This window comes from Scardinius erythrophthalmus (assembly GCF_964197995.2).
Source record: "Scardinius erythrophthalmus genome assembly, chromosome: 7".
Taxonomy (NCBI): Eukaryota; Metazoa; Chordata; class Actinopteri; order Cypriniformes; family Leuciscidae; genus Scardinius; species Scardinius erythrophthalmus.
This window is the reverse complement of record NC_138227.1, coordinates 18,163,865-18,235,617: the sequence shown is the minus strand read 5'-3', so window position 1 is coordinate 18,235,617 and position 71,753 is coordinate 18,163,865. Positions and strand designations below refer to the sequence as shown.

Genomic DNA, 71,753 nt, shown 5'->3' with positions numbered 1-71,753 from the left:
TCTATGAGTACAAAGGAAATCACTTTGTAAAGGTTTATCTTTGTTGGGATATAATGTATAAAGTATATTTTATTGCATTGTAATATATTAACTAAAAATGTTCATGTAAATAAAATATATATATATTATAAATATATGCCTCTGGTGTTTAAAAAAACCTTTCTTTCTTTCTTTCATTTTATCTTTTCATGTATTTATTATTTTATTAATGTTTATTATATACTCTATGGTCAAAATATTAATTATTTAATGAATTTTTGTATATATATTTTGTATTTATTATAATACATTTATTTATTAAATTATTATTATTATTATTTTATTTTTTATTATTTACACTAAACTCTTTAAAATAATTGATGCTAGTAAAGTACAACTTTTCTTTCTTTTCTTTTTTTTTTCTTTTTTTTATTATTATTATTTATTGCAGTCGGGCAGAATATTATTTTTCTAGTGAAAGTTTATTCCGGACTCTTTTTTGATTATTTAGGTCTAACCCCATGCTTCTAGATGTACTTCCGCCAAAAAGTTGAATTGACATGCGTATCATCCAATGAGATGAGAGTCTGGGGGAGGGTTTTCAAGCTAACAACCAATCACAGAAGCAAAATACCTTACGCAATTTAATTGCGACAGCTTTTCGTGCTGCTAGCAACGCCCGTATAACTCGATAGTAGTCATTTGTGTAATGTACGCGTGACAGTTATATATAGACTTATTATTGTGTGAAATTAAAGAAAACTGACTACAAGAAGTGGTATAGTGCTGTAAAGCTACCAGCTATCATGAAGTGAGTAAAACCTTCAAATTAATATATGGACTAACGTTAGTAGCATTGCTGCAAATATCCAAACCCAGTGTTTATTTACCAGAAGTTTTCTGCCCTTAATTTCACTTTAGGTTGAATATCGACGGGCTATTAGTCTATTTTCCCTATGACTACATTTATCCCGAACAATACTCGTACATGCTTGAGCTGAAGAGGACGCTGGATGCAAAGGTATATTATAATCCATTCATCCATTGAGCCAATTTCGTCTTATATATTATACAGTAACATTATGGGTAATTTACATGACATTTCATGCAATGTTACATGCTATACTTAATGTAAAATAAAAATCTTAAAGATAAAACATTTAAACTGCTTTTCTTTGGCAAATTTGTTCATTTTACATTTGTCTCACAACAGAGGCGTTTAAAAGTCTTTCAAAAACTTAGATTATGTATAATATGTGTATTTGTCTATCTATGTATAATTGTTTCTCTCATCTATTATGTGTGCAAAGGGTCATGGAGTTCTCGAGATGCCCTCAGGAACAGGAAAAACTATTTCTCTTCTTTCCCTCATCGTTGCTTACCAGAAGGCGAGTGATTTCTGAATGACTGTGTTATACAATCGGAAACTTCACTATATGATAACTCTCAAACTCTGCACATATTTTAATTTATATTTTCACCTCTTGCAGGCTTACCCTTTAGAAGTCACCAAGCTTGTCTACTGCTCTCGCACTGTGCCAGAGATAGAAAAGGTAATCAATAACTGACATTATATACATGTTTATAACCCATTGCATAAAAACTCACGCTATCAGTTAATCAAGTATGACTTTTCTGCATCCTCTCTTCTCCTGTCAGGTTGTGGAAGAGCTAAGGAAACTAATGGACTATTATACAAAGCAAACAGGAGCAAAAAACGACTTCCTCGCACTGGCACTTTCTTCACGGAAAAACCTGTGCATTCATCCTGAGGTAGAGGCTGCTAAATGAGCTTCAGGAAAATTTGTGTGCAGGTGAACTCATTAAGTGGAAGTGAATGTGTGATTACAGGTGAGCTCTCTGCGTTTTGGAAAAGAAGTAGATGGAAAGTGTCACAGTCTGACAGCTTCGTATATTCGAGCGCAGCATCACAGCAACCCTAGTCAACCTGTCTGCCAGTTCTATGAGGTATGAAGCATTTCTCAAGTGTATGCTGTAGCATTTGGCCTCTTTATTTATTTTTTACTTTACAATCCTAAACCACAGTTTGTGTCATATGAGTCACTCAGTTTTTGGTCAGTCCCTGTATGCAGGAAATTACAGTATATTTTATTGTATTCTAGTGTATGAAATAAATAAGTCCATGTAAATAAAATGTTACATGATTTTTTTTTTTTTTTAAATAAAAACTATTAAAAAATATATTTTTAATGTTTTGAAATAATAAATATTTATTATTATTATTTTGCTATAATTATTTAAAAATATTTGTTTCCAAATTGTAATTTGAACTGTATAGAGCTGGTAAGTCCCGCCCATCCGTAAAACCCCAAGTGGACCTCTAGGTTGAAAAATCGTCAATGCAAGTGAATGGGAGAAAATAATTATTTTCTGGTCCCGTTTGAACTGTGCCATGAATTTGAACATATGTTGTCTGTGAATTTTTTATATAATTTTTCATGTTACGAGTTTGACAGTATATTGTATGATTCTTTGGCTAGATTCTTTGGATTCTTTAGTTGTGGAAAAGACATAACGAGAAAGACTACATGTCGCCTATGTGACGTCACCCCATAACACATTTTCCCTCCACTTGTCAAATCACGGTGCTAATGCTGCGATAATCTATGGAGACAGATCGAGATGCCTGTGTGTTTTGTACCCAAAATGTCACCATTCAAACTAAATGGGCTGTTCTTTCTTCAGATTCCCGCCGTCTGACGCAGCGAAGAGTTGTAGTCCACAAAGTGCTCTCACACAAAGTCTAACCGTATCAAACTTCTACCCGCTAAATTGTAGCATTCTTCACACGAAAAATTATATCAAAAATTCACAGACAACATATGTTCACATTCATGGCAAAATTCAAACGGGACCAGAAAATAATTATTTTCTCCTATTCACTTGCATTGACGATTTTTCAACCTAGAGGTCCAGTGGGGTTAGCGGAAGGGGCGGGACTTACCAGCTCTATAGTCTTTAATTATTTTTATATTTAAATTAAATGAAAAGTTTTTTTTTGTAAATCTTTTTTTTTCTTGTAATCTAAGTAAAACATTTAAATAACACAATTAAAACAACACTATTAAAATAACACTATTAAAATTGAATACCTGTATGCAGGAATTTGATTCAGTTGGCAGACAAGTGCCCATTTCCCCTGGTATATATAACTTGGATGATCTGAAGGACTTAGGGCGTAGAAAGGGCTGGTGTCCGTACTTCATGGCACGTTACGCAGTGAGTATTTGCTAGATTTAGTATGATGTTTTTTTATGCATGCAATTGATTGTTGTTGCTTTCATATGTTTCTTCATTCAGATTCTTCACGCAAACATAGTAGTGTACAGCTACCATTACTTACTAGATCCAAAAATTGCAGACGTGGTCTCAAAAGAGCTCGCAAAGAAATCTGTAGTCGTGTTCGACGAGGCTCACAACATTGGTGAGTAGCGAATTGCAGTGCTTATCACTGTCATCCATGTCATGCAGACAGATCATGGCTATTTAAGCTGATATTGTTCCCTCTAGATAATGTGTGCATTGACTCCATGAGCGTCAACATCACCAGGAGGACGCTGGATCGCTGCCAGACTAATGTGGAAACCCTGCAAAACACCATTAGCAAGTGTGACAAAATAGTGCGAGAGTGAATTAACGAGTGTCTTATTTATTATTGATTATGTCTTAAATTTCCTGCGTTCTGCTTGTTCTTTTAAAGAATTAAGGAAACAGATGCTGCCAAACTTCGAGAAGAATACAGGAGACTAGTTGAGGGTCTTAAAGAAGCAAATGTTGCCCGAGAGACTGACATCTATCTGTCCAATCCAGTTTTGCCTGATGAAATCCTCCAAGGTCAGTTTTTATCATCTACAACGACCCACTAAGTATTTGGAAACACTTAAAAAGATGCCTGTCATTGAATTAGATACAATATATCAAACCAATTTGCATCTCCGAACAAATGTAATATTTTGTTGATGACTTTTAACCAACTGGTCCCATATTTTTAGTTATATACTTTTTGTCTTGATTTTGAATTATAAAAATACAATATCTATCCTATCAAATGAAACGTAACAGACTTCTTTTTGTGAAATGTTTTGCTTCAAATTGCTATATTTCTTTAAATGACATATTTTGATTTATAATGTATAGACATTCATACATTTTTAAGTGTGGCTTCAGTGTCCAGATATGTTTGACACATGCGACTCTCACTACAGAGGCTGTTCCTGGCAGCATCCGCACTGCAGAGCACTTCGTAGGCTTTATGAAGCGCTTCCTCGAGTACCTGAAGGCACGTTTGCGGATCCATCATGTGGTGCAGGAGAGTGCTCCTCAGTTCCTCAAAGACATCTTCGAGAAGGTCTGCATTGACCGCAAACCCCTGAGGTGAGAAAAATAAACAGTCAGTTTCTTCTGCCACCCCCCGTACTGGAAATAGTACTGATGGTCATTATTAAGTAACGAAGCCACATATTCACCCCAGCCTAAATGTATATTTAATCCACTTCCAGATTTTGTGCCGAGAGGCTGCGCTCACTGCTGAGGACGCTGGAGATTGCAGACATCGCTGACTTCTCAGCCATTACCCTGATCTCACACTTTGCCACACTTGTCAGCACCTACAGCAAAGGTAAGAAAGCCTCATCCTGGCCTCTTGTTTACCCTTGTTCTGCAACTTTACATGGAAATCCAGTCACTCCAATTGGAATCCATGTGATCAGGAATTTAGCGTGAGGGCAGAACATTTAGCAGATTTTGAAGTTAACACCGCAGCGACCAACAGAAAGCTGCTCTACTAATGTTTTCCTTCAAAAGTGAGTAATAATTCTCTTTTAGGCTTCACCATCATCATTGAACCCTTTGAAGATAAAACACCAACAATAGCGAATCCTGTTCTTCACTTCAGGTGCATTCATTCTGCAATTTGTCAGTTCTATTAGATGTCTATTCATTTCAGTTCATTAGCATTATCACTAACTTTTCCTTTCTCTGCAGTTGTATGGACCCCTCTATCGCCATAAAGCCAGTGTTTGGGCGTTTTCAGTCAGTTATCATCACATCAGGGGTAAGCTGTGCTCCTCAATCCATATGCCGCTATCTTTGCATGAATATTAGATTACACACACCCTACCCACTAATCTCTTCATTATAATCCCACTGTAACACTCATGCCATCTGTGTAAGACACACTTCACTTTCACCTTAAAGTGTGCAGGCCAAGTGTCACTTGTCATCAAACCTCAGTAGCCTACACTTAATATCTTCTGAAGTTATTTATTTTAGAAACTTCACTATTCTGGGTTTAGGATAATTTTTAATTCTCTCTCCGAATTAGACGCTCTCTCCGCTGGACATCTACCCACGCATCCTTGATTTCCGCCCAGTGACTGTGGCTTCCTTCACCATGACACTGGCACGAACCTGCCTGTGCCCTCTTGTGAGTTATGACTATGGCAATGTCACCATTGTTTGTGCAATTGTGCAAATATTTGCATATTTAATTGAAAGTTTTGAAAGAAGATATATGAGACGGATGTCAAAGACAAGCCCCCCCTTACTTAATAATTACTTAAATACTTATAAGTCATCCTCTGGCCCCCTGTTTGAGAACCACTGCATTAAGCTGTATTAGAATTTTTTTATCCAGACAATTTTTTCCCCCAGATTGTTGGTCGAGGGAATGATCAGGTAGCGATGACCTCCAAGTTTGAGACCAGAGAAGATTTTGGTAAGTTGTTTTGTGAATTTTGTTTGTGAAATTGGCTTTATTTTGTAGTGCTGTTGAAAGAGAACCGTTTTATTTACTACATCCCATAGCTGTGATCCGGAACTATGGAAACTTGCTGCTGGAAATGTCCGCCGTTGTCCCTGACGGAATTGTGGCGTTCTTCACAAGTTACATTTACATGGAGAACATTGTGGCCTCCTGGTATGAACAGGTATAAAGAAGCAACTTGATTCCTTCTCCGCTCATTTAAAGTGCTGTTATTATAATCATAACTGATTAACTTGCTGGATTTGTAGGGAATCCTTGAGAACATCCAAAGGAACAAGCTCATTTTCATAGAGACCCAAGATGCAGCCGAGACTAGCATGGCCCTGGAGAAGTATCAGGAGGTCAATAATCATTGGGTTTTTAATGCTCCCTAATCCTATTTCCCTTAATCGTCTTATGTAATGTTGACTTTATTTTAAGTGTCCTGTAATAATGTAATCACTTTTGTTATCTTTCACTTTCAGGCCTGTGAGAACGGCAGAGGAGCAATCCTGCTCTCCGTGGCAAGAGGGAAAGTGTCCGAGGGGATTGACTTTGGTGGATACTATTCCCTTGATCAATTTAGCGCTGTTTGTTTTTAATCCGCAAATTCTTTACTAAAATTAAATTAAACCTTTTGCTGATCAGTCTTTCCTTTTAACCCCCAGTTCATCATTTTGGTCGTGCTGTTATCATGTTTGGAGTGCCGTATGTTTACACTCAGAGCCGAATCCTCAAGGTATGTAGAGCTCCTAGATCATGATTTCTAATACCGTCTGTAACTAATATGACCCGTTTGCTTGAATCAGGCACGGTTGGAATACCTCAGAGAGCAGTTTCAAATCCGGGAAAATGACTTCCTGACGTTTGATGCGATGCGGCATGCGGCTCAGTGTGTGGGTAGGGTCATCCGAGGCAAAACAGACTATGGCCTGATGATCTTTGCAGATAAAGTAAGTAAACTGGTGGGAAAGTAGCATGCAAACTTTTCTTTGTCGTTTAATTGTTATTTTTCCCCTCAGCGTTACGCACGAGCAGATAAGCGAGGAAAGCTGCCCCGCTGGATCCAGGAACACCTCACAGATGGAAGCCTAAATCTGACCATTGATGAGACGGTGCAGTTAGCCAAACACTTTCTGCGACAGATGGCACAGCCCTTCAGACAGGTACGGTCAAATCATGGCTGGCCACGGTCATCGATTCAATGATCTAAACCTGTCATGTTAGAAGCAACTAAAATCATGTGTATGCAAAAAGTGAGAGCGTAACAATACGTTAGCTGGGATGAGTTTGTGGGGTGCATAATTCTCATAAGAAACTTTGTGTGGCAGGAGGATCAGTTGGGTTTGTCTCTGCTGACCCTGGAACAATTGCAGTCTGAGGATATGCTCCAGAAAATTGCTCAGATTGCGCATCAAGCCTGAGGTCTCTTACAGCGGAAAGGAACATAACTGAGAAAATGTGTATATATGTATTTTTTTTAGTGTTTTCTACAATCCCAGAAGCATTAATAAATGCTGTTCTTTAACCAGTGTCGTTCTGTACTGTTTGAAGTGCAACATGCTGTCTCAGAAGCAGCTGTAGAGGGCACAAACGCACACTAAATCACAACTGTAGATCACCAGGGGCCTCATTTATAAAACGTGTGAATGCACAGATTTGTCAGGTTCTAAGACGACGTATGCGCTTTTCCTTATGGAAGAGAGTCGGAGAACCTCAGGTGTTTGGAAATAAAAGCAATTCTTGCCACTCACCATTCTCAAGTAAAGGATTTGGATGTTGAATGGTGCTCTTTTATATGTTAAAGACATTAATTAGATGCCGTTTATAAGGCGTTCAGCGTTCAAGATCATTTGTGATTTATAAATTTCACATCTGGAAGAGAGGCATACTTTTTGTGCATACGTTTGTTTCCTGAATCACATGTACACACATTTGAGAAATGAGGCCCCAGCTATTGATTCGGGCCACATCAGCTGTCATTTATCAGACAGTACACATTTTGATTAAGACAGAGGTAGAACAATTTTATTTGGTTCATCAGCAACATTGTGTACATAAATATACTCTCTAAGCTCATATGTGCATATGTAACGTTTAACCATGTAGCATGTACAGTACAACTGTTTAGATTATGTAACAACTCATTGAATTATAGGTCCAAATGCCTTTACCTCTCAATAACAACTTCCACTAAACTAGATTCAAGTTATATACTGTAAATTACTCTTGTACCCTGAAGTTCTGCTCTTATAAAATCCTTCCTATAGTGATGATTGCTAAAACTAAAACAATAGTACAGCATATATCAATATGTGCTTGATATTGAAAAATAAAAAGTCCCTTATTTTATAGGCACAAGTAAGTACCACAATGTTTTTTACATTACCTCAGCAATGCATTTCATTTATCTTGGAATGTAACATGTAGCTTAAACTAGGAATTTTAAGTGCATTTAGATCCGATTTTAAGATTTATGTGCAATTGAAATTGGTCAATTGCAATACTATAATTTTACTGCATGATGGTGTGAAAACATGTAATGTATTTCACATAATACTACACTATTCTAAATAAAGAGTAAGGTGCTGTCACATTAGCAAAATTTTGGAGAAATTTCATAGCCAAAAATGAGTTGTCTGTAGTGTATGATGCATGAAGCACAGCTCACACAGAAGTTACTTTCAAACCAGGCAGAAAGTTGGTCAATGTGACAAAATTTGCATGGGGAACTTTTTCGCTCTCGCACAAAACTCCCAATCATGTGGATTCTTATTGAAAAGACTATTTTGCCAAGCAACAAAAAAACTGCATCCTGCTGAAAGTTGTGGTAAAGTTATAGTAATCGTAGGAATGATTACGTATTAATATTGGATAGTATTATTAGGAAAACCTCAATCGGGTCTTAGCTTTGGAATGCAATAAGTTAAAATTCACTGTGACTTTTTATAATGCAACTGACTTTAAAAAACAACAACACAGAGATCAAACTGATTTCAACAAAGTAAAAAAAAAGCTGCTTTTTGTAAAGCCAAAGTGTGCTTCCTTTTCCCAGGAGCACTCTGACAGACTGCATTCATTGTCTCATTCTATTTCACATATTGTTATCAAATACGATCTCTGCAGTGATTACAGACCATTCAGATGTTGACATCTCTTCAAGGTGTCCTGATGTGTGACTGAAGGTTAGCTGTGTCCACCCAGAGACGAGCGGCGGGCTAAACTCTGCGTGCTGGAACTCAGACCCCGTGTGTCTGTCAGCCTTTTGGGCTTCTGAAAAGACAAAACTAGGCTTTAATCAGCTGTTATTAAACCCTTCCATTCATCAATCAAAACTTTGTGGTCAAAGAAAATACTTTCATTAAGCAAGGACACAGTAAATTGATCAAAAGTGACAGTAAAGACATTCACAAAAGATTTCTATGAATAAATGCTGTTCTTTTTGAACTTTCTATTCATCAAAGAACCCTGAAAAACAGTTTTCAACATTGATAATAATAAGAAATGTTTTTGTAGCACCAAATCAATTTTGAATGATTTCTGATTCTGAAGGATCATGTGACACTGAAGACTGGAGTAATGATTAAAATTATTACAAAAAAAAAAAAAAAACGTTTTAGCGCACCTCTCCTAAACAAGATTTGAGGTATCATACATGTCCAAAACACAACCGGTGGGAAAACAGTTGAACATTTATGGTTAGGGGTCTGTTCAAATCCCAAACCAAAAGTTTGAGAAAACTATATGAGGATTATATGTAAAATATTTTTAAATACTTGAGAAAATGTAAAGACTCAGCACTTACCATAGCAGCCTCTTGATTCTCTTTAAGACCCACATTAAGCACATTGAGAGAATTGGCTCTCTTCATCCTTTTTCAAAATAGAGTAGTAGTTAAAAAATTCTGCTCTGTTCTACATAAAAAGTGACGAGAACTGAACAAAAAGCAGAATATCATTACCCAGCAGCTCGAGGGGTCGTTTCTTGTGTGCCGACTCCTTTCAGCTTCCGAACAAGTTTTTCGCTGCTTCGTCTTATGGATTCCCGGAGCTTGGTAAATGATCCGCTGCGCTTTAGACTTCCTAGACCATCCTACAGTACACACACACACAGAGGAAAATGTTAAAGAAAAAGCTATTTCTCCTTAAAAAACATATATTTGGATTGGAAACATACCTGTCTAGAGCATCCCTCCTCTGTATGTATCCAAACAGGTCGTTCGTCCCCTTTATAGAGGTGAAAATATTCATTTACTATTGGACAGGTATGTTTAATAGGCCAAACTACGGTGCATAGATAATTCTCTGGAGGCAGATGTAAAATTAATTGTACCTTCCACTGAGCCGAACTCCTTCTCATGAGCACGAGTCAGAATCTCTTTATAAAGAGCCTCAGCTTGCCTGTATTTACCCTGCTTGAGGTAGCAGGAGGCCTGAGGAGCACATTATATAACACGCATTATATAATACTGCTATTGTTATTAAATAACTCATTTCCAATCCTCACCAAGTTGTTCTTCGTCTTGGCCACATTGGCATCGTCAGGACCCAGCTGGCTCTGGTAAATGTGCAGGGCACGTTCATAGTATTGCTCCACCTCCTGGTATTTGCCCTGATTCTGGCATAGGAGGGCTAAGTTATTCAGCTGCTTGGCTACATCGGGGTGATCCATCCCAAGCACCTGTCAACAGACAAATATAGACAACATATTTAGACTAGACCAGTGGTTCTCAACCTTTCTGACTCCAAGGCCCCACAATGTCCACAACAATATTTAAAGGCCCCATGACTTTTCCAGTTGTTCTTGATTTAGTGGATCAAGATAAAGGATATTGTCAAGATAGGAGTCCTGGTTCTTTAAAGAATGTGTACAAACTTTTCTTTCAAAAAGAAATCGTACTGTCCCTTAACTTTTGAACAGTAGTGTAAGTGGATATGATCTGACAGGTGGGATTACCATTCCTCTATTATGTCAGTACCTTTTCTCTGATCTCCAGAGCTCTTTTACACAGTGGCTCCGCCTCTTTGTACTTCCCCCTTTTTCCATACAACACGGCCAGATTATTCAGAGTAGCTGCCACCTACAAACACAAACACATAAATTCAAGGAAAGGGAAATAAGAATTTTTTGACTTCCTAAAGAAATCAAACAGTACATACTGCTGGATGGTCCATGCCTAACGTCTTCTCACGGATGGCCAATGCATCATTCAGGAGATTGGCAGCTTCCTTGTATTTGTTCTGATCCCTTTAAAGCAACATATTAATAATTATTATTTAATAAGCTTATCATTTAAACACTACTTAATATTGATTCTGTAAATGATAATTATTTGATGTTCCATATAACTGACCTGTACACTAAAGCCAGGATATTGAGCATGGTAGCAACATCTGGGTGGCTGTGGCCCGAGGATTTCTCCAGGTCCTCCAGAGCTTGCTTGCAGAGTGGCACGGCCACCTCGTAGCGGCCCTGAGAGGCGTACTGGATCACCAGGTTGTGGAGCGTTCGCAGTCGGGCAGGGATCTCATAACCTCCCTGCTGGGCAGCGGCGGCGGCACTACTGTGTGGCCGAGACACTGCAAATACAAGAGCTGCGCTTAGACGCACGTGCACATGCTCCAATAGATAGATCATGAGTTCAAATCCATCTTGTGACATTTCTCAATTTCCTCTACCCTTATCGAAATAAAAAAAGGAAATCTTTCAGAAGGTTAAATTTAATGTGAAGTTCTACTAAACTGTCCTAACTGTGCTTGAAATCAAACACCACACTAAACCTAGCTTACTCTAACCTAACAGCTGACATGGCAAAAACTGTAAACAAATGTGTAAAGGAACATCTGTGGTCTGTGAGGGATGATGTACTGTGTGATTGCTCCTCTTCTTCAGTAGGAAAGAGATCATCAAGGGATTCCTTCCCTGAAGAAGCATCTTTATCCTCCTGTAACAAACAGTTATTGAAATGTTAAAATCATCAAATTCTAATTGAAATTAAAATGCTAAAAAACTAACAAAGCAAGATGAAATATACATTGATATTTCTGTTTCTTATTTGTTGTTATTGAAGAACATGCAGTTCTTAAAATAACTTTACCAGGTCTAGAAATCACACTTATAAAGTTATAAAATATGAATACAACTATTTTTAATTTTAACCATTTAAGTCATCTTGAAGCACCTAGTTAAGATACTGGATTATACAACTTGATTGTAATCTATTGATTGAGCCATCAAATGTATATCTTATGCTTATTATTCTGGTAAAAATAAAAAATTTATTTAGACAAGATATTTAAAGGTATATAAATAAGTGCTGTCATGTACACTAGATTTTCAAAAGTTGAAAAATGCAATCATATTTCTTTTTTCTTATTGAAGAACATACAGTTCTTAAAATCACAGAAAGAATCATGGCTATTCAATTAGATACATCAATACTCCTCAGTTTTTGTTAACAAAAAAGTAGCTGTCATAATTACAGTAGAAATGCAGAAACAACCTTTGCCTATATGGAGGTCTTCGTGTTTCTTTAACTTTGCGTACTTTTATGTCCCAGGGGTTGATTTTTACTAAAACTAATAGATTTCAACTTTTTCTTTTTGTTATAGCAAGGTCAAACTGACTTGTAACCAATGCTTTGTCATACCATGCATTTATTTTTTGCTACTTTTCAAATGCCTTTTTATATGGATATTATTTGTTTTAGCATTGTCCCAAACCCTTGTCCCAGACTTTTGATAAAATATGAAAATCCCTCAAAAACATATGAATTACATTACATGTTTAAAAATATGATAATCCCCCAAAAAAGTGAACATAACTATACAAATAAATATAATTTATATCACTTATGACTGTCCCACTGCTGTGTGCTGGTTAATTCCCAACATAAATTAAATATAATATTGTTATTATCATTACCAATCAATCTATAATTGTCAAATTATTCAAGAAGTGTGAAAATATAATTTAATTGTGTGTATTTGAGATGCATAAAATGCTTTGCAAGACAAAGAAGTCTGCCATTTTATTAAAGGCACACTATGCAGTTTCTGTTTTTCTCAAACAGCGACCCCTAGAGTCGCTGTGGAGTACTCGTATTTAACGTTACTGTCGTAAATACCACTCACGCAGAGCCGTCTCTGCACTCTTTCGACCGCGCTTTCTTCGTCGACTCTGCCATGATTCACGTCTGAAATGCGTGCTAGTGTCTTCCATAGAGGCTCCTTCATATGTTGTTGATGTATGTGACGTTGTGCTGTAAAGCAAGTCATGATTCTCGTGAGATTTGTCGGGATTTGTTGACCTCTCAAACCTGCATTGCTGGTTTTGTCGGCGGCGTCCCCCCCGCTTTGCTATCGGGATGATTCGCCCTAGTATGAGTTCGTTTACCATCGAAATGATTTCGAAGCTGTTATATTAAGGTACAAATCTTGCATAGTGTGCCTTTAATATTTAAAAAAGTAATTTCCACCACAGAATGCTATTAAATACAACTTGAGATGTGGTGTAAATGACACTGTGGTGGGAATTGTTTTATTAACGTTTGTTTAATTATTATCAGGAAACATGATTGAGCACACAACAATAGAACCACAAAGAACAAAATGTTTAGCCTAAGAACCTAATATTAACTGTATGAATGTTTTGAAGATGAACCCTTACCAGTGGCGGCTCTTCGTGGTCGTACTTGCGGATGCTGCTCATGAACTGCAGGTGTCTGTTCTGCTCCTCTAAAGTAACCACTTCCTGTTCCCGCTCCTGTAGCTGCAGCTGGGCCCGGGCCAGCTCATCCCTCAGCCACTGGTTCTCCTGGCACAACCTCCGCACCTGAGCACGCAACTTCTGCTTCTCTGCCTCCAAGGAGCCCAGGTGTGCTGACAGCGCCATCATTACCTGGATGAGCGGGAAACAGACAGCTATGGGTGAGTGGAAATGCTCTTAGCGTGACAGAAGAATGAAGATGACTGCGTCGCTCACTTGTGCCTCTCCTAAGCCCAGCTCAATCCTCTCCAGAGACTCTAAAATGATGCTGGTCTTCTCCTGCTCCAGGCTGCCGCTCTCGCTGGACTTCTGGCTCTGGAGCGTGTCCTGCAGGCTGTCCAGCAGTGTGCGGTTCTCTCCACGCAAAGCTTCCAGCCCTGCGATGACCTGCTGGGTGCTGCATATGATTTCCTCCCCCGACAACATGTCTGACCTCAGTACCTGGAGAGGAAAATATGTATTTGGTATTAATGTGAAAATTGAGCATGATTCTAAGGACCTTTTCATATGCAGAAATGCATTATAACTTTCCTACTAAAATTATGGAAATTATTTAAAGGGGGGAAATTGACAAATAGTTCAAACTATCTTACATGAGGAGAAGGGTCACATTTACACTGCTGTTCAAAAGATTTTTTTTTAAAAAGAAATTAATACTATTATTCAGCAAGAATGCATTAAAATACAAACAATTTTTATTTCAAATAAATGCTGTTCTTTTAAACTTTCTATTAATCAAAAAATCATGAAAACATGCATCACAGTTTCCACAAAAATATTAAGCTGTTTTAACACTGATAATAATTAGAAAAGCATATTAGAATGATTTTTAAGAGATCATGTGACACTGAAGACTGGAGTAATGATGCTGAAAATTCAGCTTTGCCATCACAGGAATAAGTTAGATTTTTAAATATATTCAAATAGAAAACAATAATTTTAAATTGTAATAATATTTCACAATATTACTTTTTTTTAACTGTATTTTTGATCACGGTGAGTATGAGAGACTTCCCAACCCTTAAGTTTTGAAGTATCCAAATGGTGTACATGCAAATGATTAAACTACACAGATCAAAACCCAAAGTGTAGCTTCTGTATAGACTGAATTGAATCAGATTTACTGATTTAAAAAAAAATTGTGTGCCCTTTTTTACAACTTTCATCAAGTCAGAAGGTCAAAATAAATACTTTTATACTCTATTTCCACAGCGTATTTTATAGTTCAGCACAAAAAGGCTGCTACACTTACTTTGGCTACATAAATTTACGCAGACATCACTGTTAAAATGTACACTGTAAATAAATAAACACTGCTATGAAATATCACAGGTGATTTGTCATCCAGAAAATGGTCTGAAAAATGTGTAGACAAACTCTACACAAGCAACTACTAAACAAGCATATGAGGGTCACAAGTAAAATTACATATATAAACACAGTATAGAATATCAGAAACTGACCTTAATTCACAATCTCCTTAGGCAGCAAAGAAAGACAAAGCTTCATAATAAAAAGGCATTCTCTGATGGGAAAAGAGTTAAAAGTAACTGCACAGTGTGATATGTTCAGATGGGCAATACACATGTTTTTCAGTAGGCACCAAAGAATACAACTAGGCCTCTTTTAGTTTTAAGGGAATGAGAGCTAAGACCCATTATAGCCTTAAAAGACTGAAGTGAAGTGTAGAGTAGTGAAGCTTCTTTGCCACTCCAACAAGATGAAAACAAGCAGAAGGGTTACTAGGTAAGAATCAGTTTACATGTAGGAACAAAGATCCCTCTGGGGACGTAAAGGCCTGAGATAATGTTTACGCCAGACTGATGAGGTCATCATACACGGGATACATGATTTTAATGGTAATTAATTGAGAAAATAACAAAACGATGATAAATGACAAATTAGGTTTAAAGGGCGGAGTGAACTAACAGCAAACTTGTTAATTTTACGTATGTCAACAGCTGTTGCTGTTGAAAAAGCTCTTCAGTTCTGATTTGTTTGAAATGACATTGCATTCCCTGATTTAATGATGCAGTTCAACACTTACATGATACCCCTCCAAAATATCTGTCATTATTTATTCACCCTCATGTCATTTCAAACTGTGGAACACAAAAAGAGAAATTTTGAACATTGTGCTGGTCGCTCTTTCTCATGAAGGAACTCCAAAAGGATGCAAAACCATCATAAGTGTCGTAATGTTTGTTCATATGACTAGTGTGCTATATTGCAAGTCATCTAATTCAGACTAAATTTCAGTCTGTTTGTTATAAAAGCTATTGTATGGCTTCAGGGGACAGGTTAGAGGCTGACAAACCCAAGCATTTTAGAGGTTGACAAACCCAATCATTGTTTACTTTCAGTGTAGTGAAAAGAATGGCTAAATTATCATGGAAGAAAAGACATCATATCAGTTTGGATTGACAGGAGGTTGGGCAAATAATGACAAAAATTTAATTTTTTGGATTTGACTTTTGAATACTACAGTATTACTAAGTATATTTATATTTAAATAGCCTATATACATTTTTAAATTATATATAAGATATATATGTAGCCTAGTATATATAAACCTAAAATGAATTAACTGAAAGAATATCTCCTTATAATAAACACGCTATAATACGATGGGTAGACCCCTTAAAAAGTGATTTTTAGTGATGATAATTGCAGTCGGCTTAATAAACTAGCCGACTTTTACCAGACTAGCAGTAATATAACAGTGTAACAGTCTATTAAACCGCACAATAAAGCTGTTTATTTTCCCAGCTCATTAAAAGAGACTATCGGTCAGTGAGCGTCAAGTCAACAGCTGATATTTATTTACCTGCAGTAACTCGGACAAGTGTCCGCGACGCGTCCCAACTTTACAGCCAGACAATTCCAACTAAAATATTTCACATCACATCTTTATTTCCTCGATGTTGTGGCGATAAATGAGTACAGCCTCCGTCGCGGTCATTCATTTACCTGTTGTTGCGTTGCAGACAGGCTGAATTAACAGCGCTTACCTGATCCGTCAGTTCACACCATGTACGGCGGCTGCGCGTGACCACACAGAGCGAGGCCACCTATCTGTGACACTCTGAACTGCGTCTGACTGAGCAGCAGCAGCATCATATTTTATTTAAATCTCGTTCTATTATATTTTTGTTATCAGTAATGTATAGCCTATTCATATTTTGTTACATTTCGGGGTTTCTTTTGTATTGTGTACTGTGAAACACATCTGCCAGTTTTTATTAGTACTGTAACGAGGCAGTGTATGTAAATATTTCAGTTATGATTCCAAAGCATCACATTGCAAGTAATGTTTAATTAGATAGATTTGATTGTTTTGTTAATGACAACATTAGTGAGGCAGCCCACTGGTGAAAATAACAAAATATAAAAACTAAACAAAAACTGTAGGTAGGCCTATAATAATGATAAATATTGATGATGCCAAGCCGTCGAGGTAGAGTTGCTTTTTCCCTCAATGCTTGGCAACAAAAACAATGCTTACAAAGTAAATGCCTGTGTAAATCTATTTGTAACATCACACAGTCACAAATCAGTCTAAACAAACTGGACATGCATAGGGAGGAGCCACATTGGCAAAGTTTCAATAAAGCCGCTTAGGGTGAGTTGGGGTAAGAGGGTGGGGGTGTTGTCTGGGTGTGTAAAATAAGCAGCATTAGCCTCGGACCCATCAGACGGGCTTAACTTAATGATAGGAACCGTACAGATCAGGATGCATATTGGAAACGAGTTGAGTTTAACATACAAACTTATCAAAATAAGACTGTGCGGAGTTGAGAGTGAGCAAAGGGAGGGATCAACTCATTCAAGACAAAGAAAAAAGGCTGATACTAGCAGCACTTTGCTGCATGGAAAGAGTAAAACCAGAGTGCGATTTAGGAAGAAAAATGAGTCGAGGGATGTAAAGAGGAAGGAGCGTGATGCCGATGGAGCAACTGTGGGCAGATATATGAGACTGGAGTGATTAATGGTTCAGCTGCTAGAGGAGCTGGGGGCAAATCTACTCCCAATAAGGGCAGCTAGGCTGGGCCAGTGCAGTGCAATGTTCTCAGACGGGGAAAGAGCTAATCTATATCTCTAAATGTGATGAGGCCAAAGTCAATAGAACCACTAAAACCCATTTTTATCTCTCCGCTCACTCTGTAGTGTCAGCTCAACCACACTTTTATGTGGCATGACTTAATTATGTGAGGACATTACAGTGTCTGAAATTGTCAGTAAAATGCAAATTCAGCAATGCCTTTCCAAATATTATTCCCCAACAACATGAACAAACAATTACAATTCTATTACCTCCAAACATAAATATGTGGTTATAGACTTACAAAGTAGCAGTAGGGATGTATTGTTACTAAAAAATAATAATAATTTAAATAGATAACTGATAATTCTGATGTCATTTAGTTCCACAGTGGCTCATAAATGGCACATTATTGGGGGAAAAACTGGCTTTTTGCTGTAAAACAGCTTTATACAACATAGAACATTATTTTTATATTCACATGTATGTGTAATAATATATAAAATGATTAATAATAACGTATAATATTATTGTCAGGATATACACAGGCACAGGAAAGAGAGAGGTAGAACTTGAGAACACAATGGTACGTTTATTTATAAAGGCATCAGGCTCACGGCAATGCAACTGAGGAGTGACTTGATGGTAGAACAGAGGACTGAAAGACCGAATGATACAGTAACTGTGGTTTTCTTAGGCAGGAGATAATTTGCACACACATACACAAGGGAGCAGACGAAGATCACGGAGAGGAATACAAGTAGACGACTTGGAGATTAAGGAATCGCAGATATGTTTCACAAGGTATCGAGGTAAGTGATAGTCTGTTTCTCTAGCTGAGGCCAGACAGAAACTGTGTGTGTGTGTGCTTTATAGTGGGTTTGATTGGCAAACTGATGAGGGACAGATGCAGGTGATTAGCACTTGGAAATGTGCAGGGGAAATGTGACAGGAAAAACGTGACATTTATATTATATTATTATATATTAATAAAATATTATATTAATAATAATATACAATATAATATATTCACAGCTTTTATACTGCTCAAATGCAAGACACCTCCTCATAAAAGAGTAAAACAGGGATGCAAAGAAAACGCATAAACAATAGTCAGTCATGAGGACACAAATTGTGCAGATGTTTCCTAAGAATGAGGCGCTATGTATTTGTTTTAGAATGAGAAGTTTCCATTGAATGAAGCTTTTGTCAACAGGTTATGTGCTAAGCACAGAGAATGCAATGAAGAGGTTTGCGTGAAGCCCCTCCACACCTCAGGTGATTCTGCTGTTAGCTGTGCTTAGCATGTACAGGTAGCCTACAAGTCGATGGGTATCTGTGGGTAAGTTTATGGATTGATTGTATAGATGAGGGAGATGTAATGCTATACAGAGCCAAAGTGTCAGTACATGAATCAAATGCTCAATGACCTTTTCACTGACAGTAAAAGCAAAGCGAGAACATATCTGGCACATTAGCGCTAAACCATGTGACTCGATGCTATCCAGCAATGTTTATTTTCAAAAAGAGTTACAGACCCGTACTGCTGTACTAGAAAAACATAACACATGCGGGACATCAAAAATGCATTTCACATGTATAAATACATTTTGTTTATGGTCACTCTAAATTCTGGGGGCAGAGGTCAGTGGATAGGCAGAGGGAGGGACGGACAAACGGAGGGAACTGAGTCAGTGCAATTCAATCTGGCGAGATGGCATGGGGAAAGAGACAACCTTGCAACCTAGCACTAAACTTAGTGTCTGTGAGCCAGTTGACCAACTCTGATTTCAGCGGAAGAGATGTGGATGTGCATGAAGGTGCACAAAAAACTCTCAAAACTATGAGCTACACTGACCCGTAAAAGCAAAGCAAGAACAGATCTGGCACCTTTGTGCTAAACCATGTGACCACTGCCGCACTAGAAAAACACACCACATGTGGAGCATCATAGTTGCATCTTATGTGCATAAATGCATTTTGATAACGATTGAGGTTTATTTGACCCCCAAGGTCAGATAAACATAAATGAAGCTACTTTGGGGCCAAATTTGAGTTTGTAGTTATTGATACTTGAACTTTTATGATAAACCTATTTCCTGTAATTAAAGAAAAAAAAAAAGTTTGATCCTTTTTTATTCAAATAAAGTGGGTAACAGGGTTGAATGGTTGAGATTGCCGAATGCACTCAACACTACAGACTGTGTAAAAATTGATCAAATGTTATGAGATTATTTACTTGTCTTCCCACCATGCGTTAGAAGGGATCCAAATGGGGAAAATCATGTTTTAACAGGGTGGAAAACAGCTAAATATTATGCTTTTGGTCATTAAAATGAGTTAATAATTAAAAATGACAATTAATTCACTATAATGTTAATAAATTATATCAAAATTATGAGATTGTTGCATGATTTTGAATGTTGGATACAGTCCTGAGAGGCAAGACGGGCCAAAATCACCATTTTACAGTACAGACGTGTTTAAAACTAGCTTGCTTAATTTGATGTTAGCTAAAAAAAAAAGAAGTCATGGGACACAATTTTTTAGCCTGTTTGTAGAAAGTGAAATATATAAAGGTCTTATTTGCATCAGTCCAGCACCTTGGTCATGGGGTCATGGGACACACGTCCCACCTCTGCTACTTATGTAAGATCAATTGGAATAAAACTTGATGTGTGTTAATACCAGACTGTAGCTCAATTACGTCTCTCATTACATCTGCCTGGGCCCCAGCAGCTTGTTGCTGTCTGCTAATTCGAATGTTGGGTTGGCTGGGTTAAACGGTTAACTTTTCAAACCAGAAGTGGAGACCAAACAGAATTTGAATATGTATTTCACATGTAATTGTGTTTGAAAGCATGTGCATCATACAATCCTGAAACACAACAGCTATGGAATGGCAAGAGACCATCAGACACATTCAGCTAAATATATCTCACGGTAATCAGCTGACTTAGTTATATAACAATGTGCAAACAGGAATTGACAAGTGCAACAAGCTAAAATTTGCAAGGCATTTATTATCAATGAGGTTCATTATCTTTTATGGTCACAGTTGTTTTAAGAACAATTTCTAAGTTGAGACTAAAGTTTACCAAGCTTGTCAAGTGTGGCTATGTTTTTGGACACAGACCTTTCAGAGGTCGTGCCCTACGCATGGGGTCAAATGAAGGTGCCTTTATAACCCTTATGCATACTTTCAGTCCAAAAAGCTGTGGAGAACCCTAGACCTAATGTTTAGAAGGTCCTCTACGTCAAATCACTCTTTCACCCTTCTAAAAATGTTGCAAGCATTTCCCTAGAAGTTTGCAACCAAGATGCAGTTTTGCAGTGCATGTAGATATGATACTCCGCATGTACATTTTACAGCGACCCCGACCCCCTATAATTTCCTAAAAGACATATGCATATGCTGTTATGAGATAAGGGGGTTTTCTCTGTTCATGGGGACCCCCACACACCCTGTTATGCCCACTCTCTCATGGCAGGTGGTAACGCTGTTCTGTGACTGTCCTCTCTCCCTGCTATAGGCATGCTATGGTGTTGGATGCACGGCTGCTAATTTTGGAGCAGACTGTGAGCTTGAGTTTTTTCCTTTCCCCTTTTAACCCTTCACTTCTCCACCAAATCCAAAGGCTCTCCTGCACTATAGCAGACAAAACTCAATGCTTTTTTTATTGCAAAATAGACTTTTGACGTAACATTATGATCTTTTTGTGCTTATTTTCATATTAAATAATCCTGAGGTAAAATCAAGAAGTTTAGATCACATCGGTGTCTAGATACAAATAAGATCTGGCAGAAAAGCAAGAAGGGGATAATGGTTAAACTAATTTTGTCACATTGGGACACATAGCAGGGGTGCAACTGTGAAACTGGACACTGGGTATTAATAGCGTAGGGGGGATGGTTGAGTTTTGTCCTCTTCTATCTACACACTTTCACAAACCCATCTCTTCACTTATGTTATAGAGGTTTTTTTTTTTTCCTCCACAGGGTTCCTAAACTTTCAGCCCATCTGTCATATGCTCAGTCATGTGCCCTTAAAGCATTTACCAGGGTGGGAACCACTAATGAACCAATGGATGCACACTGGAGTTTTACTTACACAAACTCCAGAGTGTTTTCTGGTTTGTTCCAACAACTTCAGGCTGTGGATGTGTCTGTATGCAGCTGCCTTCTGACTTCACTGCAATGAAGTAGAAGTAGTTTTATTTTAATAGTGTCTTTCCCAGTGACTTTACAATAAGAATATTTACATATAGTACATAACAACTTAGGGCAATAATAGAAATATAGACAATATTGAGAAAAAGATATATTGTATATTGCATGCAATGGTTTTAAGCAGTAGAGCTCACTAACTGGACACTGAGAACTCTAGTGTGTACAGTACAGACTGTCTTAACCTCAAGAGACACATGATGCCTTCTCTTACGTTCTCTAAGTATATATTACAAGACATGGATGAATACAGGGCCAACTACTATTTTAATGAGAACAATCATCAACAAAAGTAAACAGTATTTTATAAAAGTGCAAATACCATATAAGGCTATTTTAACTCGTACATTCACAGCAACAATGAATATTATGATTCATTTTAGTGGGTTTTGTTCACAATTTCCTTCAGAAAACGGATTAAGTACCAAAGACAGTTTTAGGCCTAAACACAACAGTAAGTTATAACTAATCCATTATAATTCATTAAAATGAGTAAATAAACCATGTTTTTGTGTTTCTGCAGTGCCTTCGAGTTTATTTCATAACACGGGGGAACAGGCCACTTTGAGGGGGTGAGGACAGCTGTCTGCCCGTCTCGGGTGTTGTGATGCAGCTTCTTTCCTTTTAGAACCTGAGACCCCTGTCAAGGAGTGCAGCTGTCCAATCAGGTTAAAGCCTGCATGAGCTGAGCAGCCAATGGGCAACAAACATTGAAGTATATAAACCAAGGTCTGACATCTTGCAAAGTTGGGCAACCCCTACATTGGCTTGGTGAACAGGATCTGATCCCAAGGACTGTTACCTTTTCTCCCATACAGGTAAACTAAGTTACGGTTCAAAGATTTTACAAGGGTGGGAATAAGGGGTACTTGATTAAACATGATAAACTTCAGAAAAAAAAAAAGGACACAATAAATTGGGGCTTTCAGTTTGGTTGATCCAAATTTTTCCCCGTTCAAATTATTCAAATCACATTGGTGTTCCTCATGCACTGGATTCTGGATTCTTGTGGAATTGCTATATCTCGATTGTTGGAATGTTAAAAATGTTCATATTTTTTAAGCTGCTTTGCTTGAAGCATAACTAGGTCTGCAGAAAGCTTGTCCTTGCCTGATAAGCTTCAGAGTCATAATGCATTGGAAAGCTATAAGAGGGCAGTCTGGAGTAGATATGCTGTCTGTGGCAGGAATGATCTGTGTGCCTGACACCTGTTGTACTTTAGTGAAAGGTCATGCCATCTGGGGTTCATAGCTGATGCATTTTACTCAAGTCTATTTATAATGCCTCAGACATTTAATTCTTTTTGTATGCAACTATATGCAAAATCGGTGAATATGGACAAATAGATCAGGATGATTTATTACTCCTGAGCTGCACGCGTTTTTTGATATTTCGAATTTTTAAATTAAATTTCACAAAAGCTAAATTGATGTGGACATAATACTATATGGGGCCAGTGTAAATGCTCCACCCCCATCAGAAACTAGAGAGTTGAATGCTATCTGCTGTGAGCGAGTTTGCCAGCCATGCTAAAAATATCACCTGCTGTCTAATGCATATAAGCATGCAAGCTATGCAACAAACCCTCCATGTAGAAATATGAGGTGCTGGTTAGAAAAAGCAACATTTTGTTACTAAGAGATTGAAGTGTACTTGGGGCACGAAATATAGTATACATTAACTGTGTCTGCAACTGCTGTCATTTTATTCTGGAAACAAGTGTGGCTTATCCTTAACTAAATGCAAATTGGTAGCTGTTCGTAATTCGCAATATCAATATCAGCGAGCAGGTTCCCCTTCATCCCTGGGTCCAAAGAGTAAGCTACACCATAGAGGACCTTAGTAGGCCTGGGACTAGTTGTCCACCCTGACAACAGCTCTGTCGGCAAGTGTTGTAGACTTATCCTTGTCTCAAAAGCAAATTGTAGGTGCCAACTTGCCTTACTCTTGTCTTGTGGCAGATCATTGTAAAAGTGCAATCATGGCTAAGAACTGCCACAACGATTACAAGATGAAATTCCCTCTGGATGAGGAGTTCCCTGACCTTTCCCTGCACAACAACCACATGGCCAAGGTCCTGACTAAGGACATCTACAACAAACTCAGGGGCAAGTCAACTCCCAGTGGATTCACCCTGGATGACTGCATCCAGACCGGTGTGGACAACCCTGGTAAGCAGAACATGTTTGAATACATTCCCCCATAGCAGCCGATCTCTCAAAGATCCCACAAGCGATGTTTTATTTGTTCTTGAAGATATATAAATCAGTTCCTTTTGTTCTCAACTCAAGGCCACCCCTTCATCATGACTGTCGGCTGTGTGGCTGGTGACGAGGAGTCTTACGAAGTCTTCAAGGAGCTGTTCGACCCCATCATTTCTGACCGTCACAGTGGTTACAAGGCCACCGACAAGCACAAGACTGACCTGAACTGGGAGAACCTGAAGGTACTCTAAAGTTCTTTACATGTTCATAGCTGTTTTGCTCTTACCATGGCTGATGTTTACCTGTGCGCAGGGTGGTGATGACCTTGACCCCAACTACGTTCTGAGCAGCCGTGTGCGTACCGGCCGCAGCATCAAGGGATTCACCCTGCCTCCCCACAACAGCCGTGGTGAGCGTAGAACTGTGGAAAAGCTGTCCATTGACGGTGAGTCTCAGTCACGTCATGAACTGACATCTACAAAGCAACATGCCTGCTTTTATTGACGTTCACATTGTTCCCCTCACAGCTCTGAACAGCCTGGATGGGGAGTTCAAGGGCAAGTACTACCCTTTGAAGGACATGAGTGACAAGGAGCAGGAGCAGCTCATTGCTGACCACTTCCTGTTTGACAAGCCTGTGTCCCCACTGCTGCTGGCTGCCGGCATGGCCCGCGACTGGCCTGACGCAAGAGGTATCTATCACAATGACAACAAGACCTTCCTTGTGTGGGTGAACGAGGAGGATCACCTGCGTGTCATTTCCATGCAGCAGGGCGGCAACATGAAGGAGGTCTTCAAGAGGTTCTGCGTTGGCCTGCAGAAGGTAAATCCCATTATTTACTACCTAATTTTTGGTCATATAATGCAAAGATAAGCAACCAAAGGCCTGACCCCTTGTATATTGCAGATTGAGGATGTCTTCAAGAAGCACAACCACGGTTTCATGTGGAACGAGCATCTTGGTTACGTCCTGACCTGCCCCTCTAACTTGGGTACCGGTCTTCGTGGTGGTGTGCACGTCAAGCTGCCAAAACTCAGCACACATGCTAAATTTGAGGAGATCCTGACCAGACTGCGTCTTCAGAAGCGTGGCACAGGTGGGCTTGAAATCATTGAACATATAAAATGGCAGTGTTGCACTGAGATCATCCATACGAGTGACTCTTTGTACCTCTCTTAATCCAGGTGGTGTGGACACTGCCTCTGTCGGTGGTGTGTTTGACATCTCCAACGCTGACCGTCTGGGCTCCTCCGAGGTGCAGCAGGTGCAGATGGTAGTCGATGGTGTGAAGCTCATGGTTGAAATGGAAAAGAAACTGGAGAAGGGCGAGTCCATCGATGGCATGATCCCTGCCCAGAAGTAAAATGGCAAAAGTGCTTTTCTTTTTTTATTTGTTCTTTCATGCGGTCATGCCACCTTGACTTTTCCAAGAAACACTCCACCCCGCTCCCTTTTTCCTACTTTTTTCCTCCTTCCTTTCTTATCTGTCGTCTTCTTTTTCATGCACTTTTCTTTATCTTCCTGTTCCTCCTGTAACATCCTGGGATCAAACCTCCACATAGCTAGAAAACCCTAGCTATGTTGTATTCACCTGAACTTTTTTTTGGTTGTACAAAGTTAATAAACGGCCCCATGTAACAATCAACCTGTTTTAAGTCTTTACGTTCTTTGCATCCTTGGTTTTTACCTCCAAACACAGCTATAAACTTAATGTATATGTATGTAATGTATAACACTTTTGTGGGAATTCATTCAGAATTCTATCAATATATAATTGAAACTTTAAGCACACTTTTATGAATGCAATCAGCTAAGTTGACCCAAAAGACACTAAAAGATGAATAATTTATGCAGAATAGCACAATAACAATCAACAATAATTCAAGCAAGCATGATTTGTCATTTCTTTTGGTTGTTATGAAGTCAGATTAATGCTTGCTTGAATTATAACGTCAGTATATTTGAAAATCATACACAACATATTTCATCCTGAAATTTAATAAATTATTAGAAATTGCTGGTACAATGGTAACTGTCTTTCGATGAATTAAAATATGAATTACTATTAATAATTACATTTTTCCAGATAATAACACCTTTAATTGTTATATATTCCAAATATTTAAAATATTCCTTTATGAAATCCACAGAGTGCATTAGCTACAAAAATCAAACTGTTTAAACTGTGAAACCAACAATAAATCGTTGGAATACAACAATTTTAATTAAGAGTAGGCCTTCTTTAAAAGATAATTTAGTAGGTTTAAGCACTTAAAGGGATACTTCACCGTTTTTTTCATATTAAACTATGTTATTCCCTTAACTAAGACGAGTTGATACATACCTCTCTCGTCTCAGTGCGTGCACTCAATCGCTCTGGCGCGCGGAGACACTTTGATAGCACTTAGCTTAGCCCAGTTCATTCATCAGGAACCAAACAGAGATGAAGATAAAAGTGACCAAACACCTCCACGTTTTCCCTATTTAAATACAGTTACACGAGTAGTTACACGACCAAGTATGGTGACACAAAATAAAACGTGGCGCTTTTCTAAGCGGGTAAAAAGGATAACTATAATGTATGGCGGAATAGCACTTGGGAGCACTTCGACTCGGCGCAGGAAAAAGTCACTCCTGAAAAATCCTCTCCCTCTCTCTTCTGTCATTAGAACCAACGTGACTTTTTACTGCGCCGAGTCGAAGTGCTCCCAAGTGCTATTCCGCCATACATTATAGTTACCATACTTGGTCGTGTAACTACTCGTGTAACTGTATTTAAATAAGGAAAACGTGGAGGTGTTTGGTCGCTTCTAGCTTCATCTCTGTTTGGATCCTAATGATTGAAATGGGTTAAGCTAAGTGCTATCAAAGTGTCGCCGCACGCCAGAGCGATTGAGTGCACGCACTGAGACGAGAGAGGTATGTATCAACTCGTCTTAGTTAAGGGAATAACATAGTTTAATATGAAAAAACGGTGAAGTATCCCTTTAACAATATTTGCCACGCAAACAAAAAGCTACTAAATAAACAGACATACAAATGACTGGATTTCAGACAAATGTTGTATTAATCATTCTTGCATTTTCTCACATTGCACAGCTCTGACATATTCCAATCTTGACGATGAGGACTTACTATATCAAATCAGAGATAAACAAAATCAACAGTCTGTTTGTAGCCATTCAGCAGAGTGCACTTCCGGCAAGATAACATAGGTTTCTCATCAGCGTAATACACATACAAGAGCAACACAAAGAGCACTGTATCTCTACTTGGCTCAGTGGGGTAAATTGCACCATTTGAAGGGGGAACTGCTTTAAAACAGATGATGTTGCTCACTCAGCCCTAAAGTGCTACGGTGTGACCATGTAATATGACGAATCTAAAAACAAGGAGGCTCAGGAAAGCAGACATCACCTACTCAACCTGCATCACTGGCAAGTCCGATGGCTAAAACAACCAACAAGGAAAGATCATTAAAAAATTAGGAGAAATTGCTATCACTTTCAGCACTTGCATGTCTCCGCATGTTGTCTACGGTTCGAAATGGTGTGGCATTCACATGTGTTTTTTGTGAATATGGTTATTGAAACGAGGATAAAATAAAACATACTCTTCTCACTGGCGCAGAAGAATAATAATAAAAAAAAGAGTTAAATAGCAGCAGTTAAAGGAATGACAATGTACAGAGTGAATATGCAACAAACAATCCGTGTTAAAAAATAACATGGCTAAGATACCAGGTAAAATCAGCGGTAAAACAGACCCGGTAAAGGGAGTTCCTTCAGCAGGGCTTTTGTGTAAGCAGGTGCCCAGTTCTCAATGTGTGTGTGCCAGTCTTTGTAGGCTTAGAGGGGGCGGGGGTGTGGGCGGGGCTACTTCCACTCGTCCCATCTTTCTGTCCCATGCTTTTGTCCCTGCCCTCCACCCCCTGTTGCCCTCAGAGTTCGAGTTCTTTGGACACTTTGGTGGCAATGTCCCGAAAGGCAAGCGGTGCCCCCCACAGGCGCTTAAATCGAACACCGCTGGTCTCGGCGGGGCCGTTGGGCAGCTGGCAAACCTCGGCTTCGAAGGCAACGCGGGAGCCGGCGGCTCCGTGGGTGCAGGAGAGGAGGAAGGGCCCGGCCTGGTGGACCTGGCAGCCGCAGCCCTGCGCCGCCTCCCGCAGAGCCAGAACCACCTCGGCCGGGTCCCGCGGGCTCCGCACCTTCACATCCCAGCCGCATCGGGGGGTCCGGGGCTCTGCCGCTTTTTGATACCCAGATAGATAGCGACTGTGGAAGGAGGAGGAGGTGAAATGGGAGAGAAATGCGAGGTGGGTGGTGATGTGTGTGGGCGGATGGGGGGTGGAGGGGGAACAAGAGAGAAATATATTAGAAATCTGTGAGAGCAAAAATCCTTAAAAAAGTTCTTCAAGACTGATTAGTTTGTGATATTATTTAACTAAGCTAATTCATTTCAGGGGCCAGGAAACAGAAAGATAACACTTTACAGTAAGGTTCAATTTGTTAACATTAGGTAGAGCATAACATGACCTTTTTTCTTATCTAGATTATTGTTCATTTGTAATATACACTATTGTTATTTGTTAATTAAAGTTAGTTCCTATTACATAAGTTAAAATGTAATTGCAAAAAGTTTAAACTTTAACTGAAATTATACATCTTGAAATGTTAAAAATGTATTATTATGACAAGAAATTAACATTAACCTAGATAAATAAATGCTTAAAATTTAATGTAAACGTAATGCGTTAACTAATGTTAAATGAACCTTGAGGTAAAGTGTGTTACCAATAAAATAATGCTAAATGATTTGAAAGAAACATCTTAATAAAAAGAAATCCTTCTACAATCAAAAAGGGAGGAAATGTTTAGATAAAAGCTAAAACCAGTTACCTTGCAGGAGACACTGGAGTTCTTCAGGATAGTAAAACCATTTTCAAAACCAGTTCAAATCTAAGCATTATTTAAATTTAGTGTGATTATCAGCAAAAAGTTGTAGAACATTTTGCAAGGCCTGAAGAAAATGTGAATGCCAAGGTGACTGTAAGTAAACTACGGTTCAAAAGTTTGGTGTCTGAGATTTTTTATGTTTTTGAAATAAGTCTTCTTTGCTCACAAGGGTGCATTTAATTGAATCAAAAATACAGTAAAAACAACAATTGTGAATTGTTTTCTATTTGAATATATATTTTAAATGTAAAAATGTTTCTTGTGGTGGCAAAGCTGAATTTTCAGTGTCATTACTCCAGTCTTCAGTGTCACATGATCCTTCAAATCAGCATATTATATTAATTTCTGGTGCATTTTAACAGCTGCTTTTTTGTAGAAACCATGATCATTTTTTTTTTCAAGATTATTGGATGAATAGAATGATCCAACATTATGTCTTTCCTGTCACTTTTCATCAATTTAATGGGTTAGTTCACCCAAAAATAAAATTTCTGTCATTAATTACTCACTGTTGTTCCAAACCCGTAAGATCTTTGTTCATCTTTGAAACGGCGTCAACGTCAGAACGCCAGCTCATTATTGGCCGACACTGTTCATTTGAGCACAACGACGCACGCGTGTGATGCTGACGCAGGAGCTGGCCAATAATCACCGGTGTTCTGATGTAGAACACAGAGGCTCTGCACTGTTTACTACGTAAATAGCGCAGCAGACTGACATGGAGGAGAAGAGAACTGTTGGTTTATTCTCGTCGCTTGAACCACTGTAGTCACATGGACTATTTTAACGATGTCTTTACTACCTTTCTGGGTCTTGAAAGTTACAATGACTATGGCTGGTTCAGAAACCTCTCGGTAAAAATATCTTCATTTGTGTTCTGAAGATGAGGGTGAGTAATTAAAAACAAGAATGTCATTTTTGGGTGAACTAACCCTTTAATGCATCCTCACTGAATAAAAGTCTTAATTTCTTTTAAAAAAAATCCTACTAAACCCAAACCTTTGAACGGTAGAGTAAAAAAACATTCAGGCACATACAAATATAGAAATAGAATATAATAACATAAAAATCAGGCAAAGTATAGAACAAAAGTGTATAGGTAGAGCACTATGTGTATGCTGAAATCAGTACGACCTGTGCAGCCAAACATCACTGGTGTCATGCACTTCATAAGCCTCATACACATTATCCCTCAATGTAACTCTCAACCGAATGTAAACTGCATTCCAAATACATTCAACTTTTACCAGCAATATATATTGAAATTAGCTGGTCACTATTAGCACAGAAAATAAAAAAATGTCATTCAAACATCCATGTTTAAAAAAAAAAACGGAAATGTGACTTTCGAAATGCAATAGCCAACCACTGTCAATGTCATATTGTGATTGTGAATATGGAAAAGGTAAAGGGAAGGACAAGTACGTATCTAAGGAAACTCTACATCTAAGCTAGATTTGATGCACATACAGTACAGTTCACAGTTCTATATAATTAACAAAAAGCAGTCACATTCTGATCAGTCTGATCTGACATGGCACGCAGCACATGCTAGAAGTTACCTGTGTTTTTTAGCCTGACTTTTTGTAGCTGTATCTGTAGCTAAGGAGAAGTGACAGAGTTAAAATAGTATGTGAGGACGTTTTTTTTTTTTTTTTTTTTTTACCGAGCAAATAACATTTGTTCATTTATCTAGATATTCTTTGTGCTATTATTTTTCAATTTCCTCTACCTATTTTCTGTCTGTCTTCTGTTTGAGTTGCTTGCTTGTTTTCTGAAATGAAGATGGACAACTTTTATGCTACTTCCTCAGTCAAATATGTGTATAAAAAAGAATATGGAAACACTCACCTTGTGACCGGAGATCTGCTGACTCTCTCAGGTTCGTCTGTGACCCTCAAGAAGAAGACAAAAATGGTTCATGTTAGGAATCAATTGGCCAATAGAGCGGCGATTATCACAGTTTATTCCTCCCTCCACAACAACCAATCACAGACGTGCACCGTTACACTGACGTCACCTTCAATCAATCCACAAATATCACTACTGAGAACAAAAGAAACTGACAGCAGTGATGGATTTGATAGGGTAGGATTATGTATTTTCTTATAGAATACGTTAATTATGTTTTTGAGACATCGTCACACGTTGCTTCATGTCAGTGTAACACAATTTAAAGAAACATTCACAATTGTATCCTTAATAATACCATCTAAAACCAATTTCTTGTGTGTTGTTATTTGCCTTTGAGTTTATTAATCTAATATTCTAGATGAGACATTAGTTGTTATTATTAGTTCTAAACAAAGAAAGTGCTAGTTGGCTGATGTCCTCATGAGGGCGCTACGGTTCAAGGCTGCTTTTATGAACACTTGTGAAACTTTCCATTCACATAATGTAGCAAATGAGGTGGCCAGTGTATTCCCTTTTAAAGGGACAGTACACAGCCATCTTCCTCAAGCATTACAGTGAAAATGGAGGGCTCTCTGTTGGGTGTGAATAAACCATATCCGGACAGAAAACAATATCTTGTGATAAGCAGGGGAGGCAAATGAGCTTGGCCAACGGTGATTGGGATTTGACATGAGAGGATAAAATACAAGTTACATAACTAATCTGGGTCTAAAGTGGAGAGAGGAAGCCCTTGCTTGGCTCTGCCTTTTCCAAAGTTAGGCTTTTGTGATACAACAGTCCAGATGAAATTGTTTTACAAAGCATTTTTAATTCCGTTAAGAATCACGAGAAATCTAATAAGGGCACAGTGTTCTTCAGGCCAAGCTAAATGCCATTCCTGTGAATGAGTGAATGAAAAAAGTGATACATGGATGGAGCTATGGTGTAAAAGACCTCTTGAGCATCAAACACATCCGCAAAAAATTCAGTTTTACAAAATGCATTGACAATAATAATCAAAATAGTGTTGGTTCACCTAAAAAAATTCTGTCAAAACTGAAAACATTTGCTTACCCTAGTGCCATTCCAAACATGTATAATTCTTTTCTTCTCTTCAAAACTGAAATATTTGGCATATTACCCAAATTGGGGTTGTCATGTTGTGGAAATGACAAATTTTGCTGTTGCTTTAAAAACTTATTTGATTCATACATGTCGTGCCATACCATGCCATATTTGAAATGAATGCGATTTAAGAGCCACAGCAAAAAGGATGATTTTCAGTGAATTAAGTTATCATATGGCTTCAGAAGACTTGCAATAGAGTGTAACGGTTCTTTGTAAAAGTTCTTTGTTGAAGAGTTAGAAGCCATGAATTAAACCAACCAGCTACAAAGGTCAAATGAGGGAAAGAACTACAATCCCATGAAGCATTGCGAATGACAATCAAATTAAAATGTTGGATAAATATAAAACTATTGATTAATATATAATTATCTTTGCAGAATCAATGGTACCGCTGTTAAACACAATTATTTAAAAAATATGTTGAATTAATGTGGATTGATGGATTCAACAAAACCATACACTATCGATTAACAACCCTGAAACTCACATTAGGTCTGTCTTTAAAGGTTTATACACTCTCAGAGGTACAAAAGCTGTCACTGGCCCAGTACCCTTTGTACCCATAGTACCTCAAAATGTACATATTGGTACCAAAATTGTACATCTTAGAACCTAACTGGTACATATTGGAACCTATTTAAAGGGTACCGTCCCAGTGATAGCTTTTCTGAGTGTAAGTTATCATTCAACATCAATTCAAATTGCCCTATGGAAAAAATAAATCAGATTTTTACTTCCGGAACCCAGCTGTGGCAAACAAGTAATATTCGACTTTTCTGCTGCTTTTTGTAGCCCGACAGCTCTCAACATCCCACATCGCACAAAACCATACAGGTTTGGACACAAGGGTGATGATGACAGTCAATGATGACAGAATTTCAATTTTGAATTATCTCTGAAAGCTCAAAGAGGTGCTCTGACACCCAGCGCCAACACGGGTGCCAAAGAGAGCGGTGAGACTGATTATTTTGACAGACTGAGAGATGGAACAAGGCCACAAACAGGAAGAAAACTTACTAACTGTTTTTGATCCCTGTGGCAGAGTGCAGCCCGAGACTGACTTGTTTGAGCTCTGGCGCTTAGAGGGGTCAAGATTGACCCTAAGAGTTGATGAGGGGAAGGAAAAAGAGAAAAGGACAGTGTGATAGACAGAAAGAAGGAGGGGAACAGGGAGATCGAGAGAGAAATAAGATTGCAGCAAGGGAAAAAAAGGCAAAGAAACAAATAAACAAAACAGAAACACTGAGCACCCAACAACAGCCAAGACCAAGAGATAGAGACACGAGGAGCAGGCGCCTGAAACTGTCGGTTAATAACACAGGAGGCTTGAGGAAGAGTTAATGCAGAGAGTACATATGCAAACTTATGCGGAAAAAGGACTTTATCCATTGGATGTCATCCTAGATAGGTGCTTAATCTAATCTAAGAGATGGAAGTGTTGCTCTAATCTAATAAAGAGCTTCTAGTTGCGTATCTCTGCAAAAGTCGTTCTTTCTGGCTTTTGGCCCAGACAGGCACATAAACAATTCAACTGAGGATGCTGAAGAGCAAAGCGCCCCATCAGCGTTCCTACTTTCTACTGAACATCTCAATCACATTACGGACTTCAAACGCTCCCATATCTAACTAAATTACCTCCTCATATTCCACAGGACAATGGGCACCAAACCAAATGAAAGATGACTTTGTAAACTAATTGGCTCTAGCGGTGGAGCCCATGTCATTTTGCTCTTATGCGGCTAAAGAGCGATTCACATCCAAGGACGATAACTAAAAGTTTTAAAAGAAGTTTTAAAAATTCCTTCGAATTTTGTGAGAATAGATCCACACCACATGTACAATGATAACAACAAAGTCATTGTATTATAACAATATCGTTATATTCGCTTTCAGAATAATTTTTTCAACCGATGAACAATAAAAACACTGACATTCAATCAGAATCCACCCTGACATTAAGTTTGAGCACTTAAAAGGCAGACAACATAATTGCAGAACGCTTCGAAATGAACAGAATATTATGTGGATTCCAATATAGTTATCATTATAGTTGTTTTTAAAGCTATTGTTCTTTGGTGTGGATGCTAAAATAGTTATCGTTAGAATTATCGTCTGTTGGTGTGGACGCTTAGTTATCGTTATTGGTGTGAAAACGTCTTTATTATTATCGTCCTTTGGTAAGGAGACTAATATCATTTTCGTTATAATTATTTTTATAGTTATCGTCTGGTAGTGTGGATACGAATATATTTATCGTTATATATATGTTTATAGTTATTGTTCTTGGGGTGAACACTAATATTGTTTTTGTCATAGTTATTTTTATCATTTTTGTTCGTTAGTGTCAATGCTGTTCTTTATAGTAAATATATATATTTATAGTTATAGATGGTCCATTGGTATACATACTAATATAGTTATCATTTTAGCTATGTTTATAGTTGTTGTTCTTGGTTTGAATGCTAATATAGTTCTCTTTATTATAGTTCTTAATATATTTTAATATAGTTCTCCTCAGAGTGTGACTCTTTATAGTTATGTTTATAGTTATAGTTCATGTTATCATTATTGTTATGTTTATAGTTGGTATATAGTTGTTCCGTTGGTATGAATAATAATATAGTTATCATTTCAGTTAGGTTTATAGTTATTGTTCTTGGTGTGAATGCTAATATAGTTATCGTTATAGTTTTTTTTTTATAGTTATAGTTCATGTTATCATTATTGTTATGTTTTAAGTTGGTATATAGTTGGTCCGTTAGTATGAATACTAAAATAGTTATCATTTTAGTTAGGTTTATAGTTATTGTTCTTGGTGTGAATGCTAATATAGTTATCGTTACAGTTTTTTTTATAGTTATAGTTCATGTTATCATTATTATTGTTATGTTTATAGTTGGTATATAGTTGGTCCGTTGGTATGAATAATAAAATAGTTATCATTTTAGTTAGGTTTATAGTTATTGTTCTTGGTGTGAATGCTAATATAGTTATCGTTATAGTTTTTTTTAAAGTTATAGTTCATGTTATCATTATTATGTTATGTTTATAGTTGGTATATAGTTGGTCCGTTGGTATGAATACTAAAATAGTTATCATTTTAGTTAGGTTTATAGTTATTGTTCTTGGTGTGAATGCTAATATAGTTATGTTTATATAGTTATTGTGCTTGGCATGAATGCTAATATAGTTATCTTTATAGTTATCGTTCTTAGTGTGAAGGAGCCTTAAACGTCTTCAGAAAGAACAATATATACTAAAAGTAGAAGATTTGGGAAGGATCTATTGGATCCATTGATTTTATGTGGATCTATTTTTATCTATAATCAACAAATGTTTACTCTCACAAAGTCATTCTGGTTTACAAGATGAAACCGTCGCTTTCCTCTTACCTGCGGGTAAGTTTTGAGGTCAGCTTAGAGAACAAGTTTGTGGTGGCACGGCTACGGGAGTGTGGCAGAGGGCTGGCTTCGTGGGAGAGGGTGGGTGAGGTGGGGGGTGCGTGGGTGGGAGGCCGGTGGTCCCTTAGCTGGCCACCGTGGAAGGTGCTGCGTATGGTGGATCCCCTCGTCAGCCGAGAACGTTCTGAAGATGTGGAGCCAGAGGCCCCGGCCCCGGAGATGCTGTGGGTGGATGGGGAGGCTGGAGGTAATCGATGTGACAAGGAGCTGAGGAAAGAGACAAGAAAATATGGATGAAAAGTTTGTCACATAGCCAGCATGGATCATTCCGGAGAAGAATGATATCCATCAAGAACAACCATAGCAGCAATTCTAACAACCACAAAGAGCACATGAGCAACAGCATAGCAATGGCTTAGCAAAATGTTAACGACCATTTAATCAATGGCATAATAATAAAGTTAAACAGATCCCACTCACTTTTTCAGCGGCCTTGGTTCCGAACGTATTTTTTGTTGATGGCTTCAACAAAAGCAAATACCATCCATAAACAACCTTGCAGCTCACACTATTAGAAGTTATTGTTCAAAATCAGATATAAAGATTTTTATAACACATTAGCAAAATGAGTTTTGCACAGGCAAAGACTTAATTATGGCTGCTGTGCTGTACGTTCATTGTTCCCACTCATTAGCAGTCATAGTGGTTCTAACTAGAGGCTACTTTGGTGGCAGAACTTAATCCATAAGACGAAGTCCAAAACGTACCACAGTAACAGCTCTATAGCGATGCGATTAAACCGACATCAGATCTCGACACTTGAAGAGGCCGCTCTCTTTGGGTTCAGTTGAGCGTAAATTTGAGGCAGAATGCTGCTGAGTCACTGAGGCATGAGCTCTCTTGTGTTCTTATTCCCATCTCAGAAACAGCCACTTAAGGCAAATTAAAACAGAACCCTTAGTGGAAAAAAGCTTGCACACGACTGCACATCTCAACGCAGAGAAAAGGCGAGACAAATCACTCTATTTTCTGTTTGTCAAACAAGTCCAAACCCAGGACAAAGGACAGAAAGTCAAACATCAAAGAGAGAAAAGGAGTGATAATACTCCTTCAAAGCTCACAATTCTACTGGCATTGCTGAAGTGTGCTTAATAGTGGATAACATGCTGCTGTGCAATGGAAGAGTGTTCCAGGTGGTTACTAAGGTGTTGCCATTCAATTGCTGTGGTGTTCTGGGTGGTTACTAGGGTGTTTCTATGCAACTGCTAGCTACGGTGTTCTGGCTTGTTACTAGGGTGTTGCTATGCAGTTGTTAGGTGGTTACCAGGGACTACTTGATTTCTGTTTAAACCTGATGTTGTCTGATCACAGTAGCACACCTCTCCTTTTGATGAGCAATAGGAATCGTGATGCTTTCCATAGCAACCAGCACTAATGATCTCTCCGTTCAGATGGATTCACTTTGCTGACGTGCATCTCTTGGCAACGGAATGCCTCTGTCCCCTCAATCTCGCTCAGTTTTGGCATAGATCTAACAGATCTCACATGCTGCCTCAGTCTGCCCACTCGCCTGGGGCCACTTCACTTAACGCTCTAAATAACCCAGCGTTGATGGACCTTACACACACACACACACACACACACACACACACACACACACACACACACACACACACACGCACACAGGATTTCCTATAACAGGGTTTCACATATTAGCTTCCCTTGGTCAGCCACACTGCAGTCATTAATAGCGGTGTTGAGCAGAAAATTAGCATGATGAAGGGGTTTGAAACAGCATGGCTGGGTGTGTGCATGGGGTCCAAAGGATTTAAGACTAGTCTGGGATTTAAAATCCCAGAATCTATGTTTATTTTAAACTGTAAAATAAAAATATACATTTAAGTATTATTTTTAAAGTAACTAATCAAAAAAGCTAATTTGTGACATATCAAACATAAAATATTAATATAAATTCCATTTTAATCAAATTGTTATGCTTATAATACCATTTAAAGTATAAAAATAATTTCCCAGGTGGTCTCAGATTTCAGACTATGTATTTGTCAATTATGGTGATGGTGATTTTACTTGTGTAGACATATGTACTGTACTGGCTGGGCTCAGGGGAGGGAGGCTTCTTTAGGTCAACCAGTCAAGCAGCCTTGTGACCCAGACAATCCATGTCACCATGTGCCTCCTCTCATTCTCTTTAAGTCACATGACACTCAGTCTTTGGACCTCCCCCAAAGGGGGGGGGGGGGGGAGAGGAGAGTGATAGAAGGACAGCTAAGCAGCCACCATCTGCCATTGCTGAAGCATAACAGACGTAATCCATCTCAATAAACAAGCCCACAGGAAAAAATAGTTTCAGCTTCAACATGGACATCAATTATAAAACTTCAATACACATAAAATACAGAGACACATATACAGAGACACGTTTACCTGTTCTCTTTCCCATTCTGTAGTAAGGTGTGTCTGTCCGTGCTGGTACGGTCCGTACATACGTAAGTGTTCCTACGGGTCATGGCACTGGCAGGGATGTTGTTCTAAAACATGAAAGAGAAAGCATTGAAAACCAAAAAAGATGGAAATTAACACAGACATACAGTACCAGTCAAAAGTTTGGAAACACTACTATTTTTAATGTTTTTGAAAGAAGTCTCTTATGCTCATCAAGCCTGCAATAAAAAAAAACAAACAAAAAAAAACAGTAATATTATGAAATATTATTACAATTTAAAATAATGTTTCTCTTTTTTAATATACTTTAAAATGTAATTTATTTTTGTGATGCAAAGCTGAATTTTCATCAGCAAGTACTCCAGTCTTTGGTGTCTTATGATCCTTCAGAAATCATTCTAATATGCTGATTTATGATCAATGTTGGAAACAGTTGTGCTGCTTAATATTTTTTTATAACCTGAGATATTTTTTTCAGGATTATTTGATGAATAAAAAGTTAAAAAGAACTGTATTTATTTAGAATAGAAATCTTTTGTAACAATATACACTACCGTTCAAAAGTTTGGGAACAATAACTATTTTTTTTTTAAGAAATTAGTACTTTAATTCAACAAGGATGCGTTAAATTGATAAAAGGTGATGGTAACGATTTATATTGTTACAAATGTTTTTATTTTGAATAAATGCTGTTTTTATGAATAAATGCTGTTAACGTTTTACTTATCAATGAATCCTGAAAAAAGTATTCCAAAAAATATATATTAAACAGCACAACTGTTTCCATCATTGATAATAACTGAGTATCAAACTATCATATTAGAATAATTTCTGAAGGATCATAAGACACCAAAGACTGGAGTACTTGCTGATGAAAATTCAGCTTTGCATCTCAAAAATAAATTACATTTTAAAGTATATTAAAAAAAGAGAACCATTATTTTAAATTGTAATAATATTTCATAATATTAGTGTTTTTCTTTTTCTTTTTTTTTTTTTTTTTAACTGCAGGCTTGATGAGCATAAGAGACTTCTTTCAAAAGCATTAAAAATAGTAGTGTTTCCAAACTTTTGACTGGTACTGTAGTTTATGTCACTAAGGCTATCTAAATATAACCAGCATTTCTGACACAGTTGTCCTCAGAAATTCATGCATTTTGTTCAACGGAACATTTTAGGAACAAGTTGTTTTGCATACTAAGGGAACATCAATTTCTGACCTGAGAATGCCAATAACGAATCTGAACATGCGCCCCAGGGGAAAAAAAAGTTATGCAACATTTTAATGGGTGGCACTTGAATTGTCATCAGGATGATTTATATTCTTTTCTCTATTAAAGGAAATGAGCATCCAAAAATGAAAATTCCATCATTATTTACTTATGTCTTTCAAAAAGGCAGGATTTTCTTTCTTCCTTGGAACACAAAAGGAGTTATTTATAGCAGAATGTCCAGCTTCCCTTTTCCATAGAATGAAAGTGAATGGTGACCATGGCTGCAAGCAAGGTTAAAGGCTTAAATTTCAGTCCGTTCCTCACATAAATATATCAGATAGCTTCAAAAGACCTGGAATCTAGTGCACAAGCCCTAAGACAATCAATGAAAAAAATTTATATTTCAATGAATATTTCCTGTAACCGTATGTGCGTGGTTTCCTGTGCTTGATTACCGTTGTTACGTTGATGTCCTTGCGGCGGTCAGGGATCTCGGCCTTGTTGGGGTTGTTGGCTGTGCTGACCATGGGGCTCGACGGGGGGATGCTACGACTGCCCACCACACTGCAGCTGGCCTTCCGTGAGGGCAAACGTTCCTCTTTTAGATCCCCCTCTCCTGTACTGGTGGGGCTGCGCTTGGGGTGGGTTACTGGCACTGATGGCCCACCTGACAAACATATAAACACAATTATAAACATAGTTCATAATAAAAATTATATTATTATTACATAGTTAATCATAATTAAGCAATATAATATCAAAAACTATAACTGGCAGACCCCCCAGCAATACTATCATGGATCACCTGTGAAAACCTCTGATCTAGGCCATTTATAAATATGAAATTATCCTTGAGAAATGTAGGGACTCACAGAAGTCGCTGTGCCTCCTCTGGCGGTGGTAGGTGGAGGCACTGCGCTGGGGTTTAGTGTGACTGGAGGCAGAGGTGGAGCTGGAGGTGGAGGAGTGTTTGCTGGTGCCATTCGTGATGGGACTGGGCCTCACCCGTGCTAGAGACAAATTGCTGCTTGACCGGGACTCCATCCCATCCTATATGGGAAACATATGAGATATTACACACTTATAGGATAGCACACTGGCTGCTCTCGGGTCAGTGGCAATCCCTATCTCACCTCATTCTTGCGACTTAGCAGCAGATAGGTGGCAAATATCTCATTGTACTTCTGTGTGGTCAGGGCGTCTTTGATTTCATCACGGGAGTAACCCATCCCTACCATCACATCTGTATGAGCAGAGAGAGAAAAAAAAATATTTAAGTAAATAAGCAAGTAGCCATTTAGCAGACGATTTTAGCCACACTTTGAGCAATCTGGGTTCAAGTGTCTTGCTAGCAAGATTTAAAATTACATTCTGGTTACTACAATGGAAAAAAACGTTTACTTTTACGTTTTTACTTTTTAATCAGTAATATGTCTTGTTTCATTTAAAAAATAATAATCATCTTAAAAACAAGATACATTTTCCTTTGAAAATCAATATTTTTCACAGAATATACACTACAAGGATACATAATTTTTTTTACATTGTAATAAAAGATTTCTTAGAAAGATTTCTGAAGGATCATGTGACACTGAACACTGGAGTAATGGCTGCTAAAATTAAGATTTGCCATCACAGGAATAAATAACTTTTTAAAAAATATATTCAAATAGAAATTTTTATTAAATAAAGCCTTGGTAATAAGCACAAGAGACTTCTTTCAAAAACATCATACCAACTCTAAATCTATTCGCAAATGATGTAAGAAAAAGAAACAATTTAATATACTACAGTTTAAAACTTTAATCATACATTATTTCTAGAAGTAAAAAACGATTTGGCAATGGGGTAAAATAATAAAATATGTCTTGATTTATTACTTAAATCAATGTACACTGTTTGGAAACCAGATGAATTTACAAGCAAAATTGTGCAAGAGCTTGTTTTAAAGGATGTTTATATGCTGGAAAACAAGATAAAAATACATTTTTTTTCCCAAAAGTGTTAATAGTCATTTCTTACCTATACGGCTGGTGTCATTATAATCCTCCACCGGCTCTATATGAGGCTTCAGCTCATCGCTTTCATACCCGACATTCATCCACTTATCCTTCATGATTTGCTGAAAGGGAAGAACAGAAAATCAGATAGAGTGAGCCAAAGACCACAAGATCTATGTAAACTCAATAAGACGTGTTAGCGGCTGTGTTGGTCGACTGCGGATCGCAGTTGCTCCTCCTCACCTCCAGGGTGCAGCGCTTGGTGGGGTTTAGCACGAGAAACCGGCGCAGGATGCCCTCACAGTCGGTAGACATGTAGAATGGCACCCGGTATTTCCCCCTCAACACACGCTCACGCAGCTCCTGAGGGAACAACACAGACTTCTATTCAACACCTAATCTTATTCTGAACCAGTCAGCCACCGAATCGCCCCCACGGCACAGAGAAACAATCACAGCTCACTTGACCTACATTACTTGAGAGCAAAGCATTTCATAAGAGCACTTGCTGCACGTGAGGCGCCTTAGAAAATGTCTCAAAATGTTGCCATAAAACTGTTTGGAAATGACACAAAACAGATTTTACATTGAATATTAGCGGTGACTAGACATATTATTAAAAAGTTTGTTACAAAAGTAAACAAAAATGTCTTTAAAATTGAAGTTGAAACACACTGTGGCACATATTTAATGTAGTCAATTTATTTTATCCTGAATAATTATCATAGTATCTACCAATCACGTTTTCTACCTAAATATAGACAATATGTGCAGCCCTTAGTGATATTCAACACGCAAATAAATTATTTTATTGACCAAAACTATCAGTGTTTACAATCAATGAAAATCAATAAATAATGCATAATAACAGGACATTACAGATTTTTATTTATCATAATGGTTGATATTGTATATATTTTGTCCGATACTGGAAATTGAATTGCATTTACCCTATTTTTTGTCGTCATCTAATGCTCACTTAAAGTTAATCTTTTAAATGTTATCTTAAGCAAATCTCAAATTAACCATTTTTATGCTGTACATTAATATTGTGTTGTGATACTTAAATTCACTTGTAGCATTTATAATGATGTTAACTTTTAGTGCTTTATTTTTTATTTTATTTACACAGAATACTGCATTTATAATAGCGGCATTTATTGATTATCAGCCATAATATAAAAATAATTATTGGCTTATCTATATCAGTGTAAATTTTAATAATGGGGCATTCGTTCCTACCTATCACCGTTCAAAATATTAAAACGAAAATCCAGATAAACATGGTTGTTGCATAGTATTTTTGACATTTCTTGCCTTACTTTCTTTCGTTTCATACTTTGTAATTTACCTTGAGGTTCTGTCCATCAAAGGGCAGTGATCCGCTGACCAGCGTATAGAGAATAACCCCCAGACTCCAAATGTCCACCTCTGGCCCGTCATACTTCTTCCCCTGAAAGAGCTCTGGGGCGGCGTAGGGGGGGCTGCCGCAGAAAGTGTCCAGTTTACTGCCCAGCGTAAATTCATTACTGAAGCCAAAGTCAGCAATCTTGATGTTGGAGTCTGCATCAAGCAGGAGGTTTTCCGCCTGAGTGAGGTATAAGATAGGATGGGGTAAATGACCATGAGGAATTTAATAGTTTTATGCTTTGGGGGTATTTAAAAAAGGGAGCAAAGTGTGTATCTGTAAGGCATTTACTCTTTTATGAGAGCTCCAGAGGTAATAAAAGGATGTATAAGTCATGAGAAAGAAATATAACCTTCAAGTCCCTGTGAACAATATTCTTCTGATGACAGTAATGAACTGCAGACACAATCTGAAAGGGAAACACTGACATTAACATCTCTGTAACAGGAAGTTAAACAAAACTGCTAAATTTTAATGAGCATAAACGTTTACACATTAGAAACAGAAAATACAGCTTGGTTTTGCTCCTCTAAGATTTGTATTTTATCAAAGGTGAACAAGATTTTTGATATAGATTTATAGAATTTATTTATGATATTTCTCACCTGCCGGAATTTAGCACGTGCCTCCTTTTCCTTCATTCTCCCATGGGATACGAGGTAGTCAAATACTTCACCTATCAGAGAAGAAAAATTTGAGTAAAACTAAAACATGATAAAAAAAATATCGGGCAAAATTATTCTTCCTCAGGGAAATTACTGAAATAAAATCTTAAAACGACAGCCGATGATTATTTATTTTCATTTATTTTGCCTGATAACTGGTAAACAGCCAATAATAAAATTCTACACTATATAGTAAAAAATTCAATTAAAATTCATCTAAAATCAACATTATAGTGTACAGCAGGGTTCCTCAAATCCGGTCCTGGAGGGCCACTGCCCTGCAGAGTTTAGCTCAAACCCTAAACAAACTCACCTTCCTGTGATCTTATAGTGCTCAAGTTTGTTTGATCAGGGTTAGAGCTAAACTCTGCAGGGTGTACAGTATGAAACCCTGGTGTACAGTATGAAAAATGGATATTTATTTTGAGATTTGCTAAAGATTGAATTTAACAGTTATTCAGTTAATAAATGTATTTAATAATAACTTAAATTAAATCATTAAAACAAATGGGTGAGTATTACATATCTTTAATATTGGAGGATAATCTATTTGGTACAGATATATTGCACATTCCTACATAAAACTACATAGAAGTATGGGTAAAGATAAAGGTAAACACACATTGGACGGGTAATGAAGGTCTCTATATAACTCATTTAGATAAGTTATGAACAATCAACTGGGAATTTTCAGATTAACGAAGCAAGTCACTTAATACTCAGTGAACGAACACAATTTTTCATTCCGCTACGTATTCACTGACGACAGGATCCGATTCATTAGAGTAAGTGATGGACAATGATTAAGCTTCCAGTGAGATGTGAAACGGGGAGGAAATAGAAAAGGCAGATTGCCAATGTGTAGTATAAGCTGTATCGTTGTACATGATTTTCCACGCGCTCACACATGCATCAGCCTCGATTAGGAGTGGAAACGTGAAATTCATTAAGAGAGCAGCCGATTCAAGCGCCACGAATAGGATGGGCTAAAGTTAAAATAAGTCTGATTTGACTATGAACATCTTTCCTAGCAGCTCTAATTGCTGAGCTGTGTGGGCCTGGCTTCAGTGAATGCACATGAAACCTATAGAAGAGCCTGTGCAGCATTCAGCGCAGAGTCTGATTGATGCGACAGCCGTACACATGCATGTTTACGTGTGAGCATGAATTAAAACTGGAGACGTGTGATTATTCATATAAAAACTCATCAACACTTGATGGTACACACAGGAAAAAAAAAGTTTTACTTTTTTTCAGGATTAACAATTATGTAATTTGCTTCTTTTAAGCAATGTTTTCCAACATTATGTAGGAAGCATGTGTGTATGTTGAATCAGGGAGGAATCATACCTCCACTGGCGTATTCCATCACAAGGTAGAGCGTCTTTTCTGTCTCAATCACTTCAAAGAGCTGAACTGTAGATGAGAGAAAAAAATCAGATCGTATCACTGGGTAGAGTCTAAAAACATGGTAATAAGTGCATTGAGCAACAGAGAATAAGCTCAGGTTGTTGTATGATTGGTTCAAGGAAAACCCAAAAATGTAAATTCAGTAAATAATTGAAATCGTTATTCACTGAAAATGTTCTGTTCGACATAACTGTCAAATGTCATTTATGCTTTATTAAAATATAAAAACTAACTGAAATAAGTTGAAGTACTAAAATGACTAAAACTGAAATAAATAAAAAAAACGAATCGCAAAACAAAACTACTAGAACTTCAACTAAAATTTAAATAAAAACAAAAAATATGAAAATAAAAGGCAATTCGAAATATTAAAGTATAATAATAACATTGTGACAGATACAGATGGTATACACTAAAAAACTTCAGAGGAGGGTCAGTGTGTTTTGAGAGGCCTCAGATGTCAATATTTTCCTGTGTGAAGGATAAAATGAAGACGACTGACATTTTTTTACTCAAAAGCATCTAAAATACTCACCTATGTTTGGGTGGTTGAGGCCCTTCATGATCCGTACCTCTCGAAAGAGCTGAGGAGAGATAAAATAATCAGCTATAAACTTTTGTTTATTCAACAACAGAAATAAAATTCATAACATATCATTCAAAGATAATTATAATTCATAGAATTATCTGAAATGATCTATAATTAAATCTTAATATAATCTGAAAATTAATATAATTAAGATAATTACATATGTATAATTAATGTGTACTTTACATTACATTTAGAATAGAAACAAATACAAAATAAAAACATTTTTACTAGTGGTCTCAGACCTTTTTCAGTCATGTTTAGAGATTGATAAAGTCATCTCTGTCAGACATGATTTAAATGATAATATTAAAAAAACATCAGAAGCCACAAAAACTCTGCAAAGACCGACGGACGGGTATTCATCAGTTGTGTAAATCCATAAATACCATTTACACCCAAGTCCATGATAAATACAAAACACGGCCCACACTCTCTGTGATGCAACCCGTGGTGCTGCCAGCGCAGACCAGCCTGTCCTTTCTAACAGCGTTTAAATTGAACAGAAGAGGGATCAAGATAAAAAAAAAGACCCATCTTATGACCAATCCTTCTTTCTGTTTTCTAAGACTTCAGAGCTATGCTGCGGCATGTCTGCCGCTGAGAATCATCGTCTTGAGGTACAAGGTTGAATCGCTGTTATGCACAGAGTCCTTCCAAAATTGTAACATTTACTTGTTTTAAAATTGTACGAGGGTAAATAATGACAGTATTTGCATTCTTGTGTGAACTATCCCTTTAAGTTTAAGAAATCCAACCTAATGGCCATGATGAAACGACAAACAAGGTGTGTGAGAACCGTCCGTCTGTTGTTTGAAAGCAGAACTCAATTGCTGCAAGAACCTTGTATGACAAAAGGAGAGGGGCGGAGAGACAGAGTCGAAGAGAGAAGTGACGGACCAAGAAAAAGCGTGACTGAAAGACAAAGACTCACGAAGACTACGAGTGTACTTCTGAATATGAGAAACAGAAAGGGAAGGTAAAGGAAAGAGAAGATAATACGTGGAATGTGTCGATGGCTGACAGACATGACACGACACCATTAGAGCTAATTCTTCCCAAACACACTCAGTCGCCCTGGGAGAAAGTCCAAATGAAACAGGGAGAGAAAGGGAGGCCATGTTTTCATTTGTCCTCACTCACTGCCCTCTGTGTGTCCCATCGGTTAGTTTCCATTTACCATCCGCTTTCAATTCAGGAGCCTGTGCAGCTTCACTTTCCCAGCCCTGGGCCAAAATCATAGGTTGACAAAAAGCATCACAACACAAAGCCGAACAAACTGATACACAATCAGGGCCAAGTTTACTTTTCAATGCAGTATAAACACAATGATTATGAACACAATGGCTCTGTTCCAAATCCCCTACAGAGACAGCATTTATGGCATCCCATGCCCCCTCAACACAAAGGCAACTTAATTATGCTCATATACTTAGTTTTGGACACATTTTAATTCAAACTCTATGTATCCTGTGGAGAAGACAATTCCAAAATGCACTGTGATAAGCTCTGTGAAAAAAAAGAAAAAAAAAAACCTAATGCAAAAGAGAAATGTTGATTTTATATATATACACATACAATATTAAGCCTAATTAAAACTTTATTTTGTCCAATATTTGTGTGCTTTGTATATTTATGATTCATATATTGTAAAGTGTTACTTTAGTACCATTGAGACACTCTCTCTCTCTCTCTCTCTCTCTCTATATATATATATATATATATATATATGTCTGTTTAGTTTTTATTCATTTTTATTTCAGTTTTAGTTATTTTGGTACATCACCTAAATGACACCTCACCTCTAGACCACTCCAAATCAGTCAAGGCAGCTGCACAAGTAGGCAACGAGGCAGCTCAGTGTTTTTTGGAAAAGAGCTAATGATTACCTACATTTCTTGATTGCTAGCAGAGTTTGAGATTGATTAAGGCTTTTTTTTTTGCTGGCTTATATTCCAAAACGTTCGTATTTCTGTCTCTCCTTAAAGGCCTTTTCAAGACAAACGACCTCATACGGCTTTATATTTGGCTGCTTTAAAGAGCAGGAAGGAATTCCAGTGAAGTTCTCTCTAGATTTATACTGTCTGCATGCTGACGGCCCCCCGAGGAGTTTTGTTTTGCTTCTCGGTGCACATACGCTTACCTTTGGGCATAATTTGTTCTAACAAAACCGGTACAGGAGCAGGTTTGCCCTTTATACAACAGACACACTCCAGATAACATTATGATCGAATTGCCATGTATTTTGAGAAACATGAGGCCTGTTCGGTAAAGTCAAAGAGATAAAAGATCTAAACATGGTGTCAAAAGCAAGAAGGACTAGTTTTTAGATGCAGCAGTGCTAAAAATATACTTTTAAGGGTTGACAACATGAATTGGACAGATTGTGATCAATTCGATCTTTATATTTTAAGAAGTCATGCACTTCACTTGAGGTACTATAGCTAACACAGTTCTGGTGGGACACACCAACAGTAGGCATCTGTTTGAGGTCACTAATCTGTTTGTTTTACGCATGTACGGCTGGAACACACAAACACAGATGCTCTCCAATGCGAATTGAACTGATCGAGGCAGACAGGTTACATAATGACCCCGCTAATGCGAAAGACTCTGAGCCAGCAGCACAATCACTGTTCACAGAAAGGAAATCGAATCCTGAAACAAAACAGAGCTGTTATATCACTAGTATGCACAGGTTATTCGTCTCGAATCAACTCCAGCGTGCCTCTGTTTTCGCAAGTGCATTAGCAGTTCAATACATCCCATGAACCAGCTGATCAGCACTGTAAAAATTCAGATATTTGTTTCGTTTTATAGTACAAGTATCAACATCAAGGTCAAATAACTGTTTTCAATTGCATGCATTGGTGAATCGATCACAGTAAGACCAGAAACATTACATTAAGTTAATAAAAAAGGGACAATTTTAATTATCACTATATGCTGATTTGCCGCTGAAGAAACATTATTATTATAAACAGATAATATGTGTGGAATCCATGACATTTTTTTCAGGATTCTTTGATGAATAAAAAGTTAAAAAGAGCAGCATTCATTTAAAATACAAATATCGTAACAATGTAAAAGTCTTTAATGTGATTTTTGGTCAATTTAATGCATCCTTACTGAATAATAGTATTAATTTCATAAAAAAATAAAAAAATAAAAATCATACTGACCTCAAACCACATGTTGTACATTTATATTGTTCTACAAATGTTTAACACTTTTTTATTATTATTTCTTTCTGTAAAAAAGACAAAGATGCACATTAAGAATGTGCTTTTTTGCAACGTGCACAAATGACCTTGTATTTTCAATTTGGAATGTGAAAGTGTATTTCTTTTGCTTTAGCAGTCATACAAGCTGAACGATCATATGACATCCGGGGTATCCTGAGACATCAAACGTCACCCGGCTCACGCATACAGGAACGTCCCCTTGAGAGCGGCTCTAATTGAATTGCACATCAGCTGTTCACCTGAGCCCTAAAGATAACCATCAGATAATCCAGCCCCTCCCTCACTCTCTTTCCTCATGCATCTCTCCTGCTTTTCCTCAAAGACAGGACTTCCTGGTTCATTTCCTAGGCTTTGGCCTCACGTCACTGTTGCTATGGTGACCTGGTATTTAAGCAAGGACTTATCTCACCCCCTATGTCAGGCAGCACTCCCTCAGCACCTGATGGAAAACCTGCCTCTGCCCGCACATTACTGCTCTATTTCTACCCTTCTCTCCTGTTTCTACTGTCCATTTTTCAAGTTACTGACTTCAAATCAGGGTTTGATTACCGCAGTCTGGATCTCCTTCCTTTTTTCTTCTTTTAGAGAGCTGAATTTGCCTTTCTCGGTTTCCCTCTGGATGGCAATGTGGGTGAACGAGGTCATGTTGGTGGTGCTGGACGCAAACATTTGTCGAGCCCAGATCGTTGTTTGCGCAGGACCACCTCACCTTGATCCCACTGCAGGCTTCCCACTAGTTAATCCAGGCCTTGTGCTGGGAGCCTGATTGAGCAGCATTTACAGATGCAAAGAGCGAATGCACCATAACTGTACATTCAGTTATCATGCTTATAAAGAAATGCACAGGCAAAAATAATCTAAATTACAGTGAGTACTCATGCCGAAAACACTAAGAAAAATTTAAGAGATCAAGCCCAAACATTTAGGCCTGGTTTCAGAGACAGGGCTTAGATTAAGCCAGGATTAGGCCTTCGTTCAATTAGGACCTTTTATAAATGTGCCTTAGAAAGAAACATTACTGGTGTGCATCTTGAGACAATGGCTACAATAACAACATTGATTGTGAGATACAAAGTCACATTGTGAGATATAAAAATATAATGATAAAAAAATATCAATTAAATTAAAAATGTTAAATATGGTTACACAGCCAATCAGAAGGTTTAGAGTCTGCATGAAATTGAAGTTGCAAGTTTGTAACAGCCATTTTACTTGGGAATAAATGTCACAATAAAGGCGATCAAACAAGAACAAATGGAGGCAGATCTGATGTGGAGAAGATTTCATTGAGCAACACTTCAGAAGTAGAAACCAGGCAACTGAGATCATTTCCAGGCTCTGGTTGCTTGTCATGTACAAAAACACAAATTTACATGGAAGAGATCGCATTACATCTGGTGTTAAGACAAGGTGTGACACTTTATACTGAGGCAAACCTTCAGCATTAGGCATATTTCTTCATTCATCATATCACTGAAAGTGTCTGATAACCTAAGTTTGCCCTTATCAAGCTCATCGGTCAGATATAAGCACATAACAGCCATCCACATCCCACTGGGAATCATTTTTAATGTGCGTCTGGTTCTGTCCAGGCCGTTCTCTTTCCACACCATCTCCAACTGCGACACGGAGAGGGGGTGAAATATGCAAATCGGAGGCTTGACATTTTTGCATGTCTGAGCAAGAGAACAAAAACACCCACGCAACACTTCTGACATCAAATAATAGCTATAACAATGATTATTGGCATGTGAATTATCTTTTGCCTCCGATCACTGTTGCACAACTCTACAATTAAAGGGATAATTTACCAAAAATTGTAATTCTGTCATCATCATTTTCTCATTCTCATGTCGTTCAGATCTGTATGACTTTATTTCTTATGTGGAACATAAAATACTTAGAACATCGGGGCCCAGAAAATATTGTTACTAAAAATACTAAAATAACTAAAAGTAAATGAACTAAACCAAATAAACACAATATAATAAAAACTATACAGACATATTTACAAAAAAACTAATAAAAATGACTAACTAAATAACTAAAACTATAATAGTATATCAATGATAGTAAAATAACACAGGTTTGGAATGACCTGAGGGTGAATAAATAATGACAGGATGGTCATTTGTGGGTGAACTATCCCTGGCTGACTGAATCTTCCATCCGGAGACAGTTCAGAATCTTTAAACTGGATCACGTTGTGGGAGGTGTTGACAAGGAGCTTACATGGGTGCCACATTATATCCAAGTCTATCATAAGACATTGTAAGAGCCTTTCAGTCGAGAGGGAAAGAACGGTTCTGCATCGCTGCATATTCTACTAAAAATCTGCAAGACTTAGAGGAATCATGTCAGTCTGAACGACAACTGCTACAGTAACTTCCCAGCAGTGGCTGTACGTCATATTGGTAATCCCTGCTTCTACATCTTTGGCTCATTCTGTTCCCAAAGGGACGTTTTTTTCAGTGTGATTGTCTGTAGGCTAATGGCATCCTCATATGATCGCAGCCGCCCGTCTTTCTCTGTACACCATCACATTCTCACCTAAAGAAATCTAACGTTCGGTCAATACCACAAACACACATACAGCCAGCCCAGTCCTGGAAGAATGTACCATTCAGATGTGAAAACAAAACAGTGAGAGTATTTAGAAAACTGCAAATAAACAACATGTTAGCTGACAATTTAAAGTGAATCATTCACATATACAAGTGATTTTACCAAAGAAAACACTTCAGGATTTCAAAGTAGCCTACTTCCATAGCTCCCAAGCATTAGTGCTTATGCCCACGCCATTTCCCTAGCATTGATCTGGATCCCGGTGAGTGACAGAGAGAGAAAGAGAGCTGGATCACCACAGAGAGCAACGCAGATGGTCTCATCCGGGAACACCAACAGCTCAGGTCATCATCAACATCAGGACAGGAAGTGCCAGAGGGAAAAAACTTTGGCTTACCCAGAAGCCCCATGACTGTTCGAAGTGAGGGGGCACGTCCCAAAAGAATATTTTATTGCTCAATGCTCTTTCAAAGCTCTGGAGATTTATTGGAGATTTCATTTGTGTTTTATTTATGTATCATCTTGGTCTGAATTCTTTAGGAGAAGTAAAAACATACCATAAAATCTATTTTATATTATATATAAAAAATGGCTTAAAATCATTAATTTGCACAATTACTGTAGGTTATTTTTTTAAAGAAGTCTCATGATCACCAAAGATGCATTTATTTGATTAAAATATAGTAAAAATAGTCATATTGTTACAATTTAAAATAGGTTTTGTATTTTATTTTATTATTTTAATTCTATTTTAATCTATTTTAAGGTGTAATTTACGTATTCTGGGATGTAAAGCTGCATTTTCAGCATCATTACTCCAGTCTTCAGTGTCACATGATCCTTCAGAAATCATTCTGATATGCTGATTTGGTTCCCAAGAAACATTTCTTGTTATTATCAATGCTGAGAATATTTGTGCAGCTTAATATGTTTGTCAAAACTGTGATACATTTTTCTGGATTCTTTGATGCATAAAAAAGTTTAAAAGAACCGCATTTACTTCAAAAATAGAAATCCTTTGTAACATTATAAATGTCTTTACTGACACTTTTGACCAATTTAATGCATCCTAGCTAAATAAATTTATTAATTTCTTTTAAAAAAAACGAAAACCCTGACCCCACACTTGCATATTGTACATACACTTGTACAACACTGCACATTGATGGCTACGTCCGAATCCAATGTTATCTTCACTTCCTGTCTCCTAAAGCCTGGGACTCACCAAGCCAACGTCAAAGAGCTAGCGGCGATGAAAGCTGACTGTGTTGTCGCCTCTCCTCCGCTGCGTCTAGGCCAAATGGCTGCGCTTGAACACACCGAAAGGACCAAAAGCGACGGTCAACTATTACGTGCGTTCTGCGCCTGCATGTAAGTAAATATCTGTCTATATCAACAGGTTTCAATAGTCTATTTTCTTCATTCAAAAAGGGAAACAAAACTAGGACTGCAGATATACAAACTGTAAACAAAGCAGCGCTTGCTTACCATTTTGAATATCAATCATGCTGAGCACTTTCTTCATTCCAGTTGGCTCATGTTTTTATGAAAATATTCGTGCATTCGAATGCTCAGGTAAGATTACGTAAAAATGTAACAGCCTTCTATCTGTACCGTCTTGATTTCTTTGCTCGCTTTCATCACTTTCGCTTTTGTTCTCGTGCACTCTCTCATTCGCTAAGCTGAACAGCCAATCAGAGTTCTCTCTCACCGACGGCCCAATGTGAATTCAACAGGCTGAATTGGCCCTTAAAACTCAGACGGCATCTGACTAGAGCCAATTGTGCGGAACACACCAAAAAAACTAAGCCACCCGACGCTCAAAAATCGCCCAACACTACCAGATGGCCGACCGGCTTGGTGTGTTATACCTTCATCTAATCGATTTTTGAAGGCAGCATAGATGTATCCTTCACTGCCTTTGATTTCCCACAATCCTGTGCTTCCCATTCTGTGACAGATGAGCTAAAAAAAAAAAAAAAAGATGCAGTTTGTGTTCGGTTTGTGTGTAAATGTAAGTTTTTGACCAACGTTTTCCACTTCCGATGTCACTTCTAGCGAGAAATTACTATTATTGTAATAAAATATTTGTTTAGTTATCACCAAAGCTTGCTCTATTTTGCTGTAGATCATTACGCTACCACAGAAGTCTGTCTGAAATCAGTTTCGTGAGATACCTTCATGTGGAAACGCTGCCTACAAAGTCATTGCCTGATAAGGCAGCGAGGCAACAAGTCAGCTGCCTAAATTTTCGGACGCAGCCGATGTCTCTCTTATTTAATACACCAATCTGGGGTCTTGGAGTCTTTACTAATGAGCTGATGAGGTGAATCAGGTGTGTTTGATTAGTGAGACATCTAACTGTGCAGTGCTGGCAGTACTCCACACCCAGGGTTGAGAACCACTGTCCTAGATACATACAACACACAGTGCCCTACAGTGCCAGAAATAGTGATAATCTCATAATTGATGGAGCTTACATAAGTAATCCATGAGTATTTGGAGTTGATCAGAAATAATCTTGAAGTGTTAGGCGGTGATGCATCCCCGTTGTGGCTCATAAATGTCAAGTTTACTTCATCTTCTCTTTTTGGAGTACCGTATATCTGGCTCTGCCTCTTTTCCAGCAACTGCTCTCATCGGTGATTTAACAATTATAATGACCGCATACATAGATAATATGCACTAAACTGAATTTTTTTTAGGACATTCAAGATACTAATAATTCTAGCTTTTGTGGGACTGAGGAGTCACAATCATCCAGAAAGATGTAAACTGACTTTCCTTAAAGAGATATTTCACCCCAAAATGAAAATTCCTCGTGGCTTTCCAAACATGACTTGCTTTTTTCAGTGGAGCACAAATTAAGATATCTTTACAAAAATATAGACACATTTTTTTTATATATATATATATATATATCTGAAGTGACACTTATGTGATCTACATAATTAATAATTCATGATTCATTCTCTTAGAAACAATAATAGTCATACATCAGTACATTTCCACCATTTCAAGACTGCACAATGTGCTAAAATGATATAACAACGACACTATAACAACACAGTCATAGGTGCCAAACAAACCATGTTAAATCAGGGCCTTTTCCCTTTCTGATATCTTGTATGCAAGCTTGCTTTCTCAGGATCTCTGCTCCTGTGCTATGGCCCCTCTGGAGTCCCCCACCCCCTCCGGGTTCAGTTGCCCCCATTGTTCGTATGTCTGGAACAGCGCTCCTGGCTGCAAGAGACTTGAATAAGGGACACCCAACCCCCTCTACCCTTCTTCACCCACGGTCCAACTCTGTCACCCGCCTTGAAGTTTTTTTTTATTAAAGTAACACTGTGCTTTTATGATGGGGATCCAAACCTTTACATCAAGCCCTCAACCCTCTCTCTCTCTCACACACACACACACACACACACACACACACACACACACACACACACACACACACACACACACACACGTTGATAAAGGCAAATGCCATGTCTTTTCCGGCCCTTCTGAAATCCAGCTGCTGGGAAAGTTCATGGTCAGCTGATTGTGCTCTGCCCCCCTCCATCTCTGAACAGAATTAAACAGAGAGGAGATTGGAGAAGAAGAGAAGAAAGAGCCTGCTGGCGTATCTCCAGTGCTGTGGCCACATCAGACTAACAAAACCTCTTGATCTGCACTAAACATGACACAGGAGCAGGGCCGTAACCAGCATAAACATCAAGAAGGACAAACAATTTTTAGATTTGGTCAGCGATCTTCAGTATTTGATTACATCTAGAAGCTTGTCTATCATCACCATGTCTCATAGTTTATGATGTCATGATGAAGGCGTAATTTTTACATAAACATTATATGTGTGTATATTTACATATATATATATATATATATATATATGTAAATATAATATATATATATATATATATATATATATATATATATATATATATATCTCTGAAGTGACACTTATGTGATCTACATAATTAATAATTTAATTATGTATTAAATTATATGTGTGTGTATGTGTGTGTGTGTGTGTGTGTGTGTGTGTGTGTGTGTGTGTGTGTGTGTGTGTGTGTGTGTGTATGTGTATGTGTATGTGTGTGTGTGTGTGTGTACTACCATTCAAAAGTGTGGGCAGTGGTTTTAAAAGAAAATAATGTTTTTTAATACTTCAGCAAGAAAATACAATGTACAGAACTTGTACAGAAAATCCAATAATAATGTTATAAAAGATTTCTATTTTAAATAAACGCTGTTCTTTTGAACTTTCCATTCATCAAAGAATCCTGAAAAAATTATCAGTTTCTACAGCAAATCAGCATATTAGAATGATTTCTGAAGAATCATGATCGCGACACTGAAGACTGGAGTGATGATGCTGTAAATTCAGCTTTGACACTACAGCTATATCTTTTTTTATTAAATATATTAAAATAGAAAACAGTTATAACATATATATATATTATTAGGAATTATATAGGTTAGGAATGATACCATGTGAGTGAGTGAGAGAAGAAAGAAAGAAAGAAAGAAAGAAAGAAAGAAAGAAAGAAAGAAAGAAAGAAAGAAAGAAAGAAAGAAAGAAAGAAAGAAAGAAAGAAAGAAAGAAAGAAAGAAAGAAAGAAAGAAAGAAAGAAAGAAAGAAAGAAAGAAAGAAAGAAAGAAAGAAAGAAAGAAAGAAAGAAAGAAAGAAAGAAAGAAAGAAAGAAAGAAAGAAAGAAAGGAGGAACATGTACATAAATATTCTACTCAGAAGTGTCACCTAGTATAATGCTGATGGGAGTGGCATGCATTTCTGCTGCAGTGTCCAATCCATCCCTGCAGAGACCATTAACACCTTTAGCCCCACCTAGCACAATACACTACAGCACACAACGCCTCTGCTCTGACCCATCATTTCCTTTTGGTTTGGAGTTGACCACATGACATCACTCACCAAGACACCACAGATAAACTATTACCAACAAATATAACTCTTATTTTAAGTGTGCCATCACATCCTCTAACTAAAACTTGCTGTTACATACTTATTAATCTTCTTGACAGTCATTAGTAACGCATTACACTTGGATATTCTGGAAGAACTTTCAGAGCTTAGCGCCAATAATAATCTACAGGACTGAAATGAAATAAATAACAAGAAATAGCAAGAAATAACAAAACTTCCGAATGAAACAGCACACCATACTTAGTTCTCACATTTAAAGGTGTGATTATCACACAGACTCTCTCACACTAACACAACATTCCCTAGTCATCAAGCCATATGCATAACAGCAAGGACTATTTTGCACTAAGATGGATAAATCCTAATCATGATTCAGTTCATGTGATGTACCTCAGACAACATTAAACATAAAACAAATACTAAACATAATTTATTATTAAGTAAATAAACTTCAAATACACAAACTGATGTAACATTTAAATGTAGAGATTGTATTATCTTCACAAAGACAAATCAGCTAAAAACAAAAAGTGCAAAATAATGATAACGTGCCTATAAAGAAACAACCACTTAGCTCCATCAAATTCAACAGCTTTCTCTTATTTGACTTCCTTATCTTATCTTTCCTGCCACTTTCCAGTGAATTAATACATTTAGCTGCAAACTAAACCAAGGACAAAAACAGCTCACTGTTGTATTTTTCAGATTTCACACAGATAAAGTGCTCAGACAGCTCCAGATATATTACAACAGCATTAGACCACAGTCCACCTCAGAGAACAATGGTGGCAAATCAAAGCCATGGGGTCAAAGTTTACATTTTTACTGACCACTGCTAAACAGTGTCTAATCAAATACAATTTGACCAAAACAAGCTCCTCGATATGACCTTATGCCTCGGGCACTGAGTGCAGATAAACATTAGTGCGCAAAGACATAATTAGGATCACAAGCTTACGAGAGTGCAGCGGTTATGACCTAGTTCCTACCTTCTGAAGGCTTGTAGGGTTGAGTTGGGTTTTGTCAATGATTTTTATTGCAACCTGAGAAGACACAAAGTTAAAAATCATCAGAATGCAGCTGACACATTGACTTGACAACTAAATTGCATATAAAAGGAGCAATCACCTGTTAAATTATGCTAACCTCGCACACCTCAGTAGGTTGATAACATAATTGCTTTTGGTCAAGGTGTGACAAACCAGATGAGCAAATGTAAAAAAGTTATTATATACATTTTTCATATGTCATTTGGCTCAAAAAGTACAGCAGAGACCAGTCTGGTCACAAAGTAGAACAAGAAGTTTTACCTAAGAGTCAATCAGAGGAGCCTTGAGAATCTTTTTTTCATTTAATTCCCCACATTAATATACATCTTACCTCCTTGCCGGTCAAAATATGGCGTGCCAACTTCACTTTGGCGAAATTTCCCTTGCCGATGGTCTTGAGCAGCCGGTAGTTGCCGATGTGTGGCAGTTCGTCTGAGCAGGAGGCGATGGAATTCCGGCAACGGGCTCCGAGTGAGCGACTCGACCATCCCGAGCCCTTCTCTGAACGACTGGCTGAGAGAGAGGCATGCTGGGGGTTAAAGAGAAAACGTTACTCATGATGACCAAGCTCAATAAAAGGCAATGTTATTTCAGTGTAGAATATTCAGCACATGAATTCATAATCTTGCAAAATGTAATTAAATTCAGCTTCAAGAAGTTCACCCAAAAATGAATAATCTGTCATAATTTACACACCCTCACGTCGTTCCAAACCTTTATGTTTTTTGTCCAAACAATGTCCAATCAATAGGGTTTAAAATGAAATGAAAGTACTACAACTTAAAACTCAAATAAATATAAATTAAAACAAAAGAGAAATATAAAATAAAGCACAAAACAAAATGACTAAAAATGAAACTCATTTTAGTGTATACACTAAAAATAACACTGCTTCAAATCTCAACATACCTTAGCCATACGTTTTTGTGGTTTCTCCAAGAAAAGCTAATCTCTGCTTTGCTATACATTGCTGACATGTTTCATGTCTGGCGGGTCAAAGATCTTAAGTCTTAAATCTAATCTATCCAGGAATGCATTGCGACACTAAACTGCACTCGCACCTTGATGCGATGTGACGCATGTGGCATTCTCAGCCGGACACAGATCATTCTACGTGGGTACAGAATAATCAAAAAACAAATACAGAATGCATCTTATCCTTGAATTCTGACCAAAAATATCTGGATTTACTGCTTGTACATTCTATATTCTAGAGTATAAGCATATATTACATATAGTACATCTTTATGAGGGGATATATTTTCTATAGTCTCATGAGCTCAAATTTTAGTGATGGAAACATCTTTTCACACCAATATGGCTCTTTTAGTGACCCTACATCCCCACACCCCCTATTCCCAACAGTTTTAACATATCATGCTGACATAGACCTCATCGCCTGTCACCCACCCATCCTCCTCCACCACCGCCCACTGCCCCACCCTGTCCATGCCACACACACATTGATTGTTCCACGGCTGCTCTCTGTCTGATTGCCCTTGCAATTTATATGAGAAGGTGGGGGGCAGGGTGTAGAGGAAGAGGGTTTCTCAGTGAAAGCAATATGTCACTGAAATAGATCGTTTAGATGGGGGAAGAAAGCACCTTGCTATGGAGAACAATAAATGATGATGCATTTAGATATTCAGTTTCCTCCCACTTAGTGTTTACATGCACTTTAAAAGTTTGATTTACATCTGACTAAAGTCATGTAAACGCTTTATTGCACCCAAAATCACACCAGTCTGATTTTTGCAAAAATGTAATTTAAGGTGTGGTCATGTTAGCAAAATTTTGTGGCCAAAAAAATCTATTATTCACAGTCAATAGTGTAGCAATGCATTAAGCACTCCTCACACAGAAGTCACTTTCAAACCAAGCAGATTTCAACGGAGCGAATTCTCATGACCAACTTGAACACAAATGAAATCTTCAAATTCCGATTGTATGGATTCCTATCGAAGTTTCTGGATTTTGAATGCAAAATTTTAGCAAGCAACACTAAATATTACATTGTGCTTTTGCTACGAAACACAGAGGTGACTCTTCTTTAATCTCTCAAATATTAAATTACATGTGTATCATGTACATTTAGAGATGAAGTCTGTAGTTCAACAACATGCAGGAGCTTAAAGGGTTAGTTCACCCAAAAATTTAAATTCTTTCATTGATTACTCACCCTCATGTTGTTCCAAACCCGTAAGACTTTCGTTCGTCTTTGGAACACAAATGAAGATATTTTTAATGAAATCTGAGCAATTTCTGACCCTCCAATGACAGCTACGCAACTACCACTTTGACACAAAAAGTTTATAAAAAGAGCATAAAATTAATCCATATCGATCGAGCGGTTTAGTCCAAATTTTCTGAAGAGACACAAATATGATGAACAGATTGAATTTAGGATTTTTTCCCATATAAACATTGATCAACGAACATTAACAGAAGCTCAACTGAAACTGCTTGATGCGTGAGAACAAACCTCTTGCAGAAGCTCAAACGTGCTGCGTAACACGATAATGAACCTCATTGGTTCTTGCAGAAACTCAAACGTGCTGCGTAACACGATAATGAACCTCATTGGTTCTTGCAGAAACTCAAACGTGCTGCGTAACACGATAATGAACCTCATTGGTTCTTGCAGAAACTCAAACGTGCTGCGTAACACGATAATGAACCTCATTGGTTCTTGCAGAAGCTCAAACGTGCTGCGTAACACGATAATGAACCTCATTGGTTCTTGCTGAAGCTCAAACGTGCTGCGTAACACGATAATGAACCTCATTGGTTCTTGCAGAAACTCAAACGTGCTGCGTAACACGATAATGAACCTCATTGGTTCTTGCAGAAACTCAAACGTGCTGCGTAACACGATAATGAACCTCATTGGTTCTTGCAGAAACTCAAACGTGCTGCGTAACACGATAATGAACCTCATTGGTTCTTGCAGAAACTCAAACGTGCTGCGTAACACGATAATGAACCTCATTGGTTCTTGCAGAAACTCAAACGTGCTGCGTAACACGTTAATGAACCTCATTGGTTCTTGCTGAAGCTCAAACGTGCTGCGTAACACGATAATGAACCTCATTGGTTCTTGCTGAAGCTCAAACTTGCTGCGTAACACGATAATGAACCTCATTGGTTCTTGCTGAAGCTCAAACGTGCTGCCTAACAAGAGAACGAACCTCATTGGTTCTTGCAGAAACTCAAACGTGCTGCGTAACACGATAATGAACCTCATTGGTTCTTGCTGAAGCTCAAACGTGCTGCGTAACACGAGAATGAACCTCATTGGTTCTTGCAGAAGCTCAAACGTGCTGCCTAACTCGAGAATGAACCTCATTGGTTCTTGCAGAAACTCAAACGTGCTGCGTAACACGATAATGAACCTCATTGGTTCTTGCTGAAGCTCAAACGTGCTGCGTAACACGAGAATGAACCTCATTGGTTCTTGCAGAAGCTCAAACGTGCTGCCTAACTCGAGAATGAACCTCATTGGTTCTTGCAGAAGCTCAAACGTGCTGCGTAACATGAGAATGAACCTCATTGGTTTTCGCACGTCAAGCAGACATGCTTGAGCTTCCGTTTACCTCAACTGATGTGTGCGTTGATGCATGTTTCATGTGAATAAAAGCCTAAATTCAATCTGTTCATCATTTAAAGCGATCGTTTCTCTTCAGAAAATTTGGACTAATTATAGATTGTAAAACCAATCTCTTTATGACCTTTTTGAAGCTTCAAAGTGGTAGTTGCATAGCGGTCTATGGAGGGACAGAAAGCTCTCAGATTATCTTAATTTGTGGTCCGAAGATGAAAGAAAGTCTTATAGGTTTGAAACGACATGAGGGTGAGTAATGAATGACAGAATTTTCATTTTTGGGTGAACTATCCCTTTAATTATAACTGCAGATTTAAAAATATGTATTGATCTAGACCTGGTAGGACTATGCAGCGCCCAAGACATAATTCCATATAATAACATGATTCCAGAGTCCCACCCCAGACTGAGACAATAGACCGCCTATCTAGTCTGCATCCTGCTCATGATAGAAGCACATGTGAAGGGGGTAGAGATGGGTCAGGGTCAGTCCATCCAGACACACATCCTGCTATTGCATCTTATGACTTACTCCCAAAATCCATTTACAGGGGTCTATGTCCTGTCCTGCCCTGTGAAGCTTTGCATTTGGCATTGCAGCAAACCAGTTTCCTCTGTGCTGATTTCTTTCACAGCGTTTCCTTGAAATGAATGCACAACAATGAGTTTTAGTCGTTCACAACATCACTACGCAATATTGTGTTGATGTGAGATAAAAGTCTGTGGGGAAACAGGTGTACGCTTGAGCCAGGTGTGAAGAACCCAGCCAAAACTCAAACGTGCATGGTTTCCTGTCTTGGATAGATGTTTTGCTTTCCTTTTGTAACAGTTTTCTGGTGTGGCTTCCAGAGTAAATGCTTGCAACAAAGCTTTAGGCTTCTTAAACAGGTTCAGTGTAAAAGGCTTTGTTGGTTTGTTCACTCTTCACAGGCTTATGGTTCACTGACATGGAAATAAAACAAACAATATATTGACTTCTAAAGCCACTTTTTGTAATGTCTACTCAAAGATTTGCTTATCTGCCACAAAATGAACAGACTGCATGCAAAGACGAACATGCTACGTAACCAGTGTAGCCCAATTCTCTACATGATTAGCAGAGAAAGAATTTCCTCACAAGCAAAATGGACATTACTGAAATATACCTAAATGAATCAAAATTAAAATCAAATAAAGAGCTAGTGAATCAGAATCAAATTGATTCTGGAAATCTGCATCAGTACCCAGCCCTGCATAATACCTGTTATTAATTATCCAGCATATCATGCAATTAATTTGATAACATTTTAGCTGAATGACAGTCCCACTTTGAGAGAAGATTCATGTTAACACGGATAATTTACATAGTTATTGTGAGTTAAACAAATCAAGAGCTTGTGAATCGGAATAAAATTTAATCTGGAAATCTGTATCTGCAATAATATCCCACCTTGGCAATTTACTGTGATAAATTATTCAGCACATCAGAATAGCATTTAATTAAACACATAAAATGTTTAACTGAATGACCGTCCTTACATTGACAGGTTAATTTCAAAAATGGATAATTCACATGGTTATTGTGAGATTCATATATTTAAATGAACATGCAATCTTTCTAGCAGATAGTGCCTCAACACCGACTCAGGCCTTTGTGACTGAAATGCTATTAGCCCCTATGCTACTTGTTACCCTTAAGTAAGTGTCTCTGCCATGAGTGAAACATCTGAATATCTAATGGTGCAATCCTCATGACTACAGAGCAAAAGTCTCACCTTGGCATCAGATGAGAGAGCCAAACAAAAAGCCCCAGCTGAGGCCCATCTGCTAACCGCACTCCGCAACCCCCCTCCCCATCAACTAGTAACATAACCCCCTCATGTGCCCGCACACACATAAGCCAAATACACAAGGAGACAACATCAATATCAGTTGTCAAGAGCAACTATTGGCTTGGCAACGAAACAGGGGGAGCCACAATACTTCCACAATGACTAGCACAAAAAACATGCTGATTGTGTGATTGCCGCTCATGGTCTAAACACCCTCTTGATTCAAAAACATGCTCAGAGTTAAAGGTTCAACTAGATAAACATGTTTTACTTGTAGTAGGTGGCCAAACCAAATGATAACTGCATTGTGGTGGACAACATAATGCATTAACTTAGGCTGACTTGAGGACACTGATATACTGGACTGGATATTTACCACAGTAACATTAACACAACAAACTAGTAGCGCTATGAACAAGACATGCCACAGACTTAGACCAAACAAGAAGCAAATGCTCTTTATAAAAGATGCGCCTTCAACTTCAGTTTCTTTGCTTTCTTCACAGCAGACACAATAACCTCTTTATTCAGAACATGAATGTCTAGGCCTAGGTTTCACTGGTTCCTCAAAAAAAAAGCCACCAGGCGTGTGGTACCCCTGCCTATCTGAACTTTACATTGGATCAGCTTTCGTGCTTTACTGAGGAACAATGAAAAACCAATCCGCTCAGTGAATTTCTTTTGGCTGAAAGTGGAGGTATAATGTCCAGTATCTTTTAAAGGGTGTGATAGTGTGTTACTGTTTCTCTTGAAGGTGTCATAATATAAATAAATGATTTGACAGACTTTAACAACCATTTCCACCCTCTCTTTAGATTTAAACAAGCTGTTTGTTGCTACTGTCCCTTTAAGAATTCTATGGAAGGGAAATAAGAGACCGGGTGCAATATAGTTTGCATTACTCCATCATTCAACAAAAATCTCTTTCATTTTTCATTAATTTCATGCAATTAGTTCATTAAATTGTCACAGGTTCATAAAACAATCAAATTGTTACTATCCCATTAAAATAAAGACAGATCTGGTTGAAAATAAACTTCAGCCAACACTGGGATCCTTCAGAATGATGTGAAGTGCGGTATAGGTGCTACACATCCAGGAACAGCACATGGTTTTGCAGACTTGTTATTCATCTTAAGGTGCGGTCACATTAGTGAAATTTCATGAGCAAAAAAATCCATTGTCCATTCATTAGTAATAGTGTAGTGATATATGAAGCACCACCCACACCCACCCATAAGTCACTTTCAAACAGGAGATTTGCAGATGTGACTGCACCTTTGCACAATATATCAGTACATCAGTTATCAGCCAGTATTAGAGATCTGTATTGGTCACTGTTAAAATTTTAATTGAAATTTATTTTGACAAAATAGTACAATGCAGTAGAATTCCATTTATCAGCTTATCAGAATCATCCAGAATTTTAGGAATCATATTCTTATCATATCATTAGCTCTTATGTATAGAAGAATAATAGTAGCCTATCGATCCTTTTCCTCATTACCTCACTGTGACTGGAAGGGCCAAATCTCTAAACACTGGAAATATGTCTTTGTAAATGATGTGTTAGAGTGTAAAAACACGTAACAGATCAGCAATGAGGAAGTCAATTGCGTGAACAATTACGCACTTTACCAATCAGTTTCCTCTTTTGATGTTTCGACACTTCAGCATAAGTTAAACGTCCACACAGTAGCTAACACATGAATAATTATCGTTTCAAACGAGAGATTTTTAGCTGATATTGACATCAATTAAAGTGTCTGCTCCTCTGTGAAAGCTGCAAGCTTCTTCACATAATCAAAATCAACATTTGCATGAGTTTACAGAGTCTAGGTCAAGTCAAACAAAATGATGCAATTCTAACATCTTATTTTCCACCCGTACCATTTTCTTTGGATAAGCTGTTACAGTGTGATGGTTAACAAGATGGCTGCAATTATAGGAAAAATTTGACCTCGCAAATGAACATGAATTCATTTTCACATATGCCCTTAGATGTACTGAACATTCTGGGCTTCCTTCTTGACCCAGTCCTCGCACAACTTGTATTTGACAGACAACATGATGTTTCTCTGCCCTAAATGGAATCTGTGGATTCACTTGCAGGCTCTATGTTTTGACATCATCGTTCCACTCTTGTTCCGACATCATCGTTCCACTTTTGTTCCATGGCTAGACAGAGAGTTTTAATAACCTCCCAGATCGGTAGACACATTTCCTATTGTGTTTGCTTTGCTCGCTATCTCATCCCTTCACATCAGCTCTCATCATTCTAGATTAGAAGGTCCTGCAGTGCCTGTGTGACATGCCACACTGTTTGTGTCTGTGCTGGCAGAGGTGCTGGATAACTGAAGCAAAATATGCAAACTTTTCAATTATCTTCAATCATTCATATCCAACCACTCCTTTTTCTTTATGTATGCTTCTTTATTTTTCAGTCTATGACCATCTCCACTAAGTCGCTGTTTAGGGATCCCTTTGTCTTAATAGTTTTTGCATAACATATAATCCGACTTTAGATTACAGTAGCAATAAATACAAGCAATCAAATTCCTCCAAAGCAATCAAATTCTGAAATGTGATGTGTACAGCAGATGTATTTTACATCTCCTAAAGAACTATTTAATACCCAAGCCAGGTAAATGGACACCTGACATGAAATCCCACTTATAAAGAGCTTTGGTAACAATAAGTACACAGAACACAAGTTATGTGACAGCTTGAGGAGGAAATAGAGAAGCAGTTCTTACAAAATGCGTGAAAGACATATTTGCAACAGTCTACATGATTGGCCACAGATAAATACTTGTTGCTGTTTGCCACATTATGAAAACAAATTCCAGAAACACATCTTATGAAAGGAACCAAATAAAAGAAAATTCTGACATCAATGTCTCACTTCAAAAGCTACATGCCTTCTAATTTACATTTCAGTCTTTTCATGACTTAAAATGTATAATGCACAAGTCAATTTGACTACTTTATTAAATAAACTGGTATACAAGTTTGCAAGTAGACCAAAAACACAACTTTTAATTTTATAAGCTGTGCGCTTAAATAAGGTACTGACCTAGCCTTGCTACCTTGCAAACATGTTTTGTGTTGTTTTGATATGCTCTGTGTGTTAAGAATGTTGTCATAAAATGCCGGGAACCTGTTCACATATGCATGTGCACATCATAAACCAAAGGCAACTTTTTAAGCTTTCAATTAAAATACAATAAAAAATGTTATTCCATTTTGGCAAATGCACAAAGATGTCACCAAATATTCCAGACTGGGGAAGGGCAACAGTAAAATGATTACTGTTTATCGATAGATAGCTCGGCCTCTGAAAGCTGAATTCACACTGATTCACAAAGAAGTGGGTTTACTTTGCATCACATTCAAGTACACAAGTACCATTTTGCACCAGGACAAGAATAGGCCCAACGTAGGTTGCAATTTGCAAATGAATCTTCCACAAATTAAAACCCAATAGAAGGTCTGTAAAAGAGTCCCTTTCTCCATGATCTAAACAATAAAAATGTTGTAGATATAGGCCTACCCTCAATAGTGTCAATATGTCATTTGTGACAGTGTTTTCAGGGAGTGGCAGGACGTTGTTCATTTTAAAATTCATGTTTTAGTCAATGCATCTCCTTAGTTTATGAAATAATTGAGACACAAACACAACTAATAACTACAGGTGAGCTCCGTAAAGATAATATCTGGCTTCATGCCAATGCTCTTTACTATCGATTAACGAGTCTAGACTCGAATATTTTCAATGAATCGGCAGAACTGAATGATGAATCGTTAGCGCGGTTCTTGAGAACCGATTACTCTTTTTTCGGTCCTGTCTGACTCATATTACAAACTGAGTAGTCTACTGATGATAAGAGCATTTGTGAACCGATGAATTGACAAACGGGCAAATAAAGATTAGCCAAATAACAGAAATATCACTAATGGACATTACGTGTTATAGGCTACTTTATGTCACACAAGTATGACTGTATGGCAATTTTATTATCCACACACACACACAAAAATAATGTAAATTAATTATTTAACGTCAATACAAATTATAGACCTATTTCGTTTTCGACTCTTTATGAGCTGACTCGTGGCTGCAACAACCGAACTAGGACACGTGAAATTACAAAAAACACCATTGTTGTTAAAAACGAATAGGAAAAAACGTAATAAGCAGCAATATGTTACTTAACAGCGCATTTAATAATGTGTCATTCTAGAATGTCGTAATAATTACGTGATGACGTACAGGACAGGAGTAGCTGATAATGTTATTTTGAACCATTTCTTTGAAGCGAACTGCTTTGAAAGAACCGATTCGCATAAACGAGTCTCACTTCCTATCGCCAATTTTGACGACAGACGTTCTAATCAAATGACGTAAGAAAGCTTTTAACTTACGTGGTCTGCATTCCTTTCGTTCCCAGGCTGCAGCGCTGCGCGTGAGGACATCGTCCCTGGAGCTTCAGCTTACAGCAATACTGGGTTTATTTCAGCGGTCCGTGTACAGTTGCTAATTGAATCAGCACAGACAGGAGAAGCAGTCCGTAGCCGAGCCAGTATCGCGAGGCTATCGCTGCCCTCTCCGACCACCAATACAGCGTTTTCCTTAAACAATCCTCATTTTTGGTCAAGTTTACTAGATTTTATACGCAATGCTGATGGGAAGTGAACAAAGATAAAATAAATAAATAATTAAAAAAGCTATATGATGCTCATGTCTGTGGAGGTTTGGCTAGCCGGAACAATAGATCATTTTGTACTTAGCTAAACGACAATTTTCCATCCAACTGTTTTACAGAAATGTATGTTGAATCCTCAAGAATACGCCGTCAAAGATTGTAGACCACGAGACAGACAGAAAGAAAACAAAAGCAGAACAGAAGAGGAAAAGAAAAAATTAGCTACCGCAGCATCAAACAGGGAAAAACATCCTCATTTTTTTCAATGAGTCTGGCTTGTCCAGAGAAAATAAACCACTCCCACGGACGCAGCGTCCCCTTCAAAGAGTCATCTGTGTACATTTCCAGGAAAACAATATATTAATAAATAAACAAAACAACAGCGGATAGCCTACAATACGAAATACAATCTATTAAGCGTAGCCTATCTCGAGCACACGCCCGTCCCAACAAAGACCACTGAACAATATCCTTTTCGAAGAGGCAGGGAATGTCAATGTTCCCAAACGTAAAAACTGTACAGTCGCTGTAAAATGTTCATCCCCAGCAGCGTGTGACACTGGCATCAAGGAAGGACGTCAGGAGAAAGAATAGGCTGGGCAGGGCTGCTGCGGCGGACGCTCACACACACCCTTCCCCCATGGTCCTAAACACACTGCCTGTTCGTTCATTCATTCATGTAGCAGACCCGTCGGGGTTATCGAATAAATGTGCACCACTCCTCCAGCTGGTCACTGTACGCTAGTACATTCTGGTGCTGGAAACTTGATTCAAAATGCATCTGCATAATATAGTAATAATCTGCATAAAATCTATAAATGTCGATGGATCTTCTGCATTGCTAAATTTAAAATAAAACGAGGATGTGAACAATATTGAGAAACACACACTGTAACTCCGGTCCTGGAGGGCCACTGTCCTGCAGAGTTTAGCTCCAACCCTAATTAAACACACCTGAACAAGGCAATCAGTGTTTTCAGGATTACTAGATAGATACAGGCAGGTGAGTTTTTATCAGGGCTGAAGCTAAACTCTGCAGGACAGTGGCCCTCCAGGACCGGAGTTGCTGATCCCTGCTGTAAAAAGTGAACAGTTGGATCAACTTAAAAACATTACTTCAATTGGTAACACCTAAAGAAATTAAGTTTTCTCAACTTAAATGATCACGTTTTATCGTGAAAAATGTGATAATTTAAGTTGAGAAAACTTAATTTCTTTAGGTGTTACCAACTGAAGTATTTTTTTAAGTTGATCCAACTGTTCACTTTTTACAGTGCATTAACCCCGCTGACAAAATATTCTATTTCAAATAAATGATGTTCTTTTGAACTATCAGGAAACCTGAAAACGTTTCCAAAACATTATTAGCTGTTTAAACCGCTTTCAACTCTGATAATAATAAGAAATGTTTCTTGAGCACCAAATCAGCATGATTGATTGAAATAATGTAACACTAAAGGAATGGCTGCTGAAAATGCAGCTTTGCCATCACAGGAATAAATGACATTGAGATACAGTATATTCAATTTTTTTTTTTTTTTTTTTTTTTTAAATAATATTTCAATCATATTTCATAATATTACTGTTTTACAGCCTTGGCAGTGACATCCATTTTGTGTTTTTGCAAAGTTTGCTGCATGCTTCTTTATTTGTAGATTTTTTTCATATCTTTATATGCTGGAAAACTTTTATTTATTTACATTTACTGGAAAACAATAAGCATTTCAAAAAGTTTTAAACGCTTTTACCTGCAAAAAGATTAAATATATGCAAAGAGTCAATATTTAGTGTTGACCATTCTTCTTCATAACCAATTTGCTCCAGCATGCTGGATATCAGCTTCTGGGCCAAATCCTGCTGATGGCAATCCATTCATGCTTTATTAGTGCTCACAGTTTAGAATCACAGTTTGTGATAGATTCTTTTGAGGACTGAACACAGGTTGGATAAAGATCTGGGAAGTTGCCTGCCACGGTCCACGGATCCAAAATTTAAATGCAGTGATCTCCGAGCCACTTCATCATCACTCTTGCCTTGTGACATGTTGCTCCATCATGATATAGAATGCACAGATCATCACCAAATTGCTCCTGAGTTCCAGAATGTGCATTATGTGTTTGGTTTTAAACAGAGGAAAACACAGGCAAAAAGGAACAAGATAAAGATCTAATAACTAAAATTATTTGGACTGTGATTGATTAAAGCAATTGTCGCTTCAGATCGTGATGATAGTAATTGTTTCAGTCATTTGATTTTATATGACTCTTGTTCTGTTGCACAATCTAATGCTCAACAAAACAGGGTCAGATTGACTTCCTAAGGTAGGCTACAGTATACTTGTCACATTGCTGATGAAATTCAGACTTACTGTTCTCTGGACTGATAAATGTCAACCAACTGTGTCAAGGCTGATCAACTTTTGTTAGAATGCAGTGATTACATATTTCTTATTCATGCAGTTTCTTTTACCAGTAAATGTGTTATTAGCTCAAAATAATTAAGAATATTTATTTATAAGAATATTTACCTGCTGTTTGATTTTGGATGCGTTTTTTTGGATTCATTATGTTTTAAACAAATTATTTACTAGAAGAACAAACCTGTCCTGAATGAGGTCTACACAATAATAGCCAATTAAAATCAATATTTTTGTTTACAAGCAGAAAATTCTACATTTTTTGGCCTATGCTGGAAATTAGCTGACAAATAAAACTCCCAAAATATGTTTGCTGTCTAGTCCTAACATTATATGTCTACTACAATGAATCTACTTCTGAATGAGCAAAAGCCATCATTCATCTCAACTGCGCCATCTATTGTTTAATAATGGGCAGTACAGTGAATTAATTAATTACCCTATTTTGTCAGGCAGTGAATTATGGAAGCTTGTTTCCGCCACTGAAAAATAAATAAATAATAATAATTGCGACATTTTCTCTAACAATTCTGACTTTTTTTCTCACAACTGCGATATATCAAGGCAGAATTGTGACTTTTTTCTCAGAATTGCGAGATATGAAGTCAGAATTGTGAGATATAAAGTCGCAATTCTGAGAAATAAAGTCGCAATTGGGAGATGTAAAGTCAGAATTGCATGATATAAAGTCGCAATTGCGTGTTATAAAGTCACAATTGTGAGATATAAACTATTCTGAGGTAAAAAAATAAAATAAATAAAAAAGTCCGTCTTTTTTTCCCCTTTTTTTTTGGACTTTCTCAGAATTGTGAGATATAGGCTAAACTCACAATTGTGAGATATAAAGTCAGAAATGCGTGATATAAAGTCGCAATGGCGAGAAAAAAGTCAGAATTCTGACTTTATAACACGCAATTCTGACTTTATATCTCGCAATTCTGACTTTCACACGCAATTGCGACTTTATTTCACGCAATTCTAACTTTATATCTCGCAATTCTGAGAAATAAAGTCAAAATTGCGAGATGTAAACTCGCAATTGTCATAAAAAGTCGCAATTATCTTTTAAAATGTTTTATTCTGTGGCGGAAACAAGCTTCCAGTGAATAAAGAGCTTTCACATATTTTTAAGAATGTATGTAAAAACAAAGAAACTGGCTAGAACACTCTGCACTGGTTTAATTTCCTACTCAAACGTGGGTTGAGCCAGTTGGGTCAATTTTTGGGGTTATTTGTTCCATGGTTGAGTATAGTGGCTGGGTCATGCTCTTTCAGCAATGAAAAACCACAGAGAAACAGCCCATCACGTGTTTCGGCAACACACTTGAACGAGAATCAGCACCATTTCGGTGGAAAAGAATGGTTGATCACACGTGAGTAAAAATGTTACTTTTTAATGTTGAATGTTTTTGTCGTAAATGTTGGTAAAATTGTATAGGCTACACGAGTAAAAATAGAAAAAAGAAAGTGTATTTAGAACTGTATTCAACCAACATAAAGTAGCCTACGTAGGCCTATCGTGTGGATTATCCGCTAGTGCTTTGCACTGCCTGTGGCAGTCATCCAGAATTCACCGAACCACGTAACTGGGTGATTCTCCAACTAGGAGCACTTTTGGCACTGTGTGTTACGAACCTGCTCCGAGACACGAGGGTTAAGATCCAAACGCAGCTTTATTGTGGGTAATCCAGAGGCGTAATCCAGTGTACAGGCAAAAGGTCAAAACACAGGTAGGCAGTCCAAACAAACCAACAAAGAAACAAACAAAACAGGCAGGGACCAGAGGCAAAAGAGTAATCCAAGGAACACGGCAAGAAATCCAAATAAACCAAAAGACAAGAAACCAGGGAAAACGCTTGGAATTGCAGTGTAACACTTAAACAAGACTTCGCGGTGAGTGAATGAATGAACATGGTATAAATAGACTGAGACTAACAGGATGATGAGACACAGGTGAATGCAATCAGTGAATGAGGTACAGGTGAATGTGATCAGTGATAAGTGATGAGTCCGGGCAGTGAGTTATGGGAAATGTAGTTTGTGAGTGATAATAGTCTTATGTGGAGTGCCCTCTGGTGGCTCTCAAGGGCACTCCAGCTGGTGACCGTTACATAGCCCCCCCTTTAAGGAGCGGATTCCAGACGCTCCTAAAACTGTCCAGGAGGGAGGTGGAGCGGAGGCGGACCCGGGGGCGGGATGGAGGGCCAGGCCCGTGGAGCGGATAACGACCTGGAGACTGCGGCAAGACGGGAGGCCAGGGCGGATCAGGCTGTGCAGGCGACCAGGGCGGATCAGGCTG

At 37.8% G+C, this 71,753-nt stretch overlaps 5 protein-coding genes across 17 annotated transcripts in view; 3 read left to right on the top strand and 2 right to left on the bottom strand.

The window, feature by feature from the left end:
- LOC308693389 (cdc42 effector protein 2) overlaps nt 1-134 on the top strand; it is a 3,762-nt gene extending 3,628 nt beyond the window's left edge. The window contains exon 2 of the mRNA XM_081370275.1: nt 1-134. This exon is cut by the window's left edge and continues 1,624 nt beyond it. The gene's annotated coding sequence lies outside the window, so the exon portion shown is untranslated.
- A 491-nt stretch (nt 135-625) lies between these two features.
- Nucleotides 626-7,765, top strand: ercc2 (excision repair cross-complementation group 2). Its single transcript, XM_081370492.1, has 23 exons — nt 626-790; nt 901-1,000; nt 1,290-1,367; nt 1,470-1,532; nt 1,639-1,752; nt 1,831-1,947; nt 3,103-3,219; nt 3,301-3,424; nt 3,511-3,607; nt 3,701-3,834; nt 4,206-4,374; nt 4,500-4,618; nt 4,825-4,894; nt 4,984-5,053; nt 5,324-5,425; nt 5,653-5,716; nt 5,806-5,927; nt 6,013-6,105; nt 6,229-6,301; nt 6,412-6,482; nt 6,553-6,696; nt 6,766-6,909; nt 7,075-7,765. The coding sequence occupies exons 1-23, from the start codon at nt 786-788 to the stop codon at nt 7,165-7,167; spliced, it is 2,283 nt and encodes a 760-aa protein (XP_081226618.1). The 5' UTR covers nt 626-785; the 3' UTR covers nt 7,168-7,765.
- On the bottom strand, nt 7,748-16,573 carry klc3 (kinesin light chain 3). Of its 9 annotated transcripts, none has more exons than XM_081370493.1 (14): nt 16,338-16,560; nt 14,974-15,035; nt 13,727-13,951; nt 13,412-13,642; nt 11,612-11,687; nt 11,097-11,322; nt 10,903-10,990; nt 10,722-10,823; nt 10,250-10,423; nt 10,076-10,175; nt 9,920-9,969; nt 9,705-9,835; nt 9,549-9,615; nt 7,748-9,016 (listed from the first exon to the last, which is right to left on the bottom strand). In XM_081370493.1, exons 3-14 carry the CDS (start codon nt 13,934-13,936, stop codon nt 8,930-8,932), a joined length of 1,542 nt encoding a protein of 513 aa, XP_081226619.1. In that variant the 5' UTR covers nt 13,937-13,951; nt 14,974-15,035; nt 16,338-16,560; the 3' UTR covers nt 7,748-8,929. The 9 variants fall into 9 exon arrangements, with proteins under 9 accessions (XP_081226619.1, XP_081226622.1, XP_081226624.1 ...); XM_081370496.1 differs by having other exon boundaries at nt 16,522-16,551; XM_081370498.1 differs by having other exon boundaries at nt 16,481-16,497.
- A 5,866-nt stretch (nt 16,574-22,439) lies between these two features.
- On the top strand, nt 22,440-25,629 carry ckmb (creatine kinase, muscle b). Its single transcript, XM_081370606.1, has 7 exons — nt 22,440-22,597; nt 23,741-23,950; nt 24,071-24,225; nt 24,296-24,428; nt 24,511-24,806; nt 24,891-25,080; nt 25,169-25,629. Exons 2-7 carry the CDS (start codon nt 23,761-23,763, stop codon nt 25,345-25,347), a joined length of 1,143 nt encoding a protein of 380 aa, XP_081226732.1. The 5' UTR covers nt 22,440-22,597; nt 23,741-23,760; the 3' UTR covers nt 25,348-25,629.
- Nucleotides 25,630-27,028: 1,399 nt separating this feature from the next.
- On the bottom strand, nt 27,029-67,719 carry mark4b (MAP/microtubule affinity-regulating kinase 4b). Of its 5 annotated transcripts, XM_081369890.1 has the most exons (20): nt 66,758-67,579; nt 57,252-57,449; nt 56,861-56,914; nt 45,057-45,105; nt 44,462-44,527; nt 43,052-43,122; nt 42,799-42,855; nt 42,390-42,626; nt 41,282-41,401; nt 41,061-41,160; nt 40,172-40,281; nt 39,911-40,088; nt 39,494-39,705; nt 37,807-37,910; nt 35,353-35,628; nt 32,978-33,060; nt 30,791-30,835; nt 30,672-30,713; nt 30,502-30,541; nt 27,035-28,258 (listed from the first exon to the last, which is right to left on the bottom strand). In XM_081369890.1, the coding sequence occupies exons 1-20, from the start codon at nt 66,806-66,808 to the stop codon at nt 27,925-27,927; spliced, it is 2,427 nt and encodes an 808-aa protein (XP_081226016.1). In that variant the 5' UTR covers nt 66,809-67,579; the 3' UTR covers nt 27,035-27,924. The 5 variants fall into 5 exon arrangements, with proteins under 5 accessions (XP_081226017.1, XP_081226016.1, XP_081226018.1 ...); XM_081369893.1 differs by lacking the exon at nt 32,978-33,060 and having other exon boundaries at nt 28,127-28,258; nt 66,758-67,599; XM_081369892.1 differs by lacking the exons at nt 30,502-30,541; nt 30,672-30,713 and having other exon boundaries at nt 28,048-28,258.
- Nucleotides 67,720-71,753: the final 4,034 nt, after the last annotated feature.

Excerpts from the sequence above, each read along its gene's own strand:
- mark4b (XM_081369890.1), bottom strand. The coding sequence starts at position 66,808 with ATGTCCTCACGCGCAGCGCTGCAGCCTGGGAACGAAAGGAATGCAGAC. Across the intron at positions 56,915-57,251 it reads ATATTTTGACCGGCAAGGAG|GTTGCAATAAAAATCATTGA; the intron begins GTAAGATGTATA and ends GTGTCTTCTCAG. Across the intron at positions 35,629-37,806 it reads CAGAATGGGAAAGAGAACAG|CTCCTTGTCACATCGATTAC; the intron begins GTAAACGTGTCT and ends CTCTTTCCTCAG.
- klc3 (XM_081370499.1), bottom strand. The coding sequence starts at position 13,936 with ATGTTGTCGGGGGAGGAAATCATATGCAGCACCCAGCAGGTCATCGCA. Across the intron at positions 10,824-10,902 it reads TAGGCATGGACCATCCAGCA|GTGGCAGCTACTCTGAATAA; the intron begins GTATGTACTGTT and ends TTGTGTTTGTAG. Across the intron at positions 10,424-10,721 it reads CTCTGGAGATCAGAGAAAAG|GTGCTTGGGATGGATCACCC; the intron begins GTACTGACATAA and ends GTCTGTTGACAG.
- ercc2 (XM_081370492.1), top strand. Across the intron at positions 1,948-3,102 it reads CTGTCTGCCAGTTCTATGAG|GAATTTGATTCAGTTGGCAG; the intron begins GTATGAAGCATT and ends ACCTGTATGCAG. Across the intron at positions 3,608-3,700 it reads CTGCAAAACACCATTAGCAA|AATTAAGGAAACAGATGCTG; the intron begins GTGTGACAAAAT and ends GTTCTTTTAAAG.
- ckmb (XM_081370606.1), top strand. The coding sequence starts at position 23,761 with ATGGCTAAGAACTGCCACAACGATTACAAGATGAAATTCCCTCTGGAT. Across the intron at positions 24,807-24,890 it reads TCTGCGTTGGCCTGCAGAAG|ATTGAGGATGTCTTCAAGAA; the intron begins GTAAATCCCATT and ends TGTATATTGCAG. Across the intron at positions 25,081-25,168 it reads TCTTCAGAAGCGTGGCACAG|GTGGTGTGGACACTGCCTCT; the intron begins GTGGGCTTGAAA and ends CTCTTAATCCAG.